Below are 72,089 nucleotides of genomic sequence, written 5' to 3'. Positions count from 1 at the left end.
CTGCTCAAGATTTCCTGATGGCTTGCTATTGTCACAATAAAATAGTATTATAATTGTCATCATTACCAATATCAGCTTTCTTTTTCTTACCGAGAACTTTCTAAGTGCTGAGAACTATGGTAAACACTTTGTACATTGCAACTCACTTTATCCTCACAGATATGTTGAAACCTGTATGTTGTTATCATGATCTTGTAAATGAGAAACTGAAGCTTAGAAATGTTTCTATAGCTAGCCCAAATCCATAAGACAGTACTTGGGTTCAAACAAACCTTTTCTGTGCTCCTGCAAGAATGAACTTCAAAATATTTCAACTGGCATCTAAAATCTTAAATAGTATGTCCCAATGCCTGGATTTCATACAACTCTTCTTTAAGCATTAATACATTCTGAGCTCAGCTCTTCCCAAGAAGAAGTCCGTGTCCCTCCAACTGAAAGAAACTGAACATTTCTCTGAATATGATACCCTATGTGAATATTTTTGTTATATTTTCCATAGTTGTTTAATCACCTAGCTTATTATCTCTTTTAGAAAGCTAAATATTTTTATTATTTTTAAATTTTCTATTTATTTAAGTAATCTCTACTTCCAGTGTGGGGTTCAAACTCACAATCCTGAGATCAAGAGACATATGCTCTACTGACTGAGCTAGCCAGCTACCCCTAAAAGGCTAAAACACTTTAAAACGCAAGATCAGTGTCTGACTTAAATATGCACGCTTTACAGGGACTAGAACTAGAACTTGCTAAGAGAACTGTTATATTTGCTTCTAAATGGACAAAAGAAGTGGACTCAAATTATTTTCAGGATTCTAGCTAGGCTTTAGAAAACAGTGTCAGTAAGCACTGAGTGATGTAGCATCATTAACAAGGAGGTAAGTGGACTTTGCTCCTCTCAGAGTCATAACAAGCAGGATAGATTTTTATCTTCTGTGACAATTTCCAAGTGGTTCTACTGAAGAGTGGGAATAGGATTTAAAACAACTAAAACCACTTTCCAATTTTTTAACTTTATGAATGAATGAGGAAGTCTGGATCCATTGGAATTAACTAAGCAGAAAATTTAGAAGAAATAAGCTACTAAGAACACATCTGTACATTGTCATGGTATTTTGTTTTGTTGTGGTGATGTAAGAGCCTCAACAGCTTTAGAGAAATTTGACTATAGTTTATTCACTCACTTAAATCTTCAGGGATAGGTTTGACATTCCATACAAATTTTACATCCATATCTGAGTTTGGAAAGAAAGGATGGGAAGAAAACTACTCATGTCATTTTATCACTGTCCCCTTTCTGCTCAAGGCAAAAACATAACCATGTGAAATATGGGACACAGGAAATAGACTATGTTAATATAGGTTGTAAAAGTATAACATTATTTGCGATGCAGGCTGAGGCTAGGAGGAAGGCAGGAGTTATTTTACTGAAACTATTTAACCTATAGACTCCTTGTCTCTTTCTTTCCATAGAGATATGGCTGAGAGCCTAGCGGTGAATGATGATGAAGTAATACTAAATGCGAACCTCTGCTAAGTTCTCAGTATGAAAACATGCCTCAGTCACAAGTAATAGAGTAAATACAGAAGCTGCAAAAATCCATCACCAGAGGAAAACAATAATTTAAATGAGTGATAAAAAAGGCATTTCATCTACGCGTGATAAGAAACCACTCAACAAAACAAATTACACACCACACCAGAATGGCTCAATGCCCCCAAAATTACAACCAGCTTATAATGAGAGAGAAGAGAAAACCAGAGACTCAGAAATGAAAGGAGAGTGTCCCTCATATAAAGAACGCAAATGTTCTGTTCCCGAAAACCCCACCTGTTCTACACAGTTGCAGAAATCGTGTACAAGGAGTATATGGCCGTTAGTCATGGATATTTTGGATGGCATTTTGGATGAGAAAACAGTACCATCTAGGAGGAATAATTTTCCTAGGAGGCAAATACTACATACTTTATGCCAGTATCTCCAAGTTATTGTTTCTTCCGGGTAAAGTTTAAACATAAACAAAATATGGCATGTCCTTTGCTATTTAGAACAATATTCATTACTGATAACCATGGCTTTATGCAGATGTTTTATGCCTGAAATAGTACAAGAGCAGTTTCCACCATAAAAACTGAATAACAGAACTACTCAGAGATTTTCTATGCTATGCAATAAGTCCTTCTTTTAAAAAAAGATTTTATTTATTTGAAAGAGATAGAAAGAGAGAGAGAGAGAGCAAGCAGGAGTGGCAACAGAGGAAGAGGGAAAGCAGCTCCCCGCTGAGCAGGGATCCCAATGTGGGACTCGATCTCGGGACCCTGGGATCATGACCTGAGCTGAAGTGAGGCACTTAACACACTGAGCCACCCAGGTGCCCCACAATAAGTCTATTTCTACCTACAGACAAAATTCAGATCTCATAAACTCCTTAGACATTAACTATAATAACAATATGTTTTTATTATTTGGATTCTGTTACTTTGTTGTAAGAAGTACTTGTAGATTCTAAAATGAGAAAACAAGTTTAGAAATTGGGAAGTTCTAAGTGATCACATAGTTAAAATAAATGCTCAGGGCTAAAGGATAATAACCTGGAGTATATACTGAATTGGAGGGATACTAGATAGTAAGATCTAGGTGTAAGTGGTAATCCATATGCATTGAGCAAGTCACATGGTAGTTGTTGAGCATGAAAAACAATTATAGCCAGTTGAGAAGTAAGACTGAGGATTTTTATCATTTATTAAATGGAAAAGTATGACAAAAACTTCGGAGAAAAAATTAGGTGATTCGAAAGTCATGTCACTTTGTATTCCTTGGCCATCATCTCCCACTTCTCCCTTCCCCCAAACTCTGGAAATCACCATTCTATTCTCTGCTTCTATGAGTCTGACCATTTTAGACTCCACATAAAATCAAGATCATACAGTATCTACCTCTCTGTGTCTGGCTTATTTCTCTTAGTATAATGTCCTCCAGATCTATGCATGTTGTTGTAAATGGTAGGATTTTCTTCTTTTTAAAAGCCGAAGTGGAATAATACTCCCTTATTTGTATATACCACATTTTCTTTATCCATCATCCATTGATGGAAACTAAGATTGTTTTTGTATCTTTGCTATTGTGAACAATGTTGCTATGAACATGGGAATGAAGATACCTCTTTACAATCCTGGTTTCATTTTCTTTGGAAATATACACAGGAATGAGCTTGCTGATAATATGGTAGTCATAGTTTTAATTTTTGGAGAAACCTCTATATTATTTCTCATAATGGCAATACCGAATGACAATCCCATCACCAATATGTAAGAGTTCCCTTTGTTCCACATTCTCTTCAACACTTGTGACTTTCTTTTCCTTCTTTTTTAATACCCACCTTATGTTTTAGGTGATAATGCATTGTGGTTTCGATTTACATTTCAGTTATTGATGTTGAGCATATATACTCGCCTGTTGGCTATTTGTATACCTTCTTTGAGAAAGGTCTATTTAGGTCTCTAGTGCAATTTTTATCAGGTTGTTTTTCTGCTCTTGGGTTATATGAGTTCCTTATATATTTTAGATATTGACTCTTTGGCAGATACATGGTTTTCAAATATTTTCTCCCTTTTGGGGATTGCTTATTTGTTTTGTTATTTCTTTTGTTGTGCAGAAGCTTTTTAGTCTGACATAGTCCCCCTTTATTTTTTTCTTTTGTTACCTGTGTTTTTGTGCCATATCAAAAATCATTGACAAAATCAATGTGAAGGAGATTTTTCCTGTTTTCTTCTAGAAGTTCTATGGTTTCAGGTCTTTAAGTCTTTAATCCATTTTGAATTGGTTTTGTGTATGGCAAAAGGTATGGGTCAAACTTCATTCTTTGCAAGTAGATATACAGTTTTTCCAAACTAATTTATTAAAGAAATTACACTTTCCCTTTTTTGTGTTTTTGGAGCCCTTGTCAAAGATTAGTTGACTGGATATGTCTCAGTTTATTTCTGGGCTTTCTATTCTGTTCCATTGGTCTATGTGTCAGCTTTTTTTTTTTTTTTTAAGATTTTATTTATTTTATTTGACAGAGAGAGAGATCACAAGTAGGCAGAGAGGCAGGCAGAGACAGAGGGGGAAGCAGGCTCCCTGCTGAGCAGAGGGCCCGAGGGCTCGATCCCAGGACACTGAGATCATGACCTGAGCCGAAGGCAGCGGCTTTAATCCACTGAGCCACCCAGGCGCCCCTATGTGTCAGCTTTTATGCCAATTCTACACTGTTTTCTTTTCTTTTTTAAAAAGATTTTATTTATTTATTCAAGAAAGAGGAAGTAAGTGAGAGAGAGAGAGCATGAGCCGGGGGGAGGGGCAGAGGATGAAGCCGACTCCCCACTGAGCAATGAGTCTGATGTGGGACTTGATCTAGGACCCTGGAATCCTGACCTAAGCTGAAGGCAGATAATGAACCAACCAGGCTACCCGGCCACTAACCCTTCCGTACTGTTTTCATTACTATCGCTTTGCAGTATAATTTGAAATCTGGAAGTATGATGCCTCCAGCTGTCTTTCTTGCTCAAGATTGCTTTGTCTATTCAGGTTCTTTTGTGGTTCCACAGGAATTTCAGGATAACTTTTTCTCTCTCTCAGAAAAATGCCAAAGGAATTTTGATAGAGTTTACATTGAATTTATAAACCTGATATGAGGAAGTGGTAGACATTTTAATAATATCATTTCTTCTAATTCCATTGATAATATTTGTGTCTTACTCAATTCCTTCATCATATTTTTATAGCTATAGTACAGATCTTTCATTGCTTTTGTTATATACATTCCTATGTATTTTATTTTTGATGTTATTGTGAATGAGATTGTTTGCCTATCATTTTTGTATAGGTTATCAGTAGCATTTAAAATGCATCCGATTTCTGTATGTTGATGTCTCCTGTAACCTTACTGAATTTGTTTACCAGTGTGATTTTTTAGTGGAATATTAATGATTTTCTATATACGATCAAGTAAACTACAAAGAGAGACACTTTTATGCCACCCCTTTTGATTTGGAGAGTTTCAGTTATGCAAATAATTAAGTCTGAAGATCTATATAATATAGAGCCAATAACTAACAATAATGTATTGTATCCTTAAAATTTTTGAAGAGAATAGACTTTATGTTGTGTTTTCCAAAGAAAAAACTAATACTAAAAATTGGGGCAAGAGAAAGTACCAGAAGTACCAGAAGTAAAAGGGAAATTAACTGAAAAAAGAAAAAAAATTGAGAAGGGAGAATTCAAAGGTCACATGGGTACAAAAAATGTAATAAGAGCTAAAGAAACTTTAGAAAATTTAGAAAAAAAAGCTTAGGAAAATTAAATTATAGAATAAAGGATTATTTAATTATTCTTAGCAATATTGTGATGAAAGCACACACACACACAAATAGATTAAAAACGGCAAAATGATTGCCAGAGTGTAATTCACAGTCTTAAATCTCTTGTGTCCTAAGAATGCACAATTTTTAGTCTTTCAAAGTTAAATTTTTTAATTTTATTTTTTCCTATTGTATTATTAAAATTTTCCTCTTTCCTATTTTAACATTTTAAAACTATTTTATCTTATCAATACTTTTTAAAAAATCTTTTGTAATTTTCATTTTTTAAAATATTTTATTTATTTATTTGACAGAGAGAGACAGAGCGAGAGAGGGAGCACAGCAGAGGGAGTGGGAGAAGGAGAAGCAGGCTCCCTGCAGAGCAGGGATCCCGATGTGGGGCTCAATCCCAGGACCCTAGGATCATGACCCGAGCTGAAGGCAGATGATTAACCCACTGAGCCACCCAGGTACCCCTTAATTTTCATTCTTACAGTCATATTCTATCCCTTCATTGTATTTAAACTTATTTTTTTTTATACATAGAGGGTTTCCTTTCTTTAAAAATTTGGGATACAGTTTCTTCTAATAGATCAAAATATACCCTAAATCTAATGCATGGCTTTGTTCTAGTCTCCAGCCAGATCACATTCTTTCCTTTTTCTTTTTAATCAACTTCTTATCAATTGCTTTTTAATTTTCATCTTTAAATTCATATTCCATTCCTTTCGTCATGTTTACCCTTATTTTGTGTGTGTGTGTATGTGTGTATATAGTTTCAAAGAAAGTAAAACATTATATATGTTTTATATATATATATATATATATATATATATATATATATATATATAATGTTTTACTTTCTTTGAAACTTTGGGAGGCAGTTTCTTCTAACAGATCAAAATACACCCTAAATCAAGTGTGTGACTCTGTTCTAAACATCAGTCTAATATCTATGTATCATTTTCCTCCTTTCTTCTCCCCCTAGTTTCGGGTCTCTACTGATTTGGTTAGTGTATATTTTCTGGGGCTGTTACTACCCTTTTAGCATTTTATTCTCTTATTCATCTATTCTCATATGGATAAAATGACAATGTGGAAAAACTCACTGCAAAAACAAAACAAAAAAAAAGGAACAAGAGGCAGTACAGACAGCTAGGGACCTAATGAATACAGATGAATACAAACATTAGTAATATGTCAGAACTAGAGCTCAGAATGATTATCAAGATGCTAGCTGGGATCAAAGAAATTATGGAAGATATAAGGGAATCCCTTTATGGAGAAATAAAGTCTCTTTCTGGAGAAATAAAAGAACTAAAATCCAACCAAGTTGAAATCAAACAAGCTATTAATGAGGTTAATAAACAATGGAGGATCTTACTGCTAGGATAAATGAGGCAGAAGAGAGAATTAGTGATACAGAAGACCATATGATGGAGAATAAAGAAGCTGAGCAAAAGAGAGACAAACAACTACTGGACCACAAGAGGAGAATTTGAGAGAGAAATGATACCCTAAGATGAAACAATATTAGAATAATTGGGATCCCAGAAGAAGAAAAAAGAGAGAGGGGGGCAGAAGGTATATTGGAGCAAATTATAGTACAGAACTTCCCTAATTTGGCAAAGGGAACAAGCATCAAAATCCAGGAGGCACAGAGAATCCCCTCAAAATCAATAAAAATAGGTCCACACCCTTTCATCTAATAGTAAAAAACACAAGTCTCAGTGACAAGGAGAAAATCCTGAAAGCAGCTCAGGATGAGAGGTCAATAACATACAAAGGTAGAAATATTAGATTGGCAGCAGACCTAACCACAGAGACCTGGTAGGCCAGAAAAAACTGGCATGAACTATTCAGAGCACTAAATGAGAAAAATATGGAGCCAAGAATACTATATCCAGCTAGACTGTCACTGAAAATAGGAGAGATAAAAAGCTTCCAGGACAAACAAAAACCAAACCAGCCCAACAGGAAATATTGAAAGGGGTCCTCTAAGCAAGAGAGAGCCTAAAAGTAACAGACCAGAAAGGAACAGAGACAATATACAGTAACAGTCACTCTAGAGGCAATACAATTACACTAAATTCATCTTTCAATATTTACCCTGGATGAATGGATTAAATGCCCCAATCAAAAGACACAGGGAATCAGAATGGATAAAAACAAACAAACAAACAAACAAACAAACAAGACCCATTGATATGCTGTCTGCAAGAAACTCATTTTAGACCCAAAGACACCTCTATATTTAAAGTGAGGGGGTGGAAAACAATTTACCATGCTAATAGACATCAAAAGAAAGCTGGGGTGGCAATCCTTATATCAGATCAATTAGATTTATTCCTAGGCTGCAAGGTTGGTCCAACATCCACAATCAATGTGATATAATACATTAATAAAAGAAAGAAAGAATGAGAAAATTGATGCTGAAAAAGCATTTGACAATGTATAGCATACTTTCTTGATTAAAACTCCTCACAGTGTAGGGATAGAGGATACATACCTCAATATCATAAAAGCCATCTATGAAAAACCCACAGCAAATATCATTCTCAATGGAGAAAAACTGAGATCTTATCCCCTAAGGTTAGAAACATGGCAGGGATGTCCATTATCACCACTGCCATTCAACATAGTACTAGAAGTACTAGACCCAGCTATCAGACAACAAAAAGAAATGGAAGTCCTAGACCCAGCCTATCAGACAACAAAAAGAAATGGAAGGCTCCGAGTCAGCAAAGAAGAAGTCAAACTATCATTCTTTGCAGATGATATGATACTTTATGTGGAAAACCCAAAAGACTCCACTCCAAAAATGCTAGAACCCATACAGGAATTCAGTAAAGTGTCAGGATATGAAATCAATGCACAGAAATCAGCTACATTTCTGTATACCAACAGCAAGACAGAAGAAAGAGAAATTAAGGAGTCAATCCCATTTACAATTGCACCCAAAACCATAAGATATCTATGAATAAACCTAATCAAAGAGGTAAAGAATCTGTATGCAGAAAACTATAAAGTACTCATGAAAGAAATTGAGGAAGACACAAAGAAATGGAAAAATGTTCCATGCTCATGGATGGGAAGAAAAATATTGTGAAAATGTCTATGCTACCTAACACAATCTACACACTTTACATAATCCCTATCAAAATACCATCAATTTTTTTCAAACAAATGGAAATAATCCTAAAATTTATATGGAACCAGAAAAGACTCTGAGTCACCAGAGGAATGTTGAGGAAGAAAACTAAAGTTGGTGGCATCACAATTCCAGACTTCAAGCTCTATTACAAAGCTGTCATCATCAAGACAGTATGGTACTGGCACAAAGACAGACACATAGATCAATGAAACAGAATAGAGAACCCAGAAATAGACCCTCAACTCTATGGTCAACTAATCTTTGACAAAGCAGGAAAGAATGTCCAATGGAAAAAAAACAGCCTCTTCAACAAATGGTGTTGGGAAAATTGGATAGCCACATGCAGAACAATGAAACTGGCCCTTTTCCTTACACCACATAAAAAAAATAGACTAAAAATGATTGAAAGACCTCAATATGAGAAAGGAATCCATCAAAATCCTTGAGGAGAACATAGGCAGCAACTTCTTCCTAGAAACATTACCAAAGGCAAGGGAAGCAAGGGCAAAAATGAACTATTGGGATTTCATCAAGATCAAAATCTTTTGGAGAGCAAAGTAAACAGTCAACAAAACCAAAAGACAATGGACAGAATAGGAGAAGATATTTGCAAATGATATATCAGATAAAGGGCTAGTATCTAAAATCTATCAAGAACTTATCAAACTCAACACCCAAAGAACAAAGAATCCAATCAAGAAATGGGCAGGAGACAGGAACAGACATTTCGGCAAAGAAGACATCCAAATGGCCAACAGACTCATGAAAAAATGCTCCACATCACTCCGCATCAGGGAAACACAAATCAAAATCAGAGTGAGATACTACCTCATACCAGTCAGAGTGGCTAAAATTAAGAAGTCAGGAAATTACAGATATTGGCAAGAATGTGAATAAAGGGGAACACTCCTACACTGTTGGTAGGAATGCAAGCTTCTGCAGGTACTCTGGGAAACAGTACAGAGGTTCCTCAAAGAGTTGAAAATAGACCAAACCTACAACCCAGCAATCGCACTACTAGGCATTTACCCTAAAGACACAAATGTCATGATCTGAAGAGGTATGTGCACCTGAATGTTTATAGCAGCAATGTCCACAACAGCCAAACTATGGAAAGAACCTAGATTTCCATCAACATATGAATGGATAAAGAAGGTGTGCTACACACACACACACACACACACACACACACAATGGCATACTATGCAGCCATCAAAAATGAAAGCCTGCCATTTGCAACAACGTTGATGGAATTAGAGGGTATTAAGCTAAGCAAAATAAGGCCATCAGAGAAAGGCAATTTTCATATTATCTCTCTGATGTGAGTAATTTGAGAGGCAGGGTGAGGGTCCATGGGGTGTAGGGAGGGAAAAAAATGAAACAAGATGAGACTGGTGAGGGAGCCAAACCATAAGAGATTCTTAATCTCAGGAAGCAAACTGAGGGTTCCTGGGGGTCAGGGTGAGGGTTATGGACATTGGGAAGGGTATGTGCTATGATGAGTGCTGTGAATTAGGTAAGACTGATGATTCACAGACCTCTACCCCTGTAGCAAATAATACACTATATGAGGAAGTGGTGATGCAACATGGGGGCTTAAGTGGGTACGAGAAGAATCAATGAAACAAGATGGGATTGGGAGGGAGACAAACCATAAGTGACTCTTAATCTCACAAAACAAACTGAGGGTTGCTGGGGGGAGGGGGTTTGGGAGAAGGGGGTGGGATTATGGACATTGGGGAGGGTATGTGCTTTGGTGAGTGCTGTGAAGTGTGTAAACCTGGTGATTCACAGACCTGTACTCCTGGGGATAAAAATATATGTTTATAAAAAATAAAAAAAATATGCACAATTTTTTAATAAAAAAATCTGTAATAACTATGATACCAATAAACAAATTCTACAGAGTTTTAAAAGCTCCATGATTTCAGTAGGTTAGTCTCTTTTTGAACATTGTACCTAACATTGGCAACAGAAACACTTGCTTTTTTACACTGAAACAACAGGTGGAGCTCTGAAGGGACAGGCCACTGGCAAGATTCTGAAAGAGCAATAGGTCTCATGCTTAGAAGGCAAAATTTGGGAGGCATGTAGATGGCTCAGTTGGCTAAGCCTCTGACTCTTTGTTTCAGTTCAGCTCATGATCTTATGGATTATGGGATCAAGCCCTGCTTTTGGCCCCACACTCACCAGTGCCTGAGATTTTCTCTCTGTGTCCCTCCCCCCATCTCAAATATATGACTAAATCTTAAAAAAAAAAGTCAAAATTTTGGTATATGTAGCTCATCTCAACTTTACTCATGACCCATTGGAAACAGGATTTGAGAAACTAGTAGACTATCAGAAAAAAACTGGTAGAAAACTCAAAAACAAAGATGAGCATACAAAGTTTTAAAAAATACTATTAGAATAGCACCAAACTCAACAATCAGAAAAGCTAACAGAGAAACATTTATTAGAACAATAATAAAAATGTAAGGAAACCTAGAAGATCACTAGTTAAAAAAATTTATGGACTTTTAGAACTAAAAATACAAAATCACTTGCATATAAATATCTGAGGTATGAAAAGATTGGTAATTAAGTACTGAAAAAGATTAGTAACCTAGAATATTTAAATGGAAGTTTCTGGAAAAACAAGATGGAAAAAACCCAAAATGGATAACGTAAATTAAAAAAAGAGAGAGAGAGAGAAAGAGACTCACAGAAAATAGTTTCAGAAATTCTATTTGCCATCTATAATGCAGAGATAATATAAGGGAGATAATAATCAAAGTTATTTCACAGTTTTAGAAATAAAGATAAATTTTCACAAGTCAAAAATAGTTCACCTTTCAGTTTTAGAAATTTCAAAAGATGCAAACTCAAAATTTAGACATTAAAAATATTGCTTTAAAATTTTTAAACTGAACAGCTGAATGTACAGCAGAATGGAGAGAATTGAAAAATCAAAATAATAAAGTAAATAAGAGAGAAAACTGAAGAAATTTTCTACAAGCTAACATTATCAACTAACCAAATTAAATTAGCAAACATGAACACAGAATGAGAAGTTCTAAAGAGACATGTCAGAAAAGGACTGAGATTAATGAATTATTTTTAGAAAGAGATGGCTAAGAATTTTTCATAATTGAAGAAAAACATGAATTTTTAGATCTGAAAGAAACACACACGCAAGACAGACACCTAGACAAATATTATTAATACAACTGTAGAAACCAAAGACAATGGCAAATTTTGAAAGTAGCTGAAGGGAAAAGACAGATATCAATAAGCAAATGAAAATGTACAGAAAAGCAGATATTTAATGTGAGGTTCATGAACAAGAACCTTTACAATTTAGTATTTTTTTAATTACAAAAAAAAGGGAAATTGGAAAGGAGGTATTCTAAATTCCATCATCTTAGAAAACCAACATTTGAATACACATGTAATCTCAAAGTTATAAAGCTGTAAAAATTAAAAAAAAAACTACAGCTCAAAATATAACAGTAATCATTTTATGCAGAATTATAGGTATTCATAAATATAAATAAAGTAGTTATCTATAAACATATGAGCCTGGACTTTTAAGAATACCTAAGTTAGTTTAGGGAAGTTTGAAACTATGCAACTGTAGGCTGACGAGGGGGTGCGGTTATAGGACATTCAGCCAAAAAGTGAGGGTTACTGTGTTTTCCTCCAGTGCTGCCTAGGGGAGGTGTGTGCTAGCCAACAGCCACAAGTCTCTGGTCAGCTTAAGAGACTCCACCCTGCAGTGACCACAGAAGCATCTGGCTTACAGCACTCCAGAGACTCAGGCATTAAGGTCACTCAATAAACACCCCTCCCAGTTACATTTAATTTGAAGGAAAAATGAAGAAGGAAAAAGCCCAGAATAAGAGGGGACTAAATTTTGATAATTTCATTATCATTATTCTTTATTTTTGGAAAGTGGTACAGGTATACGTACTTGCTTAGGGAAAAAAAATATATACATTGCATTATGAATGGGGAAGGAAGGGCCTGAGAAGATAAAGGCCATAGAGCTATAATATCAGCATTTTTGAAGGAAGGATAATGCTTCCTGTACAATTTGCTGATCAGGCATAGTAAAGGAAATAAAAAGAAAATGAAAATGCCATTAATGTTAGAGCATGTCATTGACAAAGTTTATGTTACATCTCCTTTTTTGAAAGCAAAGTAGGAAAATGGTCAGTTACTTTGGGGAGCAAGGATAGGGATTATGAGGAAAGCAATAATGTTCTATAGCTATATGGGAACAAAAAAACAGGAGCAGATCAAAACCACATCAAGACCACAGTTGGCTGAGGAATGCTGAAGGCCTAACTAAAGAGTGACAGAATACATCGGAGTGGGTCACTCATCATGGTGTAATTCTTCTCTAGGAAGTAGTTGATAGTTTTAGCCCAAGGTTGGGTATGAGTGGGGCAAAGTAAAAAGACATAAAAATAATAAAGGAGTTGAAAAATTTAGCTAGAGAGTGGTTGACACTGATTACAGAAACTATAAGGAAAGAAAATAAGTGAAACTAGACCAGGTGAAAATCAAAGTATCTAGGAAATGAAAATCCTGATGTGATCAAAGGGAGGAAATGAAGTGAAAAAGTTTTCTCTTAAAGAGAAGATGATTATGTGAACTTCTCAGCTATTCTCTATCTCACCACTGTGTGGTTTGTAGTACCTGTTCATTCATGGTATTTTCTCTTTCCTTGAGGCCTGGGATCTTGTTCATCTCACTTATTGATGGTATCCCCACCACTCAGAGTGGCTAGTGGCACAGCAAGAGTATTCAACAATTTTTTTTTTTTTTAAGATTTGTTTATTTTAGAGAGAGAGAGAGAGTTTTAAGAAAACTCCTGGCTGAGCTCCATCTCACAATCCGGAGCTCATGACCTTAGCCAAAACCAAGAATCTGATGTTTAACCGACTACATCATTCAGGGGCCCTGAGAGTATTCAATAATTATTTTTGAATTTCTGAATAATTGCTGAAATTAAGATTTCATAGATGGCATAAATCTTGCTGTGGCAATGAACTGGATGAAAGTGTTTACAAAAGCAAAAGGCCTTTGGTGCGCCTGGGTGGCTCAGTCATTCAAATATCTGCCTTCAGCTCGGGTCATGATCTCAGGTCCTGGGATGGATTCTGGGGCTGGCCTCCCTGCTCAGTGAGGAGTCTGCTTCTCCCTCTCCTTCTGCCCCTCCTCCCTGCTCATTCTCACTCTCTCCTGCAAATAAATAAATAAAACCTTACAAAAAAAAAAAAAAAAAAAAAGGAAAGGCCTTTACCTGAGGGAATTAGAAAGGAAACCCTGATGGCAGAGTTGAATGCAGAATCTGATTCTTAAAAGAATGTACATTAATATATTAGTTTACTGTACAGTAGTTTACAGGTAGGCCTCTGAAATAAATTTTAAATGATGGACTTGGTGCTGGTCCCACAATGCATTAGCAGTAGGATATTATATGATGAACTTAATTATTATGAGCCTCCATTCTCCCATTCACAGAAAGGGTATAACACCTTCATGACATTTTTGTGAGGATAAAATTAGATAATAGTTTTACTTACATCTTGTGTCCGGCATAGAGGAATTCTCATTGTATTTTAGGATTTTAAGATGCTCCTCAGGGTACCAGAGTGGGCTCATTTGGTTAAGCATTTGACTCTTGATTTGAGCTCAGGTCATGATCAGTTGTGAGATCAGCCCTGAGTCAGACTATGCTGGATGTGGAGTCTGCTTATGATTCTCTCTGTCCCTCTGCTCCTCCTCCCCTAAAAAAATAAATGAAATGCTCCTCAAATCACTGTGGTATAATCTCTATCCCCCTGTTATGCACTTATATTATTTACCAAGACATTAAAGATCCTAAGGAAGTTTAATAACTTACCAGCTCTAAAAGTTAAACAATTGCATCTACCAAGCATTAATAATGTATCTCTTAGTATTTTCATCAAGGAGCAAATCACCATGGCAATGACAGCAATGAGCTCAACTAATTGTGTGTTGTATATAATAAGAATTTTGCACTACTGAGCTGCTAAACTCTTCTACTGTGGGTGTCAATGTTTAGTCATACCAACAAGTTCACAGAACAGTTCTGAAAAGAGGTAACTCTGTATCTTTAAACTCTGATGTGTCTTATCAGATTGGAACATGATACAGCATCACTGGCTTTTCCAACACATTTACAGTTATTATATCCAGAGATGACATCTTAACTGCTTCTGTAAGGACTGCTTCATTGAAAGGACAAGTGATCCGCCTTAGAGGGCAAAATTGGAACATCAAACTTCAGTGGCTGGATGCAAATTTTCATTTTATCTTCCTCTTTAGCTTCCTATATGCCACCCTGACTTTAAAAAGCAAAAGGACTTAAAGTATCATCTAAAACATATTTAAACTGCATTCTGCCTTCCATTTGGCCAATCAGAAATGATGTTTCTAAGTAACTCCATGTGGAAAAGGCATGCCCCAAAATACATTCACAAATTCTTTATAAAGGGTGTTTCAGACTGTCAACATATGACTCCAGATAAAAAGGAATGAAAAATTCTCTACCGTGACTCATGGAAATTCACTCATTCCTTGTTTAAGAGTCTCAATTCATTAAATAAAGAGTTTAAGAAATTGTGTACGCATACACACAAACATGTTCACAGAAAGAAAAACCCCACTGATAATAAAACGTGTTTATATAAGGAAAAGACAATTTCTAAAAGTATACCATTTTTACATAAGAGTAATGTAATATAGGCTCTTTATTCTTGAGAAGAAAAAGATTATAAGAGGAAAAGATATGAGAAGCCATCATTTTTTGGATGATGCATTCTTTTACTGCAGCACTTTCATTACCAATTTTTCATCCGTCTCATGGCTATCTCGCATTCAAATTCCACTTAATACTTATAAAACAAAATAGAAAAGCTAATCAATCATAAGAGCACTTTGAAATATACAGAAATTGTTCAAGTGCACAAGAGATGCAAGAGTGGAAGAGATGCTATCTCTTCATTCCTTTTACTGGCATGCATACAAAAGAAAAACATTTTGGGTTCATCCAAACATGGGACACAATTCAAAATTTTTCTATAATTTTTCTAGGAACTGTTTTGTCAAGTAAATTATTGAGTATGTCTTTGTCTGAAATTAAAATGTCAAAGTATCACTTTTTACAGCATATTAATTTAGTGTGCTTCTAACTGAAAAGTCATCATACTGGAACAAAAGGAGACTTTGTCAAAAACAGAATATTCAAGGGCTATTATGGTAAATAGTTGATAACTGAGCAGGCATTATGTTAGATAGCTCTGTTTTCCACCTCAATTTATTTTTAGCTCTCTGTATTTTTCTGGAAGAGAAAAACTGAGTCAGAGACATTAATAAAATAGCTGCAATATTTTGTAAGCAAGAACAGATTTCAAAACAAGGAGCACTGAAAGACTGTTCACAGCAATGTTTTCTTAACAGAAACACACACACATAATTACAATGTTAACAGTCTGTTCATAGTGGAAAAGCAACAGTTTTATTACATGCTTATATGTGCAGATGTCAGAATTGTAGAAGTCAGGGAAACCTTTGTTTTCACTAAAGACCCAGAAACTAATTTCATCTAATTTGAAGACTACTTCCTCTCAAGTTGCAACTACTTTTTGTAAAGTTTATTTCAAGAATAAATATGCTATTTCCCCTACCCCACACTGTGGTATGATGTCCTTAATCATAATGGCTGTGGGTAAGGGATCAGTTTGCTTCATCAGTTTACTATCAAGAAGAAAAAAAGACTGGATTCGAGATTTTTACCCAGTTCAGCCTTAAAGAAGATGTGCATGATGTTGCTATAGGCAGGACGTGGTATGATCCACTGACCTATGAGGTGAATATGTTGATTTTTCTTGGGCCTGGAATACTTTCAGCATCATTACTAAAGCACAAAATCTGCATGTCAAATTAATTTGTGCTCTCTTCACCTCACATTGATTAATACAAATTAAGTTTCACACTCATCACCTAGAGCAGTTAACAAGTAGTAGCATCAAATTCCATGACTTTCCCTCGCTATAGTTCTTCAAACTGCTCTTTCCTCAATTCCTATTTAATAGAATCCTGTAGCATTCACTGCAAAGAAATCATGTAAATGAAGGTGCTCCCATCATGCCTCAGATTTTCTCACTGTTGAGAGACAGAGTTTGGAAACACTTGTGTATTTCACAGCCAACACAGTTTCAAAAGATGGACCCAATAATTAGTTAAATAACAAGTGTGGTTTTAAATATCTTAAATATTCTATGAATTTGCATCAAGAAAACCCAGAGGCATATCATCAAACCCTGGATTGTTTTCATTTACATAAAAACCAAATGTAGGGGTATTACATCAAAGCAAATCCTAATATGAACAAAATGTGAGGTTTTAAACTGTTCTACTTATATTATGTTTTGTATTACCTCCAAAGTGAGCTAGTGAAGAAAGAATTTTGTTGAGAGTCTACATTTCAAGTGTTCTTACAACAACTCCCTTTATGTTAAGGTTTCATATACGTAAATACATGGAGAGATGCCATGAAAGACCTACAATAAAGTATAAGTTAAATACCAAAGGGGAAATATATTTTGTTAATACACAAATACGGACTTGAATTTAATGATATTATTTAAAGAACACAAGGATGATACAGAAATAAAAAGTCAAATTAAGCAGTTTTGTAAAGTTATAAACAAACAAAAAAAACTATTAAGACCTTACATAAAACTAGACTGCAAACACTTTCAAGCCTTGGTAATGTATTAACTATTTGGAAAGTATTCGCTAATTCATTTTGGATAATATAGTCTCCTGTAGACTGAGAAATTTATCTTCAAGAGAGTGAGAGAGAGAGGGGCACCTGGGGGGCTCAGTCCGTTAAGTGTCAGCCTTAAACTCAGTGCATGATCCCGGGGTCCTGAGATTGAGCCCTACATTGGACTCCCTGCTCAGCGGAAATCCTGCTTCTCCCCCTCACACTCCCCTTGCTTGTGTTCCCTCTTTTCACTGTCTCCCTCTGTCAAATAAATAAAACCTTAAAAAAAAAACGAGGGGGAGAGAGAGAGGAGAACAGTTAGAAAGCATTCCTTTCACATATCAATGGTAAACTCCAAAAATGGGTTCCAGTAGATCTATATCATAAGTATCACAATATTGATATTGTGTTCTGTATATAATACTGTGTTTTGTGATTGCTCTATCCTTCCATCTGGACACAAACTAGAAATTAAACTCAATGACCAAACCAGTCTTTCATTTGTTTGTCTGAGTATCTTCCATTTCCTCCAATGTCTTATAAAATGTTGACACTTGAGAATTGTCTTCTGGATTCAGTTATAAAACTAGATGTTCATTTCTTTTGTGCTTTACTATGAACTGAATGTTTGTATCCCTTCAAATTTGTATGTTGAAGCCCCAAATCCCCATGGTGATGGTATCTGGAGATGGGGCTTTAGGAGGTAATTGTATTTAGATGAGTTCATGAAGGCAGGGACCCACTGTGGAATTAGTTTATTTCTTTCTCTTTCTTTCTTTCTTTCTTTCTTTCTTTCTTTCGTTCTTTCTTTCTTTCTTTTTCTTTTTTTTTAAGATTTTATTATTATTTGACAGAGAGAAACATAGAAAGATAGGGGACACAAGCAGGGGGAATGGGAGAAGGGAGAAGGAGAAGCAGGCTTCCTGCTGAGCAAAGAGCCTGATGTGGGGCTCAATCCCAGGACTCTGGGATCATGACTGAGCGGAAGGTAGAGACTTAAGGACTGAGCTATCCAGGCACCCTGGAATTAGTTTCTTTATAAGAAGAGGAAGAGCCCAGAGCTCCCTTTCCTTTTGCTATGTGAGGGCACAGGAAGAAGGTGTTATCTGTAAACAAGGAAAAACACTCTCACCAGGAACTGAATCTGTTAGCAGCTTAATCTCAGACTTCCCAGCCCCCAGAACTCTGAGAAATAAATAGCTGGTGTTTAAGTCTTCAGTAGATGGTATTTTCTTGCAGGAGCCTGAACTGATAAAGACATTCTTGATCCTTAAATAAAACTATTTTTTAGCCATTGCATTTTCATTCATATGACATCATTTCATGTACACAACTACACCTTTTTATACCCATGGAAATGGGATATGGAATATGTCTTTTATCATGGAATGCTAATTCTGATAAAATATTCTCTACTCTTGAAAAGATATAATGTCAATACAAAATGCCATGAAGTTTTCTTTATCTTTCAAGTGCAGAATGCAATAATTTACATGTAAGGCTAGGATAATTTTAATAACCAAACTGTTTGAAGGATACCAAAATATTTTTCTTAATTTATATTTAGTAACTCTTCACTTATATTTAATTTCCTCAGCATGTTATTTTCTTTGCTTATATTTAAAAGTCCATAAGATTTCAAATATTAAAAGGAATTCAATCGTTATTTTTGATGAACTTGCAAGTTAACTAGAACATTTCAGCTAAATGTAGTAATAGCATTAATGCTCAGAAACAGCCTCTTTATAGATGTCTAAGCAAAGTATACATTTTCATAAATGCAGGAAAATTAAACACTTACAGAATTATAATGTGTTAATAAAATAAATGAGGAATATTCATTAAATTTATAAGAGACATGAGGTCTTCAAGAGTATTCTTTCATCTTATATCCCTGGTATAATTCACAGTGATTGGTATATACTAATTCTTAATATATTTTCTGAATTGATTAATTAATAAAAAGTACCAGGCACTTTATAGGACGAGGTATCAAAAATTAAATACACTGAAGGCTCAGCCCTCAAAGAAATTACAGTCTAATGGAAGAGCTCATAGATACTGAGAACTAATCAAACAAATTAGTAATGAGAATAAAATACAGATCTATGCAATTAATTTAGATAAACACAAGTCCATATTTTAAGACATTAAAATAGTGAGACTAAAAATCCTACCAGAACAGTTGGAGCTATGATTTATAAACTTCGAATATTCAAAGTTCTTCTGTGGCACTCTTTAATCTATAGAGTTGTAAAATAACAGAGCAATGGTAGTGTTCTGAAATACCCTAGTGACTGCATAGGTTTGTTCCACTGCCTAACTGTGGGAATAAGGCTTACTCTGAATCATCTACCAAGTTCTTTCCTATCAACATAACTTGAGTGATAATCTCAAATTCCAACATGTAGGGAAAGATGTATTATTCTTTACTTTAGAATTAGGTTATTAAACAGAGGTTAGTCTTTCTGAAATGTTAGACTAAAGACCTTTGAAAATGTTCCTTTGTAAGAGCAATCAAAACACAGGAAAAATTTGTAAAAATCAACTTTTTAAGAATTCTGGAAATGCAAAGAAGCTTTCAAAATCCAAAAAGCATTTATTTGAGAAAAATGGCTGAACCCCAGTAAGATGAGTGAATTTGTCGTGTTTTAACTTGTCCTGTCATATTCTCCTCTTGCTAGATCCGTGGTAATCTTAAAAGCCAGTAACCTAACAGTCACTGGAGGGAAAATAATAGATTTGGAGCTGCCATAAATGTCCCATTTCCAGAGAACTGTCACTATTTGAGCTCTGTAGCAACTCTCTGAAAGAGGACCTTCGAAGTCTTTTCATCATTTGACCTGACTCAGGCTTGTCCAAAAGAAAGCCTTATGTTAGGGTATTTGTTAAAAGCAATCAGCATCATTTATTTAATCTTGAAGCTGCCAGATACCAGTTGGACTAAATAAGAGGATAGCCAAAATATTTTAAAAAGGAAAATATATTTTATGAAATGCCCATATGGGACTTTAAAAGATTCCAAAATATTCCTGGGTTTGTGTGCCCAGAATCCCTGGCAGTTCCCTAATCCATCACTTCTATGTGACCTTTAGGATATGCACAAGCTGGAAATGAATAATGCATAATTGTAAACTCAAGAGTTGAAGTCATGCCCCATCACATACACAGAGCCCTTCTAACAAAGTTTGGGAATCTCATAGGTTCAAGCCATCTAATGAAATATCTGTTCAGTTGTCACCTGACCACTAAGTTAACTGAAGCAGGGACTTCAGTGGACAAAGAATTCTGATTTCACAGAATTAGTCCAGGAAAAACATTACATAAACAGCAACAACAACTAAAAACCCTGGTGATGAATAGGAATCTGTTTTCAGGAGTATCCATATTATAGTGTTTTAAGTGATCAGTTTTCTACAAAAAAATAAAATAATAAAATAAGAGACACATTCAAAGAAACAAAAATGTGGCTGATATACAAAAAACAAAGAAGGAAGAAAGGAAAGGAAAGAAAAGGCACGGCAAGACAAGGAAAGGAAAGGGGCCCGATGAAGTCAATAAAACCATCCTTTAGGAAAACCAAGTATTGGACTTACTAGACAAATTTTAAAAACCTGCTATTATAAATACTTTCAAGAAATTAAAGGAAGCCATGTCTGAAGAACTAAAGGAAAGTTTGAGAATAATATCTCACTACATAGAGAATTATCAATTGAGACAAAAATAATTCAAGAAGTACCAAATAGCATTTTTTACTGGAAAAATAAAATTGCTGGAATTAAAACTCACTAGAAATATTCAAAACCAGGTTTGAGCTCACAGGAGAACGAATCGACCAACTTAAAATAGTTCAGTTGACATTTCTTAAGTATTTTTGAAGAACAGAAAGAAAAAAAGAATGCACGAAATTAACCAAATCTCAGAGAACTAATGGACACTTTCAAGTATAACAAAGTATGTATAGTGGTAGTTGCGAAGGGGAGAAAAGAAGAGCAGAGAGAACATTAGAACAAATAATGACCGAAAACTTCCAAAATTTAGTGAAGAATATTCATTCATATGTCTGAGAAGCTCAATTAACTCCAAAAAGGTTAAACTCAAAGCTATCCATACCCAAATGCATTCATTATCAGAAGTAGTGAATGTCAGCTGAAAATTCCACATCCAGCTCCTGGACAAAAAAGTTTTTGTACATTATTGGGATTAAACTGTCGTTAACCTAAACTAGATTGTTTTAAGCTGTTACTTTATAACCTTCAGGGCAGCAATTTTAAAATATATCTCAAAAATATAGTATAACAAACAATAAAAATTAATATAGTACACAAGAAAAATATCTAGGCAGTAATATAGAAATAGAGACAAAAGAAAACATAAGACATATAGAAAAGAAATAACAAAATGGCAGGTCTAAACTTCACCTTGTTGGGTTATGTACTCCAATTGAAAAGCAGAAATTGGCAGAATAAATTTTAAAAAATGATCTAACTTTGTTCTGTCTTTAAGAGATGTTCTTTGTAGGCACAAAGAGACTGAAGACAGAGAACAAAAAAAGAATACCATGTAGACAATAACCAAAAGAGAGCTGAAGTGGCCACATTAATATCAGATCCAACAGAGTTTAAGACAAAAACTGTTAATACAGAAAAAGGAAAACATTTTCCACTGAAAAAAGGGTCATCAGGAAGACAACAATTATAAGCATATATGCATGTAGTAAAAGAGCCCCCAAAATGCATAAAGCAGGAACTGACATACATAAAGACATAAATAGATAACAGTGATAACTGGAAATTTCAATACCCCACTTTGAATAACAAAAAACAAGGCCTAAGAGTGGCAAAGAAATAGAAGACTTGAACACTACTATAATAAACCAAGAAGATCTAACAGACATCTATGAAACACTGTACCCAACAACACAGGAAAACACATTATTTTCAAGTGCGCACAGAAAGCAAGTCACAGTAAATGTAAAATGGTATAGCTTATACAAAGTTAAAATGGCAGAAATTATTTAAAAAAAAAAAAACCTTGCCATTTGCGATGATGTGGATGGAACTAGAGGGTATTATGCGTAGCAAAATAAGTCAATCGGAGAAAGACAACTATCATATGATCTCCCTGATATGAGGAAGTGGAGATGCAACGTGGGGGTTTGGGGAATAGGTAAAGAATAAATGAAACAAGATGGAACTGGGAAGGAGACAAACCATAAGAGACTCTAAATCTCGCAGAACAAACTGAGGGTTGCTGGAGGGGGTGGGATTATGGACATTGCAGGGGTGTGTGCTGTGGTGAGTGCTGTGAAGTGTGTAAACCTGGCTATTCACAGACCTGTACCCCTGGGGCTAAAAATACATTATATGTTTATAAAAAAATTTAAAAAATTAAAAGTTAAAAAAAAAATGTTCTCTTACCACACTAAGATCTGATTAGAAATGGCAGAAGCAAATTAGAAAATTTCACAAGTATGTGGAAATTAAACAATGTACTCCTAAATTTCCAATGGGTTAAAGAAGAAATTAAAATAGAAATTAGTAAATGCTTTGAGATGTATGAAGATAAATATACAATATGCCAAAAGAAGTTTTTTTTTTTTTAAGATTTTATTTATTTATTTGACAGAGAGAGATCACAAGTAGGCAGAGAGGCAGGCAGAGGGAGAGAGAGATGGGGAAGTAGGCTCCCTGCTGTGCAGAGCGCCCAATGTGGGGTTCGATTCCAGGACCCTGAGATCATGACCTGAGCCGAAGGCAGAGGCTTAACCCACTGAGCCACCCAGGCACCCCACACAATGTGCAAAAACTTAAGGAATGCAGTTAAAACTGTGCATAGAGAGGAATATATTTATGGATACTTTGAATAAAAAAGAAAGATTTTTAATCAACATAATCTTCTACCTTCAAAAACTAGTAAAAAGAATAAAGTAATCCCAGAGCAAGGTCAAGAAAGGGAACAATAGGGACACCTGGGTGGCTCAGTTGGTAAAGCAGCTGCCTTCGGCTCAGGTCATGACCCCAGTGTCCTGGGATCGAGTCCCACATCAGGCTCCTTGCTCAGCGGGGAGCCTGCTTCTCCCTCTGCCTCTGCCTGCCTGTGCTCACTTTCTTGCTCTCCCTCTCTCTGACAAATAAATAAATAAAATCTTAAAAAAAAAAAAAAAAGATTCTCTAAAAAAAAAAAAAGGAAAGGAAACAATAGAAACTAGAGTGGAAATAGAGAATAGGCAAAAATAGACAAAATCGACAGAATCAGAACTTGGTTCATTAATCTCCCATTAGACTGAACAAAAACAAGTGTTGAGAAGGACGTGGAAGAACAGCAGTCCTCATATATTGCTGGAAATGTAAAATGGTGCAACAACTGTGGAAAACTGTTTGGTATTTCCTCAAAATGTTAGAAGTAGATGTGCCATATAACCCAGAAATTCCACTACCAGAAATATACTCAAAATACAGGAACCCCCCCCACAACACACAAGACCATTTATACTGGTATTCATAATGGTCAAAAAAATGAAAACAACTCAAAGTCCATCAACCAGTGAATGGATAAACAAAATGCGATATACCCATTCAATGTACTATTCAGCCATCAAAAAAAAAAAAAAAAAAAAAAGTACTGATACATGCTATAATAGAAATGAACCTTGACAACATCCTAAGGAAAATAAGCCAATCACAAATTACCACATTTGTATGATTCAACTTAAATGAAATTTTCACAATCTCATAGACAAGGCAAACCCATAGAGACGGTAAATAGTTTAGTGGTCAGAAGCTTGGGGAGAGAGTTAGAGAGCATGTGCTAATAAATACAGGGCTTGTTTGGGAGGTGATTAAAAAGGTCCTAAAATTAGATAGTGGTTAGAATTACAAAACACATTAATATACTAAAAAACTAATGAGTTGTGCATTTTAAAAGGATGAATCATATGCTATGTGAATTATAGCTAGCTCGATACCTACCTATCCACTTAAAATAGGAAAGATAAGAGTGAGGTAGCTACATTCTTCTTACATTTGAAGTTAGATCTTTGTATGATTCCTTCAGTCTCCATAACTATCCAACATTTCCTGGTCATGCACAGCCAACAAATTCCATAATAATTACAAAGAAAAGGCACTCTTTGACATATCTGAAGGATATGTTGTTGAAAATATTGACAACAGCTAACTGTGTATAAGCCAAAAGCAACTTTTGAATAGGAGATATTGCTAAAGAACTTAATGACATCAGGGCACCAGACGAAGCTGTCACCTCCCAGATTTGATCCAACAATGAGAAAATGAAGCCAAAAACAGAATTAGAAGACTGAAACACTTACCTGCATGATCCAGCTTTGGTTGGTGACTAGACAGTTCCAAAGAACTCTCATTTCTTCCCAGGATCAGGGCTTCTAAGTGAAATAGGAGGATTTCTGGATACGAGATAAGAAGTTGTGCTTTGTTAAGGATACAAAGATAACCTCTGAAGCAAGAATGAATAAAATATAGAACAAATGAGAAAAGAGGATCAAAAATTAAACTAACATTTTTTCAAAACTGTTTTATTTGCAATTTTTTTTCATACAGTCCTTACCTGGAGTGATTGATTTCTCTGTCATGTAGTTTACAGTGAATTTCAGACCACTTAAGGTTTATATGTGTATAAATAAAATATCTAACTTATTGTTTTCCAATCAAATGCATCCGCATAACCTGTGAAAATATCGTAACATATAGATTCCCATAATCAGGTCCCAAATGCGTGGAATCAGAGTATCTAGGGATGGTGACTAGTGATGATGATGATGATAGTGATGCTGCTGATGCTGATTGATGATGATGGTGATAATGATTAAATACTTGGAGTATGATTTTTGTGATCAGTCAGATTTTCAAATCAGTAGGTACCATTATGAAAGATAAAACACACAAACTGTAAAGTGCATATAAATATGTAATTTGAAATCTGGAATGTGTAAATTAAGGGTATATATGGAGGTAGTAGTTTCCAAAAAGATATGTGGTTAGTTAGTAGTAATATTGCATAAGAACCTAGGTTAATTGGGCATCTGGGTGGCTCAGTTGGTTAAGTGTCTGCCTTTAGCAGGTCATGATCCCAGGGTCCTGGGATCAAACCCCGTGTCAGCCTCTGTGCTCACCAGGGAGCCTGCTCCTCTCTCTCCCTCTGTCTACTGCTCTGCTTACTTGTGCTCTTTCTCTCTGTCAAATAAATAAATAAAATCTTCAGGAAAAAAAAAAAGAACCTAGGTTTATTAAGAATAGTCTTCTATTGGCCAAGTTTATTGCTTCCCTTTACTTTAATTCCCATAGATAGACCATGAAATTTAAGACTTAATGTTATGTAGCATGGTACAGTTTCTTGCATTAGCTTAAAACTATCTTTAAAACCATGGGCCAATAAAACATGTTACTTTTGAAAATGAAAAATATCAGGAAAAGTTTAAAGATAAATTATTTTTACATTTTCATATATATTTATGAATTTGGAAGACCATTTTATCAGAGGTGAAAACATGAAACAGTAAATGATGGTTGCCTCTGGGGAGTGTGAGGAAGGTGATGTAGATGTGTATAGTGGGAGGTATGCTTATTTATACTGTACATGTGTTATGAATCATATTTTCACATTTTTAAAGGTATACAGAAAAAAAGGAAAGAAAATATAACTTAGACAAAAAAAGTCATTAGATTTGTTTTTCTATTGCTGTGTAAGAAATTTAGTGCTCAAACAACATGCATTTATTATCTCACAATTTCTGTGGTTCAGGAATCCAGGTAAATCTTAACAGGGTCTCTGCAAGAATGTAAATAATGCAATGGCCAAGGCTTGATTCTCATGTGGCGGATAGACTGATTAGGAAAGAGTCCACTTCTAGTCTCTCTCAAATTGATGGAAGAATCCATTTCCCTGTGATTGTACACTGAGGTTCCCAACTTCTTGCTGCCTGTTGTCTGGAAGCTACAACATTCAGTTTCTAAAGGCCCTTCTCAGTTCCTTGCCATCTGGATTTTTACTTCTTCAAAGACAGCAAAGGAGTCTTAATATATCGCAATCATGGGAGTGACATCTCATTACCTTTACCATATTCTGTTGATCAAAATGAAGTGACAGGATGAGCTATAACTCAATTTTTCTAGATCTTGTCTATATAACAGAGAATATATTTTGGAAGAAAACAAGTATTTTGTGTTAGGTACTCTGTTAAGAATTGTAAAATATTGCAAATGTTTTTTTTATGGCATTCCTGTAAAATACTGGTACCACCAGTTCTGTTTTCTGGTGATACCAATACTCAAGCGTTCCTTTTCTTATGTGATACAAGTAGCAAGTTTTAGATCATGAATTTAAACAAAAGACTTCCCTTAATGAGAGCTTTTATATTTCCATTCCACTACATTAGTATATTAGCAGACTAGAGGCTAAAAACAATTGTTTTGTTTCCCAGTTTGAATAAAATATTACATATTAAATGGGCAGAAGTGAAAAGAAGGGGATGTGAAGAAAATGAACAGAAGCATTATTAAGTCAACTTATGTAAGATTTCACAAAGGAGTTAATTCCATTTACACTATTTTAAATTATTGATTCCAAATACACAACTTTGACACTTAAATAGGCATTCCATAGAAATAAGCTTTGTGGATTATGTAGCTTAATTTCCATGGGCACATAATCAAATCTGGGTTTTTTAAGGAACAGGTGAAGAATTAAAAGCTTTTTCCGAATGGACTTTTCTTTGACAGTTAAATAGTAATAAAATCCACTTAGAAGTTTCAATTTTCTCTTGTAATTGGCGACAGTAATTTCTACATTTTATATTAATTACTAAGGATTTTCATTTCCCATAGGTGGCAGCATAAACTTCAATAGAATATTCATTACTAGCAATATTAGTTCAGATCTTCTTTTCTCATAATGGCAAAGTACTATTTTGAGGGTTTTCTGAATCCACTGAGTCCACCGTTTGAATTTTTAATTTTGAAAATACTTTAAGTAGAGAGTAATTTATTTTATTAAAAGTACAAGTATAATTATAAATAAAAGTAGATGTAAAGTATAATTTTGCATCATTTTTTGAGATGACTTGCCATTTCATAATGAATAAGTGAAAAATGAACTAAGATTAAAAGCTAAAATTAATAATTGTTTTAATTGATATGGTTGGGTGGTTAATACACCACTTTCAGAATTGACAACATAAGATGATTTTATAGTGATCAATGAACACTCATCATGCATTGAGGTATATGTGTATGTATAAGTATGTAGAGTGAAATATTATACATAATATTGCCTGAATGAATCAGCTCTCTCAAGCTCTATATTTTATTTTATTTTTTTAATTTTTTATTTAATTTTTTATTTTTTATAAACATATATTTTTATCCCCAGGGGTACAGGTCTGTGAATCACCAGGTTTACACATTTCACAGCACTCACCAAAGCACATACCCTCCCCAATGTCCATAATCCCACCCACTTCTCCCAAACCCCCTCCCCCAGAAACCCTCAGTTTGTTTTGTGAGATTAAGAGTCACTTATGGTTTGTCTCCTTCCCATTCCCATCTTGTTTCATTTATTCTTCTCCTACCCACTTAAGCCCCCATGTTGCATCACCACTTCCTCATATCAGGGAGATCATATGATAGTTGTCTTTCTCTGCTTGACTTATTTCGCTAAGCATGATATGCTCTAGTTCCATCCATGTTGTCGCAAATGGCAAGATTTCATTTCTTTTGATGGCTGCATAGTATTCCATTGTGTATATATACCACATCTTCTTTATCCACTCATCTGTTGATGGACATCTAGGTTCTTTCCATAGTTTGGCTATTGTGGACATTGCTGCTATAAACATTCGGGTGCACGTGCCCCTTTGGATCACTACGTTTGTATCTTTAGGGTAAATACCCAATAGTGCAATTGCTGGGTCATAGGGCAGTTCTATTTTCAACATTTTGAGGAACCTCCATGCTGTTTTCCAGAGTGGCTGCACCAGCTTGCATTCCCACCAACAGTGTAGGAGGGTTCCCCTTTCTCCGCATCCTCGCCAGCATCTGTCATTTCCTGACTTGTTAATTTTAGCCATTCTGACTGGTGTGAGGTGATATCTCATTGTCGTTTTGATTTGTATTTCCCTGATGCCGAGTGATATGGAGCACTTTTTCATGTGTCTGTTGGCTATCTGGATGTCTTCTTTGCAGAAATGTCTGTTCATGTCCTCTGCCCATTTCTTGATTGGATTATTTGTTCTTTGGGTGTTGAGTTTGCTAAGTTCTTTATAGATTCTGGACACTAGTCCTTTATCTGATATGTCGTTTGCAAATATCTTCTCCCATTGTGTCAGTTGTCTTTTGATTTTGTTAACGGTTTCCTTTGCTGTGCAAAAGCTTTTGATCTTGATGAAATCCCAATAGTTCATTTTTGCCCTTGCTTCCCTTGCCTTTGGCGTTGTTCCTAGGAAGATGTTGCTGCGGCTGAGGTCAAAGAGGTTGCTGCCTGTGTTCTCCTCAAGGATTTTGATGGATTCCTTTCGCACATTGAGGTCCTTCATCCATTTTGAGTCTATTTTCATGTGTGGTGTAAGGAAATGGTCCAATTTCATTTTTCTGTATGTGGCTGTCCAATTTTCCCAGCACCATTTATTGAAGAGGCTGTCTTTTTTCCATTGGACATTCTTTCCTGCTTTGTCGAAGATTAGTTTACTGTCCAGTTGAGGGTTTCTTTCTGGGCTCTCTATTCTGTTCCATTGATCTACGTGTCTGTTTTTGTGCCAGTACCATGCTGTCTTATGATGACAGCTTTGTAATAGAGCTTGAAGTCCGGAATTGTGATGCCACCAACATTGGCTTTCTTTTTCAACATCCCTTTGGCTATTCGAGGTCTTTTCTGGTTCCATATAAATTTTAGAATTATTTGTTCCATTTCTTTGAAAAAGATGGATGGTACTTTGATAGGAATTGCATTAAATGTGTAGATTGCTTTAGGTAGCATAGACATTTTCACAATATTTATTCTTCCAATCCAGGAGCATGGAACATTTTTCCATTTCTTTGTGTCTTCCTCAATTTCTTTCATGAGTACTTTCTAGTTTTCTGAGTATAGATTCTGTGCCTCTTTGGTTAGGTTTATTCCTAGGTATCTTATGGTTTTGGGTGCAATTGTAAATGGGATTGACTCCTTAATTTCTCTTTCTTCTGTCTTGCTGTTGGTGTAGAGAAATGCTACTGATTTCTGTGCATTGATTTTATATCCTGACACTTTACTGAATTCCTGTAGAAGTTCTAGCAGTTTTGGAGTGGAGTCTTTTGGGTTTTCCACATATAGTATCATATCATCCATGAAGAGTGATAGTTTGACTTCTTCTTTGCTGCTTTGGATGCCTTTAATTTCCTTTTGTTTTCTGATTGCTGAGGCTAGGACCTCTAGTACTTTGTTGAATGGCAGTTGTGATAATGGACATCCCTGCCGTGTTCCTGACCTTAGCGGAAAAGCTTTCAGTTTTTCTCCATTGAGAATGATATTTGCAGCGGGTTTTTCATATATGGCTTTGATGATATTGAGGCATGTGCCCTCTATCCCTACACTTTGAAGAGGTTTGATTAGGAAGGGATGCTGTACTTTGTCAAATGCTTTTTCAGCATCTATTGAGAGTATCATATGGTTCTTGTTCTTTCTTTTATTGATGTGTTGTATCACATTGACTGATTTGCAGATTTTGAACCAACCTTGCAGCCCTGGAATAAATCCCACTTGGTCGTGATGAATAATCCTTTTAATGTACTGTTGAATCCTATTGGCTAGTATTTTGTTGAGTATTTTCGCATCTGTGTTCATCTATAGCTCTCTTTTTTGATGGGATCCTTGTCTGGTTTGGGGATCAAGGTGATGCTGGCCTCATAAAATGAGTTTGGAAGTTTTCCTTCCATTTCTATTTTTTGGAACAGTTTCAGGAGAATAGGAAATAGTTCTTCTTTAACTGTTTGGTAGAATTCCCCTGGGAAGCCATCTGGCCCTGGGCTTTTGTTTGTTTGGAGATTTTTAATGACTGTTTCAATCTCCTTACTGGTTATGGGTCTGTTCAGGCTTTCTATTTATTCCTGGTTCAGTTGTGGTAGTTTATATGTTTCTAGGAATGCATCCATTTCTTCCAGATTGTCAAATTTATTGGCATAGAGTTGCTCATTGTATGTTCTTATAATAGTTTGTATTTCTTTGGTGTTAGTTGTGATCTCTCCTCTTTCGTTCATGATTTTATTTATTTGGGTCGTTTCTCTTTTCTTTTCGATAAGTCGGGCCAGGAGTTTATCAATTTTATTAATTCTTTCAAAGAACCAGCTCCTAGTTTCATTGATTTGTTCTATTGTTTTTTTGGTTTCTATTTCATTGATTTCTGCTCGATATTTATGATTTCTATTATCCTGCTGGGCTTAGGGTTTCTTATTGTTCTTTCTCCAGCTCCTTTAGGTGTAGGGTTAGGTTGTGTACCTGAGACCTTTCTTGTTTCTTGAGAAAGGCTTGAACCGCTATATATTTTCCTCTCAGGACTGCCTTTGTTGTGTCCCACAGATTTTGAACCGTTGTATTTTCATTATCATTTGTTTCCATGATTGTTTTCAATTCTTCTTTAATTTACCGTTGACCCATTCATTCTTTAGAAGGATGCTGTTTAGTCTCCATGTATTTGGGTTCTTTCCAAACTTCCTTTTGTGGTTGAGTTCTAGCTTTAGAACATTGTGGTCTGAAAATATGCAGGGGATGATCCCAATCTTTTGATACCAGTTGAGTCCTGATTTAGGACCGAGGATGTGATCTATTCTGGAGAATGTTCCATGTGCACTAGAGAATAATGTGTATTCTGTTGCTTTGGGATGAAATGTTCTGAATATTTCTGTGATGTCCATCTGGTCCAGTGTGTTTTTTCAGGCCTTTATTTCCTTGTTGATCTTTTGCTTGGTTGATCTGTCCATTTCAGTGAGGGGAGTGTTAAAGTCCCCTACTATTATTGTATTATTGTTGATGTGTTTCTTTGATTTTGTTGTTAATTGATTTATACAGTTGGCTGCTCCCACGTTGGGGGCATAGATATTTAAAATTGTTAAATCTTCTTGTTGGACAGACCCTTCGAGTATGACATAGTGTCCTTCCTCTTCTCTTATTATAGTCTTTGGCTTAAAATCTAATTGATCTGATATAAGGATTGCCATTCCTGCTTTCTTCTGATGTCCATTAGCATGGTAAATTCTTTTCCACCCCCTCACTTTAAATCTGGAGGTGTCTTTGGGCTTAAAATGAGTTTCTTGGAGGCAACATATAGATGGGTTTTGTTTTTTTATCCATTCTGATACCCTGTGTCTTTTGACAGGGGCATTTAGCCCATTCACATTCAGGGTAACTATTAAGAGATATGAATTTAGTGCCATTGTATTGCCTGTAAGGTGACTGTTACTGTATATTGTCTGTGTTCCTTTCTGATCTACCACTTATAGGCTCTATCTTTGCTTAGTGGACCCCTTTCAATATTTCCTGTAGAGCTGGTTTGGTGTTTGCAAATTCTTTCAGTTTTTGTTTGTCCTGGAAGCTTTTAATCTCTCCTTCTTTTTTCAATGATAGCCTAGCTGGATATAGTATTCTCGTTTAGTGCTCTGAAAATATCATGTCAGCTCTTTGTGGCCTGCCAGGTCTCTGTGGATAAGTCTGCAGCCAATCTAATATTTTTACCATTGTATGTTACAGACTTCTTTTCCTGGGCTGCTTTCAGGATTTTCTCTTTGTCACTAAGACTTGTAAATTTTACTATTAGGTGACGGGGTGTGGGCCTATTCTTATTGATTTTGAGGGGCGTTCTCTGAACCTCCTGAATTTTGATGCTCATTTCCTTTGCCATATTGGGGAAATTCTCCCCAATAATTCTCTCCAGTATACCTTCTGCTCCCCTCTCTCTTTCTTCTTCTTCTGGAATCCCAATTATTCTAATGTTGTTTCATCTTATGGTGTCACTTATCTCTCGAATTCTCCCCTCATGGTCCAGTAGCTGTTTGTCCCTCTTTTGCTCAGCTTCTTTATTCTCTGTCATTTGGTCTTCCATATCACTAATTCTTTCTTCTGCCTCATTTGTCCTAGCAGTGAGAGCCTCCATTTTTTATTGCACCTCATTAATAGTTTTTTTGATTTCAACTTGGTTAGATTTTAGTTTTTTTATTTTTCCAGAAAGGGCTTTTATATCTCTCGAGAGGGTTTCTCTAATATCTTCCATGCCTTTTTCGAGCCCGGGTAGAACCTTGAGAATTGTCATTCTGAACTCTAGATCTGACATATTACCAATGTCTGTATTGATTAGGTCCCTAGCCTTCGGTACTGCCTCTTGTTCTTTTTTTTGTGTTGAATTTTTCCATCTTGTCATTTTGTCCAGATAAGAGTATATGAAGGAGCAAGTAAAATACTAAAAGTGTGGCGACACCCCCCGGAAAATATCCTTTAACCAATTTGGAAGAGATCCCAAAACGTGAGGGGGGAGAAAGGGGATAAAAAGAGGTTCGAAAAGGAAGAAAGAAAAAAAAAAGAAAAGAATTTTAAAAAAAGAAAACAATAAAGAAAAATATAAAAAAGAAAATTATAGAAATTAGATAAACTAGTTAAAAAACGTTAAAAAAGAAAAAGGTAAAAGTTAAAAAAACAATTTTACCAGAAGGCAAGAAAAAAACAAAAAATGAAAAAGAAAAAAATTAAATTAACTGCCAGACTAAAAAAAATCACAGGGAAAAAGCCATGAGTTCTGTGTTTTGCTTTCTCCTCCTCTGGAATTATGCTGCTCTCCTTCGTATTGAAACCGCGCTCCTTTGTAGGTGAACTTGGTCTCGGCTGGATTTCTTGTTGATCTTCTCGGGGAGGGGCCTGGTGTAGTGATTCTCAAGTGTCTTTGCCCCAGGCAGAATTGTACCGCCCTTACCAGGGGCCGGGGTGAGTAATCTGCTCGGGTTTGCTTTCAGGAGCTTTTGTTCCCTGAGCACTTTCTGTAGAGTTCCGGAGGACGGGAATACAAATGGCGGCCTCCTGGTCTCCGGCCCGGAGGAGCCGAGAGCCCAGGGCCCCACTCCTCAGTGTGCCCTCAGAGAACAGCGCCCAGTTACTCCTGTCTGCCTGACCTCCGGCCGTGCTCCGAGCTCACCGAGCCTGCGACCGGTTCAAAGTAACACCGAGCTGTGAGCTTACTGTCAGCTCTGTCTCTGTAGTTGGCTTTCCTGTTCCAATACCCGCAAGCTCTGCGACACTCAGACACCCCCAATCCTTCTGTGACCCTGCGGGACCTGAGGCCACACTGACCCCGCGTGGGCTTCGCCCCGGTTTAGCCTCTGGAGCGATGTCCCTCAGCGGAACAGACTTTTAAAAAGTCCTAATTTTGTGCGCCGCGCCGTTGCCCCGCCACTTGCAGGGAGCCGGCCCCTCCCCCCGGGGTCTATCTTCCCGTCGCTTTGGATTCAAAGCGTCCTACCTTTCAGAAAGTGGTTGTTTTTCTGTTTCCAGAATTGCTGTTCTTCTCTTCGATCTGCCGATGGATTTTCAGGTGTTTGCAATCTTTAGATAAGCTATCTAGCTGATCTCCGGCTAGCTGAAGTAGTCTCTCAAGCTCTATATTTTAAAAGTTTGCTTGTTTCTTTGGATTTCCAAAGCTCTCAGAGAAAGAGTTCACATTTGCATTTTAAGGAATGTCAAAATATTCAATCAATTGCAAGCTTATTTTTACATACCTTTTGAAATAGTGGAAAATTTTGTTCTCTCCAAAGTTTAATATTTAAATTCTACTTACTGAAATTCTAAGCAAAATAAAACAAAACAAAACAAAACAAAACAAAAGATACAAGTAAGACTTCAGTTGGCATTAACCTTAGGTTAATGTTCAACTAGAAAGATGTTTTGCTTTAAACTGTATTTATTACCTTTTTCATGTTTTGATAGATCTCTTTTCTTCTGTCTTTTATATAAATTAGCTCTTGAGAATCCACTGTATTCAAGAGAAATCACATACTTCAGAAAAATCCTATTGGATTTTAGGACAGGATATTTTAACATGTTTCTCTATCTTTAGGTGTTTTGCTTTATTTTCAAAGGTATGACTCAGATCAACATTCAAATATCTTCCTTTAATACTTACCTCCTCAGATGTGTTCCAAAACAATGAGGGATATTGTTGACAAAGAATTAAATGTAATAATCAAGCAATTAACCAAGGGTATTTGCAGTACTATGTAGAAAGACAAATTAAGAAGACTACCATGGTATCCAGAAGCCATCTGTTAACCAATGTCAAATTGATGATAAAGAAAATTGAGTTCCCTTGGCAGTTGGTTTTCCTCCAGCTGCATACAGCTATAAAAGAGCCATCAAAGACAAATCTGCATTTGTTGTTAATTCAGAAATGCAGTAGATAGGCACTGAAAAACCTCCAGTGACAACTTTTTATTCTGAAAGTTGATGCTAAGAGTCCTGGGAAAGTTACACACTGGGCCTTGGATCAGCATTTAAGACCATCTTGATAGGGTAAAAAGATGATCAGCACAATTCTCAAATGCATGTGTGTACACACAAATACAATAAAAATCTGTTCAGAGCATGAAATAATGAGTGAATTACTTCTAAAGTAATCAACTATACAAAGGTTAGTTGAGAACTTATATATTTACTGCAAACATTTATTATTGAACATATTCTAATATGAGCCTCACTTTAAGAAAAACCTATCATGAAGCAGTACTAGAAAATAATCATAAATTTGGACAGTCTTTATTACTAAGCTCTGACAAAGACTAATGCCAAAACTTAACAAAGGTATCCTCCAGAATCATCATAAAAGTAACACTCAAAGGGAACTTTAGAAAATTACATAATGTCTTAAAAGAGGTTGGGATCTGGAGTCAGGCAAAAGTGATGTTTCAGGGGTGCTTGGGTGGCTCAATGGGTTAAAGCCTCTGCCTTCAGCTCAGGTCATGATCCCAGGGTCCTGGGATTGAGCCCCGCATTGGGCTCTCTGCTTGGCACGGAGCCTGCTTCCTCCTCTCTCTCTGCCTTCTCTCTGCTTACTTGTGATCTCTGCCTTTCAAATAAATAAATAAAACCTTAAAAAAAAGTGATGTTTCGAATTCATATTTCAATACTTATTAATTTTATGACCTTGGGCATATTTCTTAATCTGTGGTAGTGTGTATAGAAAAATAGAATGATAATAACCTTGCAGGGATGTTGAAAAGGGATGTTGAATTAATGGGTGTCAAAACTTATTTCTGTCAAATAAAACATTAAATGTCTTATCAATGGATTATTGAAGTAATACTAATTGCTAAGGACTTTAAGCATATTGTGGAGAGGTCACTGGGCTGAGGATCAGGAAATCTAGCTTGTTCTTCTAGCTTTGCTATAAATTAGCTGTGTGACCCTGTACAAATCATTTAAGTTCTGTGGACCTCAGTTTACTCTTTGCTAAATTGAGGTTAGTATGGGGATGGAACGAAAATGACTATATTAATCTGAAATCCACTTATTCTAACTATTTGAGTTAGATTTCAATAAATAAAAGCAAAATATAAAATCACATATTTGCAGAACACTGTTGAAATCATTGCAATCTGTTAATGTGTGTTTAATGCTAATTTTTAAAAGAAAAATTAAATAGTGGGAAAAGTCAGCTTTTATACTCAACTTAAGGTTTATGTTTTTATTAGAATACATTTAATGTTAAATAAACATGTGTTTAATTTATTCACTAAAGCTGCCTAGCTGAACCAGATTAACCCAGAACTGTGTCTGACTTTTCTTGTACTAGCAGCTTACAATTTTAGAGTTGAAGAAGATTAAAAAAAAAAAAAATAGCTACTTATCCATTCCCCATATATAAAAGCAGCAATCACACTCTTTGGTATTTAGTCAAATTAACTGAAAACATTCACACAATCATCAGCACACAGAGATCAAATAAAAATATAAAACATTATATAAGGTACAGATAACTGTAAGTGAAGAGAACTGGTTCTAGAACCTAAGTCTATTGATTCCTAGGTCAATCTTTGTTCCACATTCCATTTCACTATTTTTAATAATCTTGAAAATGTATTCTAAGTCAGTTTCTATGTTCCTGATAATTTATCTTACTTCATTAACTTTGACTGAAATTACCACATTTAGTTTACCACAGCTATGTTAAACAAGTATTTCACATTGGATGATCTCAAAATACAAATGTGTTTGGTCTACTACTCCTACTTTATAATGCATCTCCCCAACACTGAGTGAATGCTTAACAACTCTCACCATTTTCCAGTTCATTCCTAAGTATCAGACATTCAATAGTCATTTCAGGTTGCAGCATATAGTTTCAAAATTCAGAAATATTAAGTACTACTTTGAGATAGTAACCAATATTCAGATTCATTAAAAAATAAGAATCTTTTCTTTTTAGGCATGGTTGGCTTCTTTGTGCACTTCTTCCATTAGTTAGCTGCTGTATTGAACTCAAATGATCAGTGAATTCACAATGAGAGAGAAAGCTAAAGAGCAGGATTGTTTCTATTTGGGTAGTTACTGCTAATGGAGTAGCAAGCTTAAATTAAATTTAAATTATAAGAAAAATATGCAGAATACAGTAATATTGTAGACATAGAGATCAAATAAAAAGAAACAGTTAAGAGTAAAACACTGATCTTCAACAAAGGAACAGAGGGAATACAATGGAGAAAAGGCAGTATTTTCAACAAACAGTATTGGAACAAGTACATACACATGCCAAAAAAAAAAAAAAAAAAAAAGGAATCCAGACACAGACCTTATCCCTTTCATAATAAAGATCTAAATGTAAAATGAAAACTATAAAACTCCTAGATGGTAGGACAAAATACAAATGACCTTGGGTTTAGAGAGCTCATTTCAGATACAACATCTAAAACACTATTAATAAGTAATAATAAATTGCCCTTAATTAAAATAAAAAAAGAGTTCTGCTCTGTGAGAGACACAATGAGGAGAATAAGAAGATAAGCCATACACTGGGAGAAAATATTTGCAAAAAATACATTTGATAAAGAACTCATCCAAAATATGCAAAGGACACTTAAAGTTCTACAAGAAAATAAACAACCTGATTTAAAAATGGGTCAAAAATCTTAATAGAATCTCACCAAAGAACATACAGAAATGACAAATAAGTATATGAAAATATGTTCAACATATGTCATCAGGGAAATGCAAATAATACAACGAGACACCACTGCACACCTATCAGAATGGTGAAATTCCAAAACACTGACAGAACCAAACGCTGGAGAGGATGTAAAGCAATAGGAACTCTCATTCATTGATTGGGGAGTATAAATGGTAAAGCCATTTGGGAAGATAGTTTGGCAGTTTCTGACAAAACTCTCCTGGCCTTACCACACAAAGCAACAATCACACTCTGGTATTTAGTCAAATGAACTGAAAACATCCACACACCCAGCAGCACACAGATGTTTCCAGTAGCTTTATTCCTAATTGCCAACAACTGGGAGTAACCAAAATGTCTTTTGATAGGTGAATGGATAAATAAACCATGGTATTACCACACAATGGAATAACATTCAGTAAGTAAAATAAATGAGCTATCAAGCCATTAAAAGACATGGAGGGAAAAAAACACAATTTACTAAGTGATAAAAGCCAATCTGAAAACGCTGCATACTGTATGATCCATATATATATCCATGTATATCCATATATTTGGATATATGTCCATATATATCCATATATTTGGATATATGTCCATTTGGAAAAGGCAGAACTATGAAGAGAGTAAAAGGATCAGAGGTTTTCAGAGGTTAGAAAAGGAGAGATAAAGAGGCAGAGCACATAGAATTTTTAGGGCAGAGAAACTGTTCTGTATGACATGATAACAATAGATACATGTCCTTATGCATTTGTCAATACCCATAGAATGGACAGCCCCCAAAATGAACCCTGGTAAACTATGGAGTTTGTATAATAATGATATGTCAGTGTAGCTCGTCAGTTGCAACAAAGGCACTCCTTTGGTGAGGAATTGTGATAGTGGGGGGTGAGGCAGAGAGTACATGGGAACTCTGTATTTTCTGTTCAGTTTTGTCCTGATATAAAACTGCTCTAAAAAATGTCTATTTTTAAAAAGGTAAAGCAGAATTTAACTTAACACTTTGAAAAAAAGAGAAACTGAAATTTTTGCATGATACCTGTATAAAGAGTTAGCTTTGGGCACATTCAGTTGGAGGTAAAGTTAAGTTTTAAATAAATTTTTAAGATAAATAAATGTCCTCTTACAAAATGAATTACACTACAAAAGGGAGGAAGAACAAAAACAAAGACAACTCATCACTCATAATTCATGTAAGGCTACCTATCAATCTTGGATCTGTTCTAAACACTCTGTAAGATAAAAAAGTCATTAACCAAAATACAGATGAGTATATCAAAATCACTAAACAAATGTGATTTGTCACAGAAGTAAACCAAAATATATCTACTTCACAGTCTAGAATAAATTAAATATGACTACTTTATAACTGCTAAGCATAATATACAGAAAAGAGAGTGTGAGGTTTTACCATAAATGGTTAGAAAGAAAATGTGACAGTAAGCTGTGAGATTCAACGTTAAGAATGTTTGCCCTCGGGATGCCTGGGTGGCTCAGTTGGTTAAGCAGCTGCCTTTGGCTCAGGTCATGATCCCATCGTCCTGGGGTCGAGTCCCACATCAGGCTCCTTGCTCGGTGGGGAGCCTGCTTCTCCCTCTGCCTCTGCCTGCCATTCTGTCTGACTGTGCTCGCTCTCTCTCCCTCTCTCTCTCTGACAAATAAATAAAATTAAAAAAAAAATTCTGCCCTCAGACTAGCTTTAAAGTTTTTTTTCTTTTAAAGAATTGTATTTATTTATTTGATAGAGAGTAAGAGAGAGAATGACAGGGGAGAAGGTCAGAGGGAGAAGCAGACTCCTCATGGTGCTGGGAGCCCGATGCGGGACTCAATCCCGCAACTCCAGGATCATGACCTGAGCCAAAGGCAGTTGCTTAACCAACTGAGCCACCCAGGCACCCCTGCCCTCAGACTAGCTTTAATAAACCATCTTCATTTTTGAGAAGCCAAGTAATGGTCAATCAGTGTAGCATGAAATAGAAAATGTATATACTTCCATGTGTTTCAGTATATACCTCTATAATAGCATTTACTACAATGAATTCAATCACTTTATTTAAATATACACATAAACTCCTATGGACAGGATTTGTATAACACTAGGCACAAGGGCTGGCATAGTTGATTCTCAAACGCATGAATAAATGAATAACCAGAAATTGAGCTATAGGGTAGAGTAAGGATAATTTAAATATTTATTATTTTCTAAATGTATACTCTTTCCCAGTCATTATATACTTTAAAAATACTGTTCCGCTTGGGGTGACTGGGTGGCTCAGTCAATTAAATGCCTGCCTTTGGCTCAGGTCATGATCTCCATGTCCTGGAATCTAGCCCTGCATCTGGCTCCCTGCTCAGCTCAGAGTCAGCTTGTCCCTCTCCCTCTCCTTCTGCCATTACCCCCTCTCATGTGCGCATGCTCTCTCTCTCTCTCTCCTCAAATAAACAAAATCTTTAATGTTGGGGTTAATATAGAGCATGAAATCAGCCACAGTACCTGGCCTGCTAAAATTTAAGTTTTTGAAGAATTGGATAGGCCTTTGGAATGCAGAGGCCTGAATGACCAGTCCGCAAATGGAATGCCACTGCAGGGAGTTGCCTTCCCCCCAAGCTTTCTCAGCTCTAACAGCAGCCCTGTGCTATAAGAGGTATATGCATTGTCCCTCCACCTAAGTTTGCAGAAGAATAGGCAGATTAGCATATGGTATCTTTCCAGTAAACAAACACCCCTTGTCACACATCAGGTGTTTGAAAAACAGTGATAAGGATTTGTGATTATCCCTAAAGAACCAATAAAACCAGGAAGGAAGAAGAGCAAAGGGTTTTGTCTCTAAGCATTGAACCCCTTGTCTTTTCCTCTCTTTCATAGCAACGTATGGAGTAATCTTTTCATCCATTGTAACAAGGATTGCTGGCCATTCCTGGCACTTTAAAAAATATTATTCTGTTTAATTATATTATTTATGATATATTTTTACTCACTATGTCTGAAACAGAAAAGTCGATTAAGCGCTTGACCACAGTCCACAAATGGAACCAACAAGTATTTTATCCATTTATATATATCCAAAGCATTTGCACTTCCATTATACCATATACCTAGGAATTGTATGATTTCACTAACATAGACAAAACCTTACTCCAGTGTTCATCTAGCACAGAGAAAGAAAGGATTATCACTTGGTCTGTATTCTTTTGTTTTCTTTCTATATTAAAGAACCCTGGCTAATAATATCTACCTAAGTAAATGGCCACAAACCTCTAAGATGTATGAAGTTAACAGAGCTGGCAGGAAGAGGAAAAGAATGGCTAGGGCAGAGTAAAAACAACATGCCAAAGAGCCCCCAGGAAATAGTTGAAGTGGATAAACAAAAGGCTATGATAAGTTTTAGGGAAAAATATCTCCTGGGAACTCCAGGAAAAAGCCACAGAAGACTGCAGTTTTGATGTTACCTGTAAGGAACCAGGGAGATTATTATTCCATTGACCTTCAAGATATTTACTACATCAGTCATTCCTGCCTAAGGTACGTACAATGATGTGTGCTATTAATACAAGCTAGTCCCTCTGATATGGGAGGTGAACAGGTTTAAGAGGTAATGTTCTACTCACTGGCTTATTACAGAGAATGAATAGATATTAGTATGCTAGAAGAAATTATGCACAAAAGGCTAAAAAGAATAATCTGAGGAGGAAAAAAAGAGAGAAAGTCGTAGTTTTTACATCATCTTGGGCCTTGTGGGGGGACTTTCTTTTCTTGAGTCTTTATAGCATACATAATTGAGAAATGTTTACATGCTTAAAATAAACATTGAAGAGATAGAGGCCACTGCTCAACTAGGGGTATCTAAATCAATAAAATTAGGGAATAATAGCTACCTTGAAGTCACTTGCTGATAAAGAACACAGACAAGGAAACACTGCCACCCATGAACAAGGAAAGGATGGGGCTGAGGCTCAACCATCTGGTTCATATGGTGATCCCTGCACCTGGGCAGGAAGAGAAAACTGAAGAGGGTTTAGGTGTGGCAGCCAGTGGAGACCAAGAGTTTGTCATTGGTAGGTCAAATACAGCACAATGACTGGGTATATTTAGAATAGTGCTGGGGAAAAGGGTCTCATTATTTTGCTCTCTTCTCATGTAACTTCTGCTTTGATGGTTCAGATGTATGCCTGAAGTCCATGCACAATATTTTAAATGCCTGTAACCACTCCAGCCAGACAGTAAACCAGACCATTTTGAGATTGAAATTAACTACAGAAATCTGGGTCAAGTTGGCAAATAAAAGCATATGTCACTGCAAACAGTAACTTTACACAACTGGGATATATACATTTTCCCCCTCAGATGGGCATATATACATATGTATACATATGTATATATGCCCATCTGAGGGGGAATCAAAAACTTCTGAAGTCAAATCTTGTCATCCAAGGCACAGAACAAGAAGTTGGAATGAAGTTGACAAATATTTGAAAAGTTAGGACATAAAAAGGTCCTCTCTTAGCTTTTTTTAAGTGTAAGAATGAAGAAAGGATGAAGTTACCTGCATCATCTTCAGGTGAACTTTACAATGAAAAGAGCAAAACAAACATGAAAAACAGACAATTTCAAAATAGAGAACACAGTAAGAGATTACCTTGGTATTTATTTTATAGATCTATGCCATAATTACTTATACAACAGAGAACTGGTCAGGGGAGGAGTGTATCATTGCAAAATCAGTGTTCACTGCATTTTGGGTCTAATACAAAAATAGAAAATGTATAAGATAGACCAAAACTACCCTAGTAGTGAGTTTCCTATTTATGGAAGTGGCCAAAAAAAAAAGTTGGCTGCAAGTTCTAATAGATGAACTCAAAGGTATCTTCCAAATATTAACACTACTAAATGCTAAGAAATCATTGTCATCTCTATTATCATTAGGGAGCATACTATTTACTATATTCTATGTCCATGTTAACATTAGCCTATATAAATTTAGGCAGAAAACTCAAATAGGCTGCTTTGTCCCTGTCTCAGAATAGGTCCTTTAGTATTGGATAACTTTGATTCTTTTCTTCTTTTATTCTTGTCTAGTTAAACATATATTAAGTGAACACATACAGGGTATAAAGTCAGAGTTCATGTGAATACAAATGATGATAAAAAGATGATGCAATTATATCACCTTTAATGTGTATATAAAATCAAGATAACAAGATTTTTGGTATCTCATGGGACTTAGCAAGCCATAGGCTTGCCAGCTATTTCAATTAATAAAATAATACATAAGAATCTCTCACTAGAAAAAATAAATGTTGAATTTGAGTACTTCCTATTAACCTCTCCTACCCAACCCTACCCAAAGTAACATCACCAGCAGCAGCACCTTCACAATATTTACCTCTCTTACAAATGAGTGGTTATAGATAAATGTCCTCTAATTTAAGTGTTATGGTGGAAGGAGACTGAATTAGAAGACGAGAGAAATCTGAGTTATAAAAATCCTGAGCAATTTCTTTTTGAGATAGGCTTAAAGAAGAACCCACGTTACCCACAAAATTTCTTAATATTCTGCCTAGTAAGCAATCTCCCTATTTTTGAAAAAAAAAAGGACCACAGACAAGATATCCAATTACTATAATATATATTCTTATATGAAGTACAAGTATTAATTTGTATATTATAAAATTTTCTCAAATGTGGAAGATGCACAAGAGGCACTTAATAAATACTTTATTTATTTATTTTTTAGAGAGAAAGAGATAGACAGTGCAAGCATGCAAGTAGAGAGGGAGAGCAAGAGGGAGAGGGAGAGAATCTTAAGTAGGTGGCACAGCCAGAGTGGATCCTGAGGCAGGGCTTGATCTCACAACCCTGAGATCATGAGCTAAGCAGAAATTAAGAGTCCAATGCTTAACAGACTGAGCCACCCAGGAACCCCAATAAATATTTTTAAAAGAACAAATGAGATTTATCTCTCAGTTGTTCACTGAAAGAGCATTTGTAATGAATTGTGATCTCCCCTAGCCAATTCTCAAAACAAGTGGACAAATACATGGATTTGGAAAACAATAAATTGTTTAACATGTCTATACTAATTACAATGTAAAACAATCTTAGTTGCAGCTCTGAAAGTGCTGCATAATATCCAGTTTTAGGCATATAAACAATAACAGTAAACATTAAAATAGGAAAATTTCCTACCTGTCAACATGAATTATGGTCAAGAGTATCAAGAGACAATCAAATCTATCTATGAAAAACCCACAGCAAATATCATCCTCAATGGGAAAAAGCTTGCAGCCTTCCTGTTGAGATCAGGAACACGACAAGGATGCCCACTCTCACCACTCTTGTTCAACATAGTATTAGAAGTCCTAGCAACAGCAATCAGAAAACAAAGAGAAATAAAAGGTATCCAAATTGGCAATGAAGAAGTCAAACTCTCTCTCTTCGCAGATGACATGATTCTTTATATGGAAAACCCAAAAGACTCCACCCCCAAACTACTAGAACTCATACAGCAATTCAGTAATGTGGCAGGATACAAAGTCAATGTACAGAAATCAGTGGCTTTCTTATACACTAACAATGAAAATATAGAAAGGGAAATTAGAGAATCAATTCCATTTACTATAGCACCAAGAACCATAAGATACCTGGGAATAAACCTAACCAAAGAGGTAAAGGTACTTGAGGAACTACAGAACACTCATGAAAGAAATTGAAGAAGACACAAAAAGATGGAAGACCATTTCATGTTATTGGATTGGAAGAATAAACATTGTTAAAATGTCTATACTGCCTAGAGCAATCTATACTTTTAATGCCATTCCAATCAAAATTCCACCGGTATTCTTCAAAGAGCTGGAGCAAATAATCCAAAAATTTGTATGGAACCAGAGGAGACCCCTAATCACTAAGGAAATGTTGAAAAACAAAAATAAAACTGGGGGCATCACGTTACCTGATTTCAAGCTTTACTACAAAGCTGTGATCACCAAGACAGCATGGCACTGGCATAAAAACAGACACATAGACCAGTGGAACAGAGTAGAGAGCCCAGATATGGACCCTCAACTCTATGGTCAAATAATCTTTGACAAAACAGGAAAAAATATACAGTGGAAAAAAGACAGTCTCTTCAATAAATGGTGCTGGGAAAACTGGGCAGCTATATGTAGAAGAATGAAACTCGACCATTCTCTTACACCATACACAAAGATAGACTCAAAATGGATAAAAGACCTCAACTTGAGACAGGAATCCATCAGAATCCTAGAGGAGAACATAGGCAGTAATCTCTTTGATATCAGCCACAGCAACTTCTTTCAAGATATGTGTCCAAAGGCAAAGGAAACAAAAGCCAAAATAAACTTTTGGAACTTCATCAAAATCAAAAGCTTCTGCATAACAAAGGAAACAGTCAAGAAAACAAAGAGGTAACCCATGGAATGGGAGAAGATATTTGCAAATGACAGTACAGACAAAAGGTTCCAGGATCTATAAAGAATTCCTCAAACTCAACACACAAAAAATAGATAATCATATCAAAAAATGGGTAGAAGATATGAACAGACACATCTCCAATGAAGACATACAAATGGCTATCAGACGCATGAAAAAATGTTCATCATCACTAGCCCTCAGGGAGATTCAAATTAAAACCACATTGAAATATTACCTTACACCAGTTAGAATGGCCAAAATTAGCAAGACAGGAAGCAACATGTGTTGGAGGGGATGTGGAGAAAGGGGAACCCTCTTACACTGTTGGTGGGAATGCTAGTTGGTGCAGCCTCTTTGGAGAACAGTGTGGAGATTCCTCAAGAAATTAAAAATAGAACTTCCTATGACCCTGCCATTGCACTCCTGGGTATTTACCCCAAAGATACAGATGTAGTGAAAAGAAGGGCCATCTGTACCCCGATGTTTATAGCAACAATGACCACGGTCGCCTAACTGTGGAAAGAACCAAGATGCCCTTCAACGGACGAATGGATAAGGAAGATGTGGTCCATATACACTATGGAGTATTATGCCTCCATCAGAAAGGTTGAATACTCAACTTTTGTAGCAACATGGACGGGACTGGAAGAGATTATGCTGAGTGAAATAAGTCAAGCAGAGAGAGTCAATTATCATATGGTTTCACTTATTTGTGGAGCATAACAAATAGCATGGAGGACATGGGGAGTTAGGAGAAGGGAGTTTGGGGAAATTGGAAGGGGAGGTGAACCATGAGAGACTATGGACTCTGAAAAACAATCTGAGGGGTTTGAAGTGGTGGGGGGGGTGGGAGGTTGGGGGAACCAGATGGTAGGTATTAGAGAGGACACGGATTGCATGGATCAAAAACATTGCATGGTACAAAACAATGAATACTGTTATGCTGAAAATTAAAAAAAAAATTAAAAAAAAAGAGTATCAAGAGACAAATAAGACCGAAGTTGATAAATATGAAGGAGAAATTACAGGCCTTAGATATTACACTAGAATTGCTTCTCAAAATAAAATTTAAGAGAGATTATACCTTCAAAATTTACCAATGGCTTCTTTTAATACAAATTTAATGTTAAGTTTCCATATAGTATGTTGTTGGGCATGATTGAAATTCAAATGCTCTTCATTATATTAGAACTTCAGGCAAAGACTTTTCAAAGCCTCCAGATGCAACACTTTGATGCCTCTAGTGTGAGGACTGTTTCAATGAGAGATGTTGAGTAGAAAGGCAGAAATATAGTTGATGGGAGGAAGAATGTAGGCTACCACAGAATCAAGGAGACAACAAGCAACTAAACAGAAAAATGAGAAAGGACAGATTTAAAAGAAATTGAATACAAAAAACCCTCAAAATTTCATGACAAATAATAGCACTATCTTGTATTCATCCAGCCCACTTTACATAAAATATGTCTTGGTAAGAGTTATTTCATTAATGCACACAACTGGTCTCTGATACGGCCTGGAAGTAGGAGGTATTATTCCTGCTTAGAAATTGTTAAAAGTCACATAGCATCAGTGATTTTCTGAGTAAGATCAGAATCCAAGCAATTAAGTTTTAATTTTCTAATTTATTTCTTAGCTTGTATTACCAATACAAAATATTTTTAATCTCTTCCCTTATTTAACTGGCTGAACACTTTACCATTTGCTGATGCCAGTTTGTTATTGTATGAACAAGGATTAGCTGCTTAGGAAAAGCATTATTTCTCTATAACTTCTGAGGACTTCTGAGTGTACAACATTGCAAAAGAGATATGAGGTAGGGTGCTATTATAGGTTAGAAACACCCAAAAAACAAAACAAAAGACATTACTTCTCAACTTTTTCAAAAGGCAAATATGTAATATATGTCTAAACATCAAACTGATGGAATAGTACATACCGATCTGATCTAAAATACTCCCTTAACACTACTTTTCATATTAGATCTTAATTAGAGAACACTAACATAAATCACTCTTTTACAATAAAAGCCAATGATTTCCTCTCAACTCAAGGCAGTAAGGCGGTGTCACTTTACTCCAATGTAGCCATCACAAGCATAACCAAGGTAGCCATTGCTCAAGTCCTGTCATAAAATTAAATTAAAAACAAAAACCAAAAACCAACAACTTCATAATGACTGATGGCCTCAGGGGAGCTCTACTCTAAATAAATAAATATGCAAACACACAAATAAATATATCCCTATTATGTGCAGTGATTGATGTTTATTAGACAAAAAACTAGGATTTGGATCAAAATTTTTTTCTGCATTAGCAGAAAGAAAATAGAAAAATCTTGGCAGAGTAGAGCAGCCTGCATGTTAAGGATTCCTGAAGTCTGCAAAGGACAATGCTTCCTAGTATTTATTAGCATAGGGAAGGTTCTCCTGCTGTTCCTAAAGCTTATAACACACTGTCAACCATCATGTTTTAAATGAAAACATTCTGGAACAATCTTCAACTATCTGGCTCCAAAGCCAGCCAGCCTGTCAACATCTGAAAGTCAATGTTACCAGTGTCTCTTCTAGCAGGAGGCTTACTTAACGGTGGTATCTCCACAGTCATCCTTGGCACACCTGGGCACACGAACACATGATTTACACAGCTGCACAGTCTGGGTTTGTGTTGAGAGAGATTTTAGCAGATGAGGCATAAAATTTGAAAATACACAGCCAGGGAGATGGGTAGTATGAAAACCCTCTGTTCCATAAATATTGGTCTTCAGATTTTGTTCATAAGTCTTTCCAATTAAGTAGAAAAGGGACAAAGTTCTGAAAAAGTATATGAGTATGCTGTGAAATAAATAAATTAGCTAGCACGAGCTGGCATAAAGGAATGTTCACCCTTTAGATGTAACATTATACATAACAACTGAAGGAACACATTGGCCAGGATAATGTTGGAAAACCAAAATATGAAATTAGGCCTATGAAAACATGAGGGACAAATTCAGAAAAGATAAACAAAGGTATCTACACATACCTTGCTCAGAAGGTAAAGTGGGAGTTAAGAATGTAGGGGGTACCATCCAGGAGATTCACCTCCTGTGCTTGTTGTCAGACCTGAGGTGGTGTAAAAACTTGCTCTATAAAAAAGAAGGTGAACGATAGAGATCATGACTTTCTTAATGTGTCTTCTTCTGTGTGCCTTTTCAATCCAGCACTATCGTACCCAGCTAAATCCCAGTTACTAAATAATAATTTATATTGCACTATCTCCCCTGGAGAAAAGATTAATCTGTAAAAAATCTTACAGATATACCATCAGTTCATATAAAAGGGACCAATTTTATTTTTAATAATATTACTTAGTTAATGATGTCACTCTTTCTTTATCATTAGTATTTTTAGTTCAAACTATTTTGGAATGCTAATATATTGAAATCTTTTATTTTTATCAACTAAGTGCTAACAATACTATATAGCCATATGTACCTCACTATTTTCCCCCAAAACTTTACTACTCTTTGTATTATTTTAAACATATGTACAGATTAATAAGGATAATAGCATTAGAATCTTATTTTAGGACATAAAAGGAGTCTAATATATGCAAAAGTAAAAATAATAAACATAATCACTAAATAGTTGTCAAATCTAAAACTGATCTTGGATGAGCAAATGATGTAGAAATTAACACTTTCAATTGCTTGTCAAAATAAAGTGGTGCAATTTGAGTCAACTCAGCCTAGATGCCAATTATTCCAAGAAGCCTTTCAACATATCCTAACTTTAAGTAACAGTTCACTTTTCTGAAGTCTCAGAGGCATGGATCCATCCATACCTGTTTTAAGAAAAAAAAAATGTTATCTTTCCACCATTCCATATAATTCAATGTGTACTTTATCTCTTCCATTCCTCCAGAAAGTTTTCAGGTAGGAAATTTATCTGATTTTTTTCCGAAGTGGTTAGTTTTTAATGCACACTGTTTTTAAATGGATGAATGATACAAACATTATAAGGTATTAGGGTATCTGCTAGGCCTATGATTCTCATCTGGAGCCCCTTATTACCTTCTTCCAAGATACTGATTGTTGATGGAATTCAGTCTCTTGTAGTTGTGGAACTGAGATCCTTGTTTTCTTGACACATGAATTCCTTCAAATTGAAGCAAACAAATGACAACTGCATCTTTTTTATGCTTTGAATTTCTCTGAATTCCTTTTCTACCTTACCTTTTGCTTTTAAGGGATCATGTGATTATGTTGGGCCACTGCTGCTGGATAATCCAGGGTAATCTCCCTGTTTTAAATTCAACTAATTAGTTAATTTAATTACATCTACAAAGTTCCTTTTGACAGTTAAATCACATATTCACAGTCTGGGGATCAGAGGGACAAGATGTGGAATCATCTTGGAAGCATAATTCATCTACCATACCTATCCTGTCTAAAATTTTATCATCTAATATATATTTATTTGAATATGTAAGCAGAGTTTTATTAGATTATTACTTCTGAAGATAAGAATATAGTCATTTTTCACCTATTTTAGCATGAGTTAGCTTAGTCAGAATTTTAACTTTTAAAAAACTAATATGTGCAATTAAGGAATAATAGCTGCAGACATGCGAAGGAAAATACAGAATGATGATGTCATTTTATAGCATGGACGGGTATTTTCTAGGGGAAAACTAAAGAGTCACCTGAGTGACTACTACAGTGTGGTATTCTGGAAAGGAATGCTAGAAAGTAGAAAAGTGAGGGGGACAGAGACAATAAAAAAACCATCAATAGCTTCCTAAGGGCTGTGAATTATTGAAATGAGCTAAGTAAGCTGACCAGATCTTAGATTTCCCCTCCTCCTTTATTAGTTACTCAGTCATCATACAGACACACACAGACAGACATACATAGACAGACAGACACGCACACACATGGAAGAACCTAAATAGAAACAGAGGTATAAGACACCATTCTAAAAAGTTTCTGGAGTTGAGAAACCTGTACAATCTTTTTGTAAAATAACAACAGAGTTGGGATTGAGGTAGAGGGATATTTAGGATAAAAGGAAAGATAATATTCAAGTACATCTAATAGTTTCAAAACACCCCTTAACTTCCAGGAATTACCATGTCTATTCAATTATTGTAATGTATATATAAAGAAAGAAATAATTTTCTTTTGGAACAAATATTGAGTTCACAATAATCCAATCACAACCTCAACAGGGAGAAAAACCAATCTCTGTTTCACTTCGCTGCACCACAGTATTTAATCTTTTTCTATTGATAGTTAGTGCATGCAATTTCCATTAGAAGAGTCTTAAACATCAGAGGTAACATTTGGAGGCTGCAGCAGATTCACAGCAGCTCTTTAATATTTGGTCACTTCATAATTAGATTATAACTTTACAAGAAGGCACATATGAGGCACTGGGTCACAGCTTTAAAGTTATAAAACCAATAAAATCATCCAGGGTGTATCATTATTTTGAAATGACTTATAAGCAGTTTCATTTTACTGCCAAACATTTTTATAATTCCTTTCCCAAAGACAAATGTGTTCAGCTTGATTTGTGTTTGTCTTTGCATTTAATCATGCTTGCAGTCTTTTTTGAATTTACAATTAATCTTTACATTTATGTTACACTATTCTAAACTTTTTCCTCCTAAATTTATCTTGGTGGGTGACTGCTTATTATATTTTTATACTGTTGTAATTATTATATATACATAGTGCTTTGAGCATCCTGACAGAAGGTGTTTTATAATTGTATTATTTTATTGCTCAAACATTTGCAAATAACATATTCATAAAGTCTAAAACATGTAAACGTGACACAGATTCTAATGTGGTTCAGAAAAACCACTAGATCAGGAATGTTTCCTGTAAATGTAAATTAGCCTTTTACATACTACTGACCAGCCTGCATCTGATATGTGCCTGAATTTAGTCACCTTCCCTCAACAGTTAGTAGATCAGGCATTTATACATCAAAACAAAATACAGCAATAGACAGGTGAGGCTAAAGTGAATGGATTTTTGTTTGTTTGTTTTGGTCATAGTGGTATACTCTAAAGGAAATTTTAAAAATAGAAATTTTAATGAAAGCAATGTGTATGAGAAGGAGGAAACTGGGACTTATAGGTTTTCCAGTTATTGAGTTTACCAAAATATTATTTGACCATTAGGATTTTGTTTAGCTTGTATGAAAAGGTGAGGCTGAGTCAGAGAAGCTCCATTGAACTTTCTAGTTCTGAATATTCAGGAATCTATACACTGAAGTATGTTCTCCTCATTTTATGTGACTGTAAGACAGGCAACCTGGCAGAAAAATGAACTCTTTTAAAATACTAAAATGATTTAGGGGCCCCTGGATGGTGCAGTTGGTTAAGCATCTGACTCTTGATTTTGGCTCAGGTCTTAATCTCCAGGTTGTGAGACTGAGCCCTGCATGGGGCTCTGCACATAGTGCAGAGTCTGCTAAATTTTCTTTCTCTTTTTCTGTCTCTCCGCATGCTCTCTGACTTGTGCACGTACTCTCTCTCTCAAATAAATAAATCTTTAAAATATTAAAATGATTTTAAATATGTATACAATAATGATTAATAATGCAAGCTCCAAGTTGATTTTCTGCCTTAAATAGTTTCACTGCTCCATTTGATATAAGTAACAATAATTCTGAGATAATTAGCAAACAAATTTGTTATCTGAGATGAGAACAAGAAAGGATAACCAGAAAAAATATTAAATGTTTATGCAATTAGTAACAGGAACCCTGATATGAGGAATGAACAAAATTAACACACTAGTTCTAACAGGTGGGAAACCAGAAAAATGAGAGACAAAGAAAAAATTAATAAAAAAAATTAAAAAAATTCACTCACCAGACGTGGGCAAGAAGATTTTCATTTGCCAAATGTGGCCAGAGATTTTCACTAATGCTTTATTAAAAGGTGGATATAAGTCCATATCAGAACTTCTCTATATAAAATTTCTGGTTCAAGATGATGAACTCAGCACATATATTTTTTCCTCTTCCTTACTAAACACCCACTGAAAGTAATATATTTTAAAAATAAAGGAAACACATAGTAAGCAATGTTAATAGGAAGACTGGTAGATAGGATCTTAACAACAGATAAAACAGAGTGAAGAAAGCCACAATTCCCAAAAAGGAGCAAGTGAAGACAACAATAGACACGGGGGCAAAGCTCTTCAGTGGAAAAAGAAAGAGATTTAAACAGGGTACAAGCCTAGTGACAGTGGTTCATGATCCGGGAGTCTGAACAGGACAGAAATCATTTCAATAATTTAAAGCCTTTCTATGCATCTGCAGGACTAGATTGCCGTTACTGTCCACATGTAAGCCCTGCATTGGCAGAGATACTGGTCACCTCCAGACCAAAACTTAAGAACTCTTGAAAGAAACTGAACGATCTATCAAGGAGGACTAGGGACTAGTGTAGGTATTAGCATGCTAGAATTTTTCCATTTCTTTTTTAAATTCAATTTTATTTATTTATTTTTGCAAACTAGGGTTTTGGAAAGCTAGCTGTTCTATCTTCTCCTTATCTTCATGTCATTAGAAGAATACTGAGTCAGCCTTCCCATCAAAGGAGAAACAGTTTGGGGAAACCGACCTACAGAAAAGCAGAGAAAATCAATATTAGCCATGTATAATATGAGAAATATTTGAAAATTCACTCCAAACATTGAATGTATCCAAAGAATGTATATAATATATCAGTGAAAGGTATAATATAAAAGTAATAAAAGGAGTTCTAGGATGACACTAGTGCAGTATATAAGAAATCAGTCAAAATTGGAAGCATAATTAGAAGGTACCTTAAAAAAATTAGTGTACATTTATCCATCTTTATTTTTTCTTCTTCTTCCAGTATCTGAACGTCTTATTTCATTTGGGGAATTTGTTACTGTGTTACCCTTGGGGGAATGTAATAACAAATCAACAACTCTACCTGTCATTCCACTGGTGATGATATGGTATCCATTATCTTGTGGCAGCAATATCATCAGTGATATACATTGTCCAGTGGTGATTGAGCCAGTACCAACATCCAATTAAGGTTGTAGCGGCTCTCCAGCCAATGCATTCTAGTGATGTTGGCTGTGTTTTAAGTTGCCTGGCTGCATTTGCTTCCTCTGTGTTTCAGGACTATGAGTTTCCTAGTCATTCAATTAATTCTGTGAGCTCTATTTGCCCAGAATTTCTGATCAAGCTTAAGTAACCAGAATCAGTCTCTTTGGTTCTCAACGAAGGACTCTTCTTGGTATAATGCATGTCTTCAAGATGAAGGAGACAATACATTAACAAAAGTGATGTTAATAAGTTTTTCCCCTCTAGATTATCATTAACAAAAGAAAACATAAATGGGAAGAACAGCAAATGCAGACCAGAACCCAATAAAATCTTCTGGGGTAGACATTCTGCTTCTCCTTGATTTTGACTGTGGGGGAAATCTGGATCAGACTCTCATTTTGCTTCCTCAGATCTTCCCCCATGATACCCCACAACTTATCTTACATAGTATGGCTTCTCCCTTACCCTGTATGACCATATCAGAAGTAAATATTGGATGTCATGCCCCCCTACTGTTCTCTTTTATGCTTTGCCTATGCAATTTTGCAGACTTGAAATAAATTTACACCTGTAGTCTTGGCTTTTATTGTGGACTTGTAGTTTCTTTGCCAATACACTTTTCTCAGCAATTTTTTCAAGTGTCTCTATTCTCAGATAATATGATTGCTTATGCTGTAAAACCTTTAGACTGTATGATGAAAGTTCTTGGTACTAAAAAGTGATACAGCAGTATCACTGGCTACAAAGTTAATGTACAAAAATCAACTATATTTCTACATACTAGTAATAAACAAGCAGTAGTCAAAATTATAATAGTGACATTTATAATGGCACTGAAAAATAATAAAATAGGTATAAATTTAGCAAGAGACACACAGGCACCATATTCTGAACACTACAAAACAGCAATAAAAAGGTAAAAAAGACCTAAATAAAAAGAGAGATATACCATGTTCCTGTACCATCAAATGATTCTTAAGATCTTCATTTTTTTCAAACTGATCTATAGGTCTAATATAATCCAAACCAAAACCACAACAGGATTATTGTAAATACTGACAATATGATTCTAAACCTCATATAGGAAGAAAAAGGAATAAGCATTAACAAAAACAGTTTTGAAGAGAAGGGAAAAGTTGGAAGACTCATTCTGTTTGATATAAAGCTACAACAGTCAAAACAGTGTGGCATTAGTGAAAGGACAGGCAGATAGAAAAAATGGAAAATAGAAAAAAATATAAAACAACAGATTTTATAATAAATAAAATAGTATAATTTATGAGATTTTATAATAATATAATATGATACTATTATATATATATATAAATATATAATATAAATATAATAAAAATAGGAAAAAAAGCCACAAATAGAGACACACACCATAGAGACAACTGATTTTTATCAAATATGTAAAGGAAAGTCAATGGAGAAAAAACCTTTTAACAAAAGCTGCTAGAACATTTGCATGTCCACGTGCAAGAAAAAAATAAAGAGGCTTTGACAAGACCTCTCATCCCATATAATGAACCTAGATGCAAAACATAAAACCCTAAAACTTCTAAAGGAAAAAATAGATCATTTTGGAGACCCTTGGAATAGGCTAAGTGTTCTCAGTTATAAAATTAAAAGCATGATCCCAAAGAATGTACATAATCAAAATTAGACATAATCAAAATTAAAACATAATTATTAGACATAATCAAAATTAAAACTTTTTTTTCTATGAATGACACCTTAAAATAATTAAAAGATAAACTATAGATGATGAAAAGATATTGGCACAGGTGAAGTCTCACAAGGAACTTGGACCCACAGACTATAAAGAACTACTGAAACTCAAAAATAAGAGAACGAACTAATGAAAAAAAAATGAGGAAAATACTTGAAAAGACATTTCACCAAAAAAAATATATGAGTGGCAAATACATACATGAAGAAGTTCAATATTATTAGTCATTAGGTGTAGTATGAATTAAAACCATAAAGTGATACAGATTGGCAAACAACCTCTATTAGATTGGCAAACGATGACCTTATAAAGCCACACATGCTGTCGAGTTTGCAGAACAACCACAAATTTCATACACTGCTGGTAGCAATGCAAAAGTGATGCAGCCAAAAGTTTAACATTTTTTTTTAAGATTGAACATACATGTACCATACGACTTAATAATCCTCCACCTAGGTATTTATCCAAGATAAATAAAACTTATGTTCATAAAAATCCTGTACACAGATGTTTATAGTAGTTTTATTCATATGCTCCAAAAACTAAAAACAACCTAAATGCCCTTCAGCTAGTAAGAGGAAAAAAGACTGCAATGAATCCATACAAGGCAATATCACTCAGAAATAAATGGGAACAAATTGATACAAACAACAATATGCACATATTTCAAGTACATTATAATAAGGCAAAGAAGCCAGTCTTCAAAGGCTTTGTATTTCATGATTCCATTTATATGACATCCTGGAGAAGGCAAAACTATAGATAGTAAGAAAAGATGATAGATGCCAGGTTTTAGGGATGGGGAAAAGGGTGATTATAAAACAGCACTACTAGAGAATATTCTGGGTGATGGAATTGCCCCATAAGTTTTTCACTGTGGTAGTTATACAATTTTACGCCTTTGTCAAAACTCATAGAAGAATTGAATACCAAAAAAGGTGAATTTTACTATATGTAAATTAAACATGTGTAAGTAAAAATTAACATTTGAAATACATTACTTAAATTTTTAAACATTGTCAATAATAGAATTAAAGAACAAGAAAACTACTGTGGAAATAGCATAATAATGAGTCAATAGGTGTTTATATTTAATTTAGAGAGTCAGTAATATAACTATATTAAGAGAAATAAGGGAAATGGCTATTCTTAAGAAAGTATTACAGAGTGAGCTGTATACTTGCCTTATCAGTTATGCCTGAATTTTTTAAGTGTGTGTCTACACATGTATATACACTTATATATACACACACACTATATATATACATATACATATGCTTTAATAAAAATGAATTATGTAGTGTTTATATTTTTTAATGTGTTTATAGGAATTGTATTAAGGTGACAGTTGGTATATATTAGATCCATCTCATTTAATGATGTGAACTTAGTAATATTTATATAATCCTTCTGATGCCTTCGTAGTATGTGAAGATAAAGAAGACATTATTTTTGTTTATTCAAAGTTGATTTTTGGATGTTTTAGACCCCAAATCACAATTATTTATGAATCTTATACATAAAACAAACAGACAATTTGAACAACATTCTTTATAAAACCATATCCTAATCTTATTTTTTGTCAGCTTATCCTGCATTCTTCTTTGCAGTCTGTAGAGTCATCTATGAGGGTACTTAGGGATTTCTAAAAGTTCTAATAAAGTAATTCACCCACTAAAAGATGTGTGCCCCACAGACTTTGTACATAACATAAAATTCTCGATGCAGGAAAAAAAAAAACATGAATTCTACTATACAGGGCATAGATCTCAAGAGTAGGCTGGTAAGACAAGCTCCTGTTTGAAAATATAGCATACATCTTGTCCCAACATTTTTAGTATAATTTCTTTTTCTTTAAACTCTCAGGAAACCCTACCAAATATTATTCTGACCCTGATAAATATGTTCTTATACCTCCTAGATATAATACTACTTTTCTCATGGAAAAGATGGTTCCTATCACAAGGTATTATATATAACATACCACTATCATGACAAATGCTTAGAAATCTGCCTATATTTTCCCTTGTATTTACTTTGTACATCTCAACAATATTCTGTCAGCATCCAGGCTTGAAAACCAAGGATTATCTATTGATTCTGAAAAAGATAGATCTGACTACTAAAACTGGCAAAAGTTAAAAGAGCTACTAAGCTGAAATTACTGACCTCTTCTATAAAAGCTTCGATTCTCTCACCAAAATACTAGCCAATAGGATCCAACAGTACATTAAAAGGATTATTCACCATGACCAAGTGGGATTTATTCCAGGGCTGCAAGGTTGGTTCAACTTCCGCAAATCAATCAATGTGATACATTAATAAAAGAAAGAACAAGAACCATATGATACTCTCAATAGATGCTGAAAAAGCATTTGACAAAGTACAGCATCCCTTCCTAATCAAAACTCAAAGTGTAGGGATAGAGGCCACATACTTCAATATTATCAAAGCATCTATGAAAAACCCACTGCAAATATCATTCTCAGTGGAGAAAAACTGAAAGCTTTTCCGCTAAGGTCAGGAACACGGCAGGGATGTCCATTATCACCACTGCTATTCAACATAGTACTACAGGTCCTAGCCTCAGCAATCAGACAACAAAAGGAAATGAAAGGCATCCAAATCAGCAAAGAAGAAGTCAAACTATCACTCTTCATGGATGATATGATACTATATGTGGAAAACCCAAAAGACTCCACTCCAAAACTGCTAGAACTTCTACAGGAATTCAGTAAAGTGTCAGGATATAAAATCAATGCACAGAAATCAGTTGCATTTCTCTACACCAACAGCAAGACAGAAGAAAGAGAAATTAAGGAGTCAATCCCATTTACAATTGCACCCAAAACCATAAGATACCTAGGAATAAACCTAACCAAAGAGGCACAGAATCTATACTCAGAAAACTATAAAGTACTCATGAAAGAAATTGAGGAAAACATAAAGAAATGGAAAAATGTTCCATAGATTGGAAGAACAAATACTGTGAAAATGTCCATGCTAACTAAAGCAATCTACACATTTAATGCAATTCCTATCAAAGTACCATCCATCTTTTTCAAAGAAGACATCCAGATGGCCAACAGACACATGAAAAAGTGCTCCATATCACTTGGCATCAGGGAAATACAAACACAACCACAATCAGATACCACCTCACACCAGTCAGAATGGCTAAAATTAACAAGTCAGGAAATGATGGATGCTGGCGAAGATCCTGAGAAAGGGGAACCCTCCTACACTGTTGGTGGGAATGCAAGCTGGTGCAACCACTCTGGAAAACAACATGGAGGTTCCTCAAAAAGTTGAAAATAGAGCCACCCTATGACCCAGCAATTGCACTACTGAGTATTTACCCTAAAGATACAAATGTAGTGATCCAAAGGGGCACGTGCACCTGAATATAGCAGCAATGTCCATAATAGCCAAACTATGGAAAGAACCTAGATGTCCATCAACAGATGAATAGATAAAGAAGAAGTAGTATATATATACAATGGAATACTATGCAGCTATCAAAAGAAATGAAATCTTGCCATTTGCAATGATGTGGATGGAACTAGAGGGTATTATGCTTAGTGAAATAAATTAATCAGAGAAAGACAACTATCATATGCTCTCCCTGATATGAGGAAGTAGAGATGCAATGTGGGGGCTTGGGGGGTAGGAAAAGAAAAAATGAAACAAGATGGGATTGGCAGGGAGACAAATCATAAGAGACTCTTAATCTCACAAAACAAACTGAGGGTTGCTGGGGGTCGGGGGGTCAGGAAAGGGTGGTTGGGTTATGGACATTGGGGTATGTGCTATGGTGAATGCTGTGAAGTGTGTAAACCTGGCGATTCACAGACCTGTAGCCCTGGAGCTAATAATACATTATATGTTTATTTAAAAAATTTAAAAATAAAATAAATAAATAAATGCTTCAATTCTATTTTGGGGAAGGTTTAATTTTGTTTATTTTTTTTAATATGGATTTTCTACATTTAATACAGTTCCTGTATATACTTTCTGAATTCAATTCATTTCATGATAAAACCAGGAGGATCCCAAGTGTCACATTATACAAATGAAACACTTCTTGAGAAACTACACAGCCCCCTTTATCCTATTTCTTATGGTATAAGGCATGCTGATTCATATATCAGTATTCTGAACCTGTCTTTTTATTTGAACAACATTGCAATAATAACCAGAGGTGGAAAGCTTATTGAGGGAGCGGGAGGAATTACATTCCAACAAAGAAATAGATTTCATTTTAAGTACCGGGGGGGGGGCGGGGTTATAAGAAAGTATAAAATTTAAAAAAAAATACAGCTTGGCAGTGGCCTCTATGTCTAGAATATTGCTTTCTCAATATAACCCCCATTGAGGCAAAAGTAATATTAACACATGATAAAGTTTTGCTGTAATTCTTAGCATTTTAATAAACATAGTTATAACATGCCAAGTAAATTAAACTCCTTAATCTTTTTCTCCTATTTTACTTTAACACAGCATTGCTGTACTTGGAAAATGATCATTCCACAAACAAAGTCACTAATCATCCAAGACTGATTAAAAAGAAAAAAAAGTTCTCTTGACTCCTTATGACCTCTAAGCTGAAGTCTTTGAATAGGAGATTAAAGCTTAATTATTTTGATGTACCAGTTCAGTGTTATCAATCTGGCCTTTTCACCATTTCGAAAGTGTAAATTGCTTGAGTAAAATAGGTGAATGCTCTGCCCTTTCCCTTTTTAAAGAACTCACATTTTCAATTTCTAGATGAAAAATAATACCTTGACTAAATGCTAATCATACTTTCTGCTGACAAAGATAGAACAAACCAGGAGATTATCTAGAATACTAAGGGGATAGCAGTATGCATAAATCAATACTGTCCCTACATATATTACTAATCTTCTTTGGGACATAAAACACATTTTTTTTTTAAATGTAGACCATTTGAGATAACATTTAATATGCTCTCTCAATCTTAAGAATAGTTTTCTTGGCTCACCTAGTTTAAGTATGAGAAAGAGTCTGAGAACAGTTGGTGCCCCCAACCTATTGCTATTATCTACTCAGCACAGCTCCACCCAGGTAACCACATCAATGTCATGTATGGATTTCCAAAAATCTTCTATGCTATACAAATATCACCTTACAGAAATTTTAAAATGAAACTACATCTTGTTTTTTTTTTCTTGAAATCAGTTTATATATTGATACATACACATGTATATAGAGTTAGTATATTACTCAATTATGTGCCAATATTCCATAATTGTTTAAATTGCTACTTATGCATCCAGAAACAGCCACATCTTGATGTTGATAACAGTCCCCTTCTGTCCTCTTTTATGGACAACTTACTTTCAAGACCTCTTGAGTCCTTCCCCACTAGCCATTCACAAGAGAAAGGGATCTTGTACAAAGTTGCCTGAGTTCAAACTTTGGCTTCATCATTTTTCACCATATGAATTTTAGGCATATTATTATGTTAGTGCATCAGCTTATACTTCTGTAGAAATATATCATTTCTCATAAGTTTTAAAAATCATAAAATTTGTGAAGCATACTTAGCATGTCCTTGGTGTATTCTAAGTGCTTTATGAATAAACAGTGTAGGTACTGATACCCTTATGCCCGAAGACCTTCTGGGACAGGAGGTAAAATCATCACTACAGATGAAGTTTTAAATATATCCTCCAAAAGCTATAGCCCTGCTCCAGACATGGGCCAATCTACAGAGTGGCAGGAATTTCCCAATATCTACATAACTACAATGAGTAGGTGGGTCTTGTCACAATGGGGTATTGCTCTAAAACAATTAGACCCTTCCCATTTAGAGGCAGTAAGTTGCCAATAACTTTTAAATTGTAGACTCAAACTCTAAGACCCCACATGCCTACTAAAAATCTCTATATGAACTTAATTTACATATATCAAGCAGTTCAACTGTTCAGCTTACATTCAGATAATTTTTATGTGTGACTGTTAACTCTCTTGTCTCTCCTTACACTGTGGATTCAGTTGTGCCCAATAAAGTGATATGTCACTCTTTATTCCCAGAACTAAACAGCAAATTGTGCTTGCACTTAACTACTATGTAAATAAATGAGGGTTGGAGGTTGATTTGGGTTCTCCATTGTCTTCCGTAGCATGTAACTTGGAGCCAACATGAAATGGAAACTCAGTGCAGCACTATTTGTGTGTCTCATGTTATCTTATGTACTTCCACAATATCCATGTGTAAGGTGTCTATTAGTATCCCCATGTTACAGAAAAAGATCAGAAGGTTAAAAAGCATAGACAACTTCTTCAAAGTCTCAAAATCATTAAATGACAGAGCTAGTACTCAAATGTAGATTTTTCCACCACATTACATTATCTCTCATGAATAAGTAAAGAGAATTTGTGTGAAACTGATTAAGTTCTGAAAAGGTCTTAACTAAAACAAATTCTGTTCTTTTCTACATGAAAAAAGTCTACATTCAGGGAATCTAATGTTATACTATGTTGAACAGTATGTTAAAATGTTAAACAAAATAGCTATTGACACATTTTCAAAGGTATCAGTCAGGAAGATAATGATGCAGTGGTTACTGCCAAAGGTGGAATGGCAAACACTTGAGAATGAGCAGATATGACAACACAAGAAGATTTACATAAAATATAATGTAGGTGATCAAATTAGCACATTAAAGCCAAGGAGACCAAATACTTTCAAACCTCTAATTAGAATACTGTTTGAGCTCAAATGGTTGTACATTGGCTGATCAAACAGTGTATTTTTAAATGATCACCATTGTTCTATAATATAGAGAGAACGTATGAACACTGGCTAGTCTCCAGTAAGGAACATCGTTCTAAGCCATTGAACAAAACTTACATAAATGAATTAAACATATAAACTTGTCCTTATTAGAACTGTGCTTTAAATCAGTGTTTCCAAGTAATGATAGGAATTTACAATATTCAAATTGCCTTCACATTCATTTACTTATTTGGGCCTCACAAGAACCCTTTCCTGTTGACAGGGTGAATACCACTATCACATTTTTTTAAGAAAATAGTATTGAATTTGAAGTTAGTGCATTTGCCCAAAGATTCTTCTTTCCATTATTGAGAAAGGGCACAATCTCCTTACCCTTAGCCAAATGTTCTTCTAGTGATAATGGCAGTGGTGATGAAATGAGAATATCTATAATAACGCAGTAGCAATATTAATAGCCTTATGTTCCCAAGCATGTATGCAAAAATCCTTTTGGTATAGGCTTAATGATGACATATTACCTCATCTAATCCTTATAGCAACATTATGAAAAAAAAATATTATCTTGCAACATGGGGGCTTAAGTGGGTACGAGAAGAATCAATGAAACAAGATGGGATTGGGAGGGAGACAAACCATAAGTGACTCTTAATCTCACAAAACAAACTGAGGGTTGCTGGGGGGAGGGGGTTTGGGAGAAGGGGGTGGGATTATGGACATTGGGGAGGGTATGTGCTTTGGTGAGTGCTGTGAAGTGTGTAAACCTGGTGATTCACAGACCTGTACCCCTGGGGATAAAAATATATGTTTATAAAAAATTAAAAATTAAAAATTAAAAAAAAAAGAACATTAAGAGAAAAAAAAATATTATCTTAAGTAAATCAGGAAACTGAGGGAGGGAGAGGTTTAAATAATTTTGTTATATCACATAGCTCATAAGTACCACAGTAAAAAGTTAGATGCTTCTCAAGGTAACACTGTTTATCAGAGATCGAGTTGAAAAATAGCCCATGTACAGGTCTCCTCTAATTTTACTGCTCAAAATAGGATAAAGTCTGTGTTGTATTTAGGAAATGAATTATTATTTCATAATTTTCTAATTTAAAACTGTTATCATTATTTAAATATCACATAAAAAGTATTTGCCTTTTTTAGGATGAGGGTTTTTTGGGTGCTTTGCTGTAGTTGCTTTGGAGCATCTTCTCTTCTGATCATACTAACAAATAAATAAAAAAAAATGTTCAGGCAGAAGAACATTTTATTCTCTAGTTCTACAAGCTTTATTCTCTCTGTATTTCTCTGCACATCTCCCTAGGTGTTGCCTTCTGTCTTATTTCCTATGATCTCACAGTCCAGATCACTGATATACCTAATGTCAAAGACTCATTTCCCTTACAGTTAATTCAGCAAACATTAAGAACTTAAAAATACAGGAATACTTCATTAACTGCTATGAACACAGCAGCAATTGAAATAAACATGCCATCTCCCCTTACCGATAAAGGCACTTACATAAAGACACTGACATTGAGCAAATGCATTAATAATTGAATCAGAGTCAAAAAGCAGTATGGAAAAAAGTAGGATTCATGATGATAGGTGAACTTTAATAAGAGAGGTTCATGTAACCAGTAAACTCAAGAAAGGTTTCCCTGATGAAGTAATATTTAGGTGAAATTTGAAATGTGAGTGGGAATTACGCATATGAATAGGGTAGGGAACTTGTCCAAAGGCCCTGGGGCAGGAAGGTACTGGATGAAAATACTGGAGCTAACAAAGTTCAGTGCAGAAGGATTAGAGTCCACTAGGCTACTGAGTGTCAGAGTCTTACTCTGACAGTAAGAATCACCTATGCCTATTTATGATATTCACTTTCTTCTATAACTGAAAGAAGCAATTGGAGATTGTAAGCAGGAAAGCATTTTCTGTTTAAAAACACACCCCAGGGGGTGCTTGAGTGGCTCACTGGTTAAAGCCTCTGCCTTCCGCTCAGGTCGTGATCTCAGGGTCCTGGGATCTAGGCCCACATCAGGATCTCTGCTCCGCAGAGAGTCTGCTTCTCTCTCTCCCTCTGCCTGCCACTCTGCTTACTTGTGCTCTCTATCTCTCTGTCAATTAAATAAATTAAAACACACACACACACGCGCACGCGCGCGCGCACACACACACACACACACCAGTAAATGGCGAAGGAACTGATTAGAGGCCCCAAGACTATCTTTGAGAAGATAGTCTTGGGGCAAAAGTTACAAAATCTTAGGCAAGAAATACTGGTAGTTAAAATTCAAATTGCATCAGTGGTTATGGAGAAATAGTACACATGATTAGGAGTCTACACACTTGGTCATTTATTGAAATAGTAAAAGAACTAGAAAAGTCAAGAATAAATTCAAATATTTTCACATGAAAAACTGGATACAAATTTTTTAAATCTCTGAAAAATAAGAAATCAAGTTTAAAACATGCTCACTTTGAGATACTAAGGAAAAATGAGGAAGTTGAGGGGGGGAAAGCTGTATGAAACAGAAAAGAAGCATGGAAAATCAAATTGTTGTATATATAAACTACTCAATAATAAAAAGGAGAAAATATTTAGTGCATGCAAAAACATGAATGAGTCTTCAAAATGTTGTGCTAAACAAAAATAGCCAGACAAAAATCACAGTATTATGTTTTTGTGTATATAACTATAAATTGGTAACACTAATCTATGCTGACAAAAATTAGATAAATGGTTGTGTATTGCAGAAGGGAGTTGGGAAAGGAGGTCAGAGAGAGAAAGAGTTAAAGGGACAAGATGAAGATTTTGGGGATGGTGGAAATTACCTAGATATTGATACAAAGATGGTTAAATGGTATGTGTGTGTGTGTGTGTGTGTGTGTGTGTACATATTAACATGCTTAGGCTATACAGTTAAAATAGGTACATTTTGTTATATGTAAACTATACCAATAAATTGCTTTTTGAAAGATAAATATGTGCTATCAGCTAATTTATGCTTTTTACTTTTCCCCCAAAATTACAAAACGAATGAGCTACTTTTATGATAAGACCAAAAATAGTGTTCAGGGAATTGAGGATTCACTTCTAGCAATAATACTCTTAAATAACGCACAGAAATAAAGTAAAAATATATTAAATTTGTATTGAACTGTTGGATTTGAACCTTCCTTATGCTTTTACTTAAAATTGAGATTTACTAATAAATTTTAAAATTTCTAATCTGTGAAAAACACTGTCAAGAATATGAAAAAACAAGCCGCACACTGGGATCAAGTATTTGCAAAAACACATCTAATAAAGGACTATTACCCGAAATGTACAAAGAACTATTAAAACTCAACAGTAAGAAAACAAAATAATTAATTAAAAAAATGAGACAAAGTCCTTAATAGACACTTCACCAAAGGAGATACAGAGATAGCAAATAAGCATATGAAAAGATGAGTCACATCCTATACCATTAGAAAAATGCAAATTAAAACAAGGACATATCACTACATGCTTGTTAGAATGGCCTAAATCCAGAACACTGATAGTACCAAATGCTGGCACAGATGCGGAGCAACAGAAGCTCTCATTCATTTCTGATGGGAATGCAAAGAAAGTATAGCCACATTGAAGACCATTTGGCTATTTCTTACAAAACTCAACATAGGATTTCCATGCAATCCAGTAATTATGCTCCTTGATATTTATCAAGAGTGACAAAAAAGCCTATTATAAAATAGAGTCTATTAGGGGGAAAAAATGAGCCTGGTGAGTATATTTAAGCACATTGGAAATAACTGAAGAATCCTGCTACTAAGACTGCAGTAAATGATCTTTACTAAACATTTTTAAAAATTGTATTTTATATACTATTTGTCACTCAAATCATTTGCTTACTACCTATAAAAATGTTCCTCATCTTTATAATTATTTCAAATTCAGATCAGATTATTCTCCCCTGTGTATCCAGTGGTATTAGATATTTCACAGTGGTATTAGAAATTTCCCATTGAAGACCTGCACTGATTTCTGAGTACAGATATCACAGCCCATAATTTTATGAACTTTAAATTTATTTCAGCTGTGATTAATAAATAGAGGAGTGAATATCAATTATAATATTCAAATGGTAGTATTTAAAGCATTTTGGTAAGTTCAAACTGGATAATATTGCATTTGGAATACTTCATAGTAGTATTTTGAACAGGTTTATATAGAATCAAATGGTTTTACTCTGTTTAAACAGTTGCATTGTGCTTATATTCTATGTAGAAATTATCATCCTGTGACCCACCACCGACAGTTTTTTAGTGGCTCCCATGAAGAGTACATAATTTGCTGAAAACATAAATACACAGTTGTGTTATCTGTTAAAACACAGAGTCATTGGGACGCCTGGGTGGCTCAGTTGGTTAAGCAGCTGCCTTCGGCTCGGGTCATGATCCCGGCGTCCTGGGATAGAGTCCCACATCGGGCTCCTTGCTCAGCAGGGAGCCTGCTTCTCCCTCTGCCTCTGCCTGCCATTCTGTCTGCCTGTGCTCGCTCTCTCCCCCTCTCTCTCTCTGATAAATAAATAAAATCTAAAAAAACAAAACAAAACAAAACAAAAAAACAGAGTCATCAAAGTTGAAAAGGGAGAGAGAAAATTTGTAACATGCCTGACATAGAGCAGGCTGCTAGTAGGAGGAAGCAAATTGCCAGGGTTCAATGCTTGATTAGAGCACAAGATGGATAGGATTTGTCTAACTTTAATTTTGAGACTCTAGGGATATTTTGTCCATATTTTTCATTATGAGTATTCATAAAATAAAACAATGGGATCATGCCCAAGAAAGAAAATTAGAAGTCCAGCTTTAATTATTAACAGAATTTAACATGGAAAATGAAAAAAAAATGGCAGCAGGAAAATGAAAGGAAGAGAAAGGGAGAATAAAGATGTCTGTTATTAAAAACATGTTTCGTGAAAAGCAAGAGAAAAATGAAAATTGTTAATGTTAATTTTAATGCACTTACCTCTTACTATGAAAACCAAATTAAGAAGAATCAATAAACTGAACTGTAACTGCCGTGGAAATAAACAATAATAGAGATTTAAATAACACCAGATAATTTTTGTGATTCCAGGACTGCTCAGACTTCAAGGTGACTATAAGAAAAATAAAGGCACATTCTATCAGTTTTTAAGTAAGATGATGATTGGTTCATAATAAAATGATGAAAATTTATACCCATAGAAGAACATGTTACCATTGAGGACAAGATAATCAGAGTAATCAGAAATATGACAAAGTGGCAGAAAACGAAATCCTCCACACAATTTTCCTTCTTCCATACAAGTAACATCTCCCACTTCTATTCATCCTGATGTATTTAGTATAATTTAAGGAGAAAAGAGAGAGTGATTATATTTCTGTTTCAATGGGTCAAAGTACCTCATCATGGGTGGACTCTCTTGTCAGACCACTAACCATGCAAAAGTTGGGTGAATCTAACACAGACATAATGAAAAAAAAAAAAAAACCATTTTATTATTCTCCAGTGTGAACAGAAGCAAAACTATTGTGGTTGGAGTGGTATGCTTTCTTAGAAGATGGAATATGAGTAGCTATATTATACAGATAGATTACAGTTTCCACAAACTACAGCCTTTTAAGTACAGTCTGAAAGATATACATATGGGCAGCAGGGGATACACTTGGAAAATACCATAGTTTTCTGGCCTAGAGAAACTCAAAAAGAGAAGCCAGGAAGCTAGGAATTACAAGATAGTAGTGGAATCATAAATATAAGTCTTCACAGAAATGGGAGTCTACAAACTTTCTAACCATGACTTGTCTGATCCCTCAAGTACCCACATGCAAAGCAGATTCAAGAAGAATTCACTTCTGAATCAAGACCAGATTTGTTCCCCAAGAACCAAACTGTAAAGGTTAAGTACAAGCAAAAACAAAAAAGAAACAAACAAAAAATCACCTTCTAAAAGAAAGGAAATGATAATAGAAGATAATAACAGAATCAATAATACTCATAATGTCTAAAATGCAATCCAAAAGATGATGACATACCAAGAACCCAGAAAATGGAACACAAAAATGGAAAAGAAAATCAATTAAATCTCAAACTAGGAGAAAACAGATGTTAGCAGACAAAAATTTAAAAGTGGCTACTACATCCTCAGTGAAATAAAAGGCCATTTATTCAATGAATGAAAATTTTAGTCAAGAAATGGCAAGTCTCAGTAGAGAACAAAAAAAGAACCAGATGGAAATTCCAGAAATAACAAATAAAATATATAGAAGGAAATGCAGAAGAAATTATTTTTGATCCATGGTAGGACAATATTTCTAATAGTACATGAAATACAAATTATAAGAGAAAATAATTTGGGATTGATTTTAAAAATGTGCTTCAAAATTAAAATAATAAAAGTGTAAGCCACACACAGGAAGAAAATATTTGCGATAAAAATGCCTGATAAAGAACATTTCAGGGGCGCCTAGGTAGCTCAGTGGGTTAAAGCCTCTGCCTTCAGCTCAGTTCATGATCTCAGGGTCCTGGAATCGAGCCCCACATTGGGCTCTCTGAGCAGCAGGGAGCCTGCATCCCCCCCCTCCTCTGATTCCCTCTCTGCCTACTTGTGATCTCTGTCAAATAAATAAATAAAATCTTTTTTAAAAAAAAAGAACATTTCAACCAAATAATGAGACAAACAACCCAATGTGACAAATGTGACATTTAAACAGATAATTCATAAAATAAAAAATATGGATAAATGGCCAATAGATAAATGTTAAAATGCCTGATATCCCTAGATATCAAAGAAATCTAAATTAATCATAATGAAATACCTATATATAGTCAATAAAATATCCAGAATTAAACAATTGATAATAACAACTGCAGATGTGAAACAATCAAAATTTTCATATATTGCTGGTGGAAATATTAAACAGTTACTATTTTTCAAGCAGCTTGATAGTTTATTATAAATTTTAACATCTACTTGATGTAAAGCCACAGCCAACCTAGATATTCTACTCTTAGGTATTTCCCCAAGAAAAATAAAAATACGTGGCCATACAAAAACTTGTACATCAATGTAGATCATTTAAATAATTACTGCTCCCACATAAGAACAACATTAATGTCTATTACTAGGCAAGATGATACATTTTGGTGTATACGTACAATAAAATAATATTCAGCAAGAAGAGAAATGAACTACAGATAACCAAAACATGTAAAAATCCCACATTTTTATACACTTTTATGTCTTGTTTCTTTCACTCACTTGAGTGAAAACTCACTCACTTGAGTTTCTCTTCACTCCAGTGAGTGAAAGAAACAAGACATAAAAGTGTATAAATTGCATGATTCTATTTACATAGATTTTTAGGACAAGTGAAATGATTCTGCAGTAATAGCAATTATATCAAATGTGCTACTAGGTAAGAGCTAGCTGTAAAAGAATAATTGCAATGAGTTATGAAGGAACTTTTGGGGTAACAGTAATATTCTAAAATGACTGGGTTATAATTATAAGTAATATATGGGAATATATTTGAAAATCTCATTGAACTGTTCATTTGAAGTGAGTGCATATTATTATATGTAAATGATATTTCTTTTTTTTTTAATTTTTTATTTTTTATAAACATATATTTTTATCCCCAGGGGTACGTGTAAACCTGGTAATTCACAGATATGTAAATGATATTTCAATGAAGTTTATTTGAATGCAACTTTGATTTCATAACCAAAACTTTTTTTGGAATTTATTATATGAATGGAATAAGAAAGGAAAACCACATGATCATTTCAATAGACACGGAAGAACCATTTAACTAAGTCCAACATATTCTATCCTGACAAAACATCTCAGCAAAAGAAGAGTAGAAGTTAAGCTCGTCAACCTGATACAAGGCATCTACAAAAAATTCTAGAGCTAAAATCATTCTTAATGGTGGAACACCAAAATTTTTCCTCTAAAATTGGGAACAAGAAATGTGTGTGTGGTGGGGGAGTAGGAGACAAAGAAAAGAAAGGAAATGAAAAATTTCAGGGTATTTACCTTCTGTACACTTAGGGAATTTGGGGAGAGAAGGGAAGGTGGTCAAAATATACAAACTTTCAGTTGTAAGATAATATGTCTGGGGATACAATGTACAGTATGGTTAGTAAAGTTAACAATACTATATTGTATATTATAAGGTTTCTGAGAATAGATCTTAAAAGATCTCATCACAAGAAAAAAAAAAACTAATCTAAGATGATTGAAAGCTTACCAAACTTACTACAGTGATCATTTTGCAAGAAATAGATATATCAAATCATGTTGTACACTTTAAACTAATACAAGGTTATATACCAATTGTATCTCAATAAAACTGGGAAAAAATCCAGATTAACCAATTAGGGGGAAAAAATGTCTTCACTGTAGGAAAGCAAAACAGGCAACTTTGAGCTAACTAGAAAAGATGTTCCCTTTTCAAAAAAGAACAGCATGAGTAAAGCACAACTGGATTTCAGCAACCATTTACAAACTCAGCTGGAGAATTCTATGCACTAAAAATCTGCACGGTCATATATTGTTTTTAGGCTTACTTTATTCCCTTCTTGGCAATTTACAATGTGCAACAGCATACAAACAAGATTTAGAAATTTTAATCAACATCATAATGTTATTGTTTTTAACCATTTGCCAAACTTCAGTTCTTATAGATTTTCAATATATTTATTAAATAACTAATATGAAATAAACTATTCTTCTGTTATAATACCAATTAACATAACATGCAAATGGCACTCTACACAGCTTCCTTTAGCTCTCCTTACCTACATTAAATGGTCCTGTCCTGCTAGAAAGGCCTTTCACACATATTTCGAGATGGAAGTTATTCTCCGAATGAACAAGGTGGTCAGCAATTTAACTTCCAGATAAGTAGCACCTGATTATACACTTTACTACATAAAAGCAATGACATTGTGTGGTGATTGATATATATATATCTCTTGTCCTTTATTCTTAAGATTAGAGAACTGCAGATGCTCAGTGTTCATTTGCAACAGCAAAGGAACTAAGAATTTGCACTTTCATATGGAATAATCAAAATCCTCATTTTTTTTTTCCTCACTAACAAATGTCAGGAGATTTTTAAAATAACGTCACAGGATGTGGAAGTGCATTTTTAGTAAAGCTTGATTTTAATCAGTAACATTGTATTATTTTAATGAGAAGAAAGTGTGTTTGATTGCTACCCTGTACTTTTTGTAGTCTTAAATTTGCAACAACTTCATGAAGTTTTGATATTAGGACTCCTCTGACTTCATAAAATGAGTTGGAAATCATTCTCTTCTCTATTTTCTGAAAAAGCTTGTGTAAAATTGACATTATTTACTCCTTAAATATCCACTACAGTTCATCAGAAAGCATGTAGGCCTGGAGTTTTGGGGAAAGTTTTTTGGTAATTAATTCAACTTTTACTATAGAAGTATTCAGATTTTCTATTTCATCTTGTGTCAGTTTAAGTTGTATTTTTAAGAAATAAGTGCATTATATATAGTTGTCATGTTTGCCGCTATTAAGGCTTTCCTTATTGCCATTTAGTTTCTATACGATATGTAGTGATAGATCTTTGCAGTTTTAAAACTAAATTTCAGATCATTATATTCAAATTATATTCAGATCAAATGAGAAGAAACTTGATTAATTAAATTCTTTTCAGCTTCTAAGCCTTTTTATTCTAAATGAAAAGTAAACAAATAGCAAAGGATATACATATTATACATATATGTGAAAGTTTTATATTTTAATATTTTATATAGTATTTCTTTAGTGGATGAGAGTTTTAGATATATGAATTATTATTTAATTACTGTATTACATATGATTATTTCAATTAAAAATGGAAATTTCCAATCTCCTCTTAAAATAAATGGTAATAATGTATAGATACATAGGCAATGTCAGTATAAAGATTTTATTTATTTATTTGACAGAGAGAAAGAGAGAGAGAGAGCGAGAGAGCACAGGTAGGCAGAGGGAGAGAGAGAGAGAAGCAGGCTTTCCACTGAGCAGGGAGCCCGATGTGGGGTTCGATCCCAGGACCCTGGGATCATGACCTGACCCAAAAGCAGTCGCTTAACCGACTGAGCCACCCAGGTGCCCCCCGTATAAGTCCATTTTTACTTAATTTATTAGCAATCAGAAATCACATACGGTCATACAGTGTTACAAACTCAACTCCTAAACAAAACAAAAAACAAGTATAAGCCTCATCCTATGTGTTTTATGAGAATTCAGTTAATATTCTGGTTCAGTATTTACTATCTGAACTAGAGAAATAGAAACAGAAGACTTTAGCAGAATGTAAGAAAACGTAATGTTACTTTTAAAAACAACAGAAAAGGTATTGTCTCCATGTTCAATCCAAGATGGCTCACTAAGCTTTAAAATTGAGAAATCAGTTATTTAAAAGGTCAATTAATATATTGCACTCTTCAGATTTAGATTCTAATCTCCTTATGGAAGAGATAGCCAATTTCATCATTGTTGTTTCTCTCATAGATGATTCTCTAAGTCTTTAAGAAGCATACATTTAAAACTCTATG

Source organism: Mustela putorius, unplaced genomic scaffold (assembly GCF_011764305.1).
Source record: "Mustela putorius furo isolate JIRA1106 unplaced genomic scaffold, ASM1176430v1.1 tig00003898_pilon_pilon_pilon, whole genome shotgun sequence".
NCBI classification, from domain to species: Eukaryota; Metazoa; Chordata; class Mammalia; order Carnivora; family Mustelidae; genus Mustela; species Mustela putorius.
This window is presented reverse-complemented; position numbering follows the sequence as displayed.